Source organism: Furipterus horrens, unplaced genomic scaffold (assembly GCF_987537825.1).
Source record: "Furipterus horrens unplaced genomic scaffold, mFurHor1.1.pri manual_scaffold_5, whole genome shotgun sequence".
NCBI lineage: Eukaryota > Metazoa > Chordata > Mammalia > Chiroptera > Furipteridae > Furipterus > Furipterus horrens.
This window is the reverse complement of record NW_028327175.1, coordinates 88,633,240-88,705,328: the sequence shown is the minus strand read 5'-3', so window position 1 is coordinate 88,705,328 and position 72,089 is coordinate 88,633,240.

Sequence of the window (72,089 nt, the reverse complement as noted above, 5' to 3'; positions counted from 1 at the left end):
AGAGAGGGGGGGTCTGCTGCATGGGCAACAGCAGACCCTCCATATCACCCTGCCCAGGCTCTGTAGCTTCAGTTTCACTGGAGAGGACACTCCAGCGTCATCGCAAGATGTCGACTCAACACGGGAGGAGACAGATACCGGTTATAAGCTCATCTGATTGGCGAAGGAAACGAGCACCAGGGGTCTCCTCTGACGGTGGGAGAGGTCATCGCACCTCACTGGACAGCTACCGTCTCGCCATGGCTCACCTGCCCCACTGGGTGCGTGGGGATCAGAGAGGCGCCTCTCGAAAAGTGGGCCACAAAACACCCGCACCAGTTAATTCCAAGCAAACAACAAGAAAGAAGCCTCCGGCTCTTCGCCTCGCTAGCTGGAACATCAGGACCATGTGCCCCGGACTTACTGCAGACCTTCCGTGGATCAATGGTGCCAGGAAAACCGCTGTCATCGATAGGGAACTGGCACGACTAAACATCGACATTGTGGCTCTACAGGAGACCCGGTTGGCCGACAACGGAACTATCAGAGAAACCAACTACACCTTCTACTGGCAAGGGAAGTCTCCGGACCAACCAAGACAGCACGGTGTTGGGTTCGCTGTGAAGAACACGCTTGTTAACTCCATAGAGCCACCCACAGGAGGCACAGAGAGATTACTTACCCTCCGATTGTCAACAACTTTCGGCCCAGTCAGCATCCTTAGCGCGTATGCCCCAACCCTCTGCGCCACCACTGAAGAGAAAGAACAGTTCTACCATGCACTGGACGAAGCGTTATCCAAGATTCCCAGAAGTAACGCTCTCTATCTCCTTGGAGACTTCAACGCAAGAGTAGGAGCCGACCACATGGCCTGGCCCACCTGTCTTGGAAACTTTGGGAGAGGAAAGATCAATGAGAATGGTCAGCGACTGCTTGAGCTTTTGTGTCACCACGGCCTGTGCGTGACAAACACATTCTTCAAGTGCAAAGAGATCCACCAGGTGTCATGGAGGCACCCCCACTCCCGCCATTGGCACCAGCTTGACCTCGTCATCACCAGAAGAACGGATATTGGCAGTACCCTCCTCACCCGCAGCTACCACAGTGCAGACTGCAACACGGACCATGCCCTCGTGGTAAGCAAGGTGCGCATAATGCCGAAGAGGTTGCACCACTCCAAGATGAAGGGTCGCCCACGCATCAACACCAGTTGTGCCAGCAACCCAGTTAAGACCCAGCAATTCATCAACAAGATGGAAGATGCACTCGGCGAGGGAGTGGCGGCAGATGACATTATCGAATCCAATTGGCCACGTCTCCGCGACGCCATATACAACTCCGCCATTATTGCTTACGGGAAGAAAGAGCGGAAGAACGCTGACTGGTACGAGGCTCACTGGGAAGAAATGGAACCCGTGATCGAGGCTAAGAGGAAGGCTCTACTGGCTTACAAGGTCACGCCCACTCCCAGTACACTTCAAGCTCTACGGGCTGCCAGGAACAAAGTCCAGAAGACCGCCCGCCACTGTGCCAACACCTATTGGCTAAACCTGTGCAGAAGCATTCAGGAAGCCGCCGATATAGGCAACGCACGAGGATTGTATGAGGGTATCAAGAAGGCAACAGGCCCAATCCCCTCCAAGATCGCCCCCCTTAAGTCCAAGACAGGTGAGGTCATCACTGACCAGGAACAGCAAATGTGGCGGTGGACCGAGCACTACCTCGAGCTGTACGCAACGAAGAACACCGTAACAGACACTGCTCTTAAAGCCATCCCAGACCTACCAGTCATGGAGGAGCTAGACACCCCACCTACTGCGGCAGAGCTCGGCAAAGCCATCGACCGCCTTGCTTGCGGGAAAGCACCAGGAAGCGACGGAATCCCTCCAGAAATCCTAAAGAGCGGGAAACCAGTCCTGCTACAGCCACTCCACCATCTACTCTGTCTCTGCTGGAAGGAGGGTTACATCCCCCAGGATATGAGAGACGCCAACATTATCACCATGTACAAGAACAAAGGAGACCGCAGCGACTGCAACAACTACCGGGGCATCTCTCTCCTCAGCGTCGTCGGCAAAGTATTCGCCCGGGTCGCTCTTGCCCGCCTGCAGACCCTTGCTTCCCGCGTCTACCCAGAGTCCCAGTGTGGCTTCAGAGCTGGCCGATCAACAGTGGACATGATCTTCTCCCTACGCCAGCTGCAGGAGAAGTGTCACGAGCAGCATAAACCACTCTACCTCGCCTTTATTGACCTCACGAAGGCGTTTGATCTGGTCAGTCGAAGCGGACTCTTCAGCTTGCTACGGAAGATTGGCTGTCCACCACATCTGCTTGCTGTGGTCATGTCCTTTCACGACAACATGCACAGCACGGTGTCCTACAACGGCGCAACCTCTGAGGCCTTCCCAGTCAGCAGCGGAGTAAAGCAGGGCTGCGTCCTCGCGCCTACGCTGTTCGGAATCTTCTTCTCCATGCTCCTCCAATACGCCTTTAAGGACTGCAGCGAGGGTGTCTTCATTCACACCAGATCCGATGGCAAGCTCTACAACCTGGCCCGTCTACGAGCCAAGACCAAAGTCAAAGAGGTGCTCATCCGTGAGATGCTCTTCGCCGACGACGCAGCTTTGACATCACACTCCGAAGAGGGACTCCAGCAGCTAGTCACTTGCCTTTCCCACGCATGCAAGGAGTTCGGACTAGCCATCAGCCTGACGAAGACGAATGTTATGGCTCAAGGCACGGGGACTCCCCCATGCATCACCATCGACGGATACATCCTGGAGGTTGTCAACGACTTCACTTACCTCGGGTCCACCATCTCGAGCTCTCTGTCAGTCGACTTGGAGGTCAACCGGAGAATCGCCAGGGCAGCCACAGTTATGGCCAGACTGAACCGGCGAGCGTGGAACAATTCCAGCCTCACTGAGAAAACCAGACTGCGCATCTACCAAGCCTGGGTACTCAGCACTCTCCTCTATGGCAGCGAGACGTGGACCACCTACGCAAGGCACGAAAGGAAACTCAACAGCTTCCACATGAGGTGCCTGCGACGCGTCCTGCATGTCGCCTGGCAGGATAAGGTCCCCAACACCGAGGTGCTGAAGCGAGCCAATATGAGCAGTTTGCATGCAGTTCTTAGCGAGAGACGCCTCAGGTGGCTCGGCCATGTCAAAAGAATGGATGCAGGCCGTATCCCCAAAGACCTCCTCTACGGCGAGCTAGCAGAAGGCAAGAGGATGACAGGGCGCCCAAAACTGCGGTTCAAAGACATCTGCAAAAAGGACATGACACAATGCTCCATCAATCTCAACACATGGGAAGTTCAAGCAGACGACCGCCTAGCCTGGAGGCTCGCGGTCAGGCAAGGTACGTCACGCGCGGAGGCTGAGCGCAACGAGGAGGCGGTCCAGAAAAGATCGAGGCGGAAGCAGCGTCAACAGCAGCAACAACAGCCATCTGCCTTCACCTGTAACAAGTGCGGCAGGGATTGTCACTCCCGAGTCGGACTGCACAGCCATTCTCGGCGGTGCAGATAGACTCTCAGGAAGCTACGCCATCGTCTCTCGAGACGGACAGCTGCCGACGACGACCATATTTTTTAAATATATTTATTTTTAAAATGCTGAACTGACAGAAGAGGTTTACTTTCAATTAACTAATTTTAAAAGCATTTACTTAAAATAATATAGATTTCAAGGAAAAAATTACAGAACTCTACCATGCTCTCATCTATGCTTTGTGAAATAAAACTCTCTATGAATATGTTTATTGATTTTCCACAAATGCGTCTTCCAGTAATTAAACATAGGGTTACATCTAAGTAAGGTAACACCTCCTTTGTTGGACATCATCTACTGTTCCAAATAGCAGCATTTTTCCAGATAACTGAGGTTTTTACTTTTAACCTATCAAGATTCTTCAAGTATTTCTTTAAAATTATACCATGTATGTCATTGTTTTCTTCAAAGAGCAATACTAAACAATTTAATCTTTTGAACATAACAATCTCTCCTTTGTAGATATGGGAAAATGATAATACTTATTTCACAATAGTGTTTTCAATATTTTTAAACTATTATACTTACGTCATTGTTACAAACATCACGAATCCTGTCCTTCTAGCTGCAGGTCCCGTGAATCAGCTGAGGCTTATAAAGTTATCTAGCCTGAGTTCATCATGACGCACAGGTGCCTCCTATATGAAAATGGAGAGAGGATGAGGAGGAGGTGCTCTGTGGTTGCAACTAATCTCTCGGTTACATTTTGCTTGTAGTTAAACTTAATTCTCATAGCACCATGTTCCTCCTGGTGCCTCCCTTCTGTCTCTGGGTGTTGTTTGTACTGCTGTTACAATGTGGAAATCAGAGAGCTGAGCCTATTAGCATTCCAGGTAGCAGGACCCGATGAAGACCCAGCACTTGGCTGTGAGTAAGCAGCCTACCTTACTACCTTAGAGGGTGGTATTGTGGTATTAGTGAGGCCTGTGTGAACGGTGAGCCTTCCTTTCCTCTGCCTTCCTACTGCTGAACTGAGGTCCAGTTAGCTGAAATAGCCAGGTAAGCAACCTTTAAATTAAAAATACCTTACTGCACACTTTCAGTTTAGGCAACATCATTTGTCTTCTATCAGCAACTCATATGTAGACTAGGAATCCACATACCGATCTCTTGTATTTCACATCACTTCTAGTCCTAAACAGCCTCATTCAGACTGTTACCTTTGATTGCATATTGCTTCAGGATGGACAGTAAGAAATAAGTGAGACCATTCTAAGTAATATAAAGTAAGACCATTCTAAGTAATATAAAGTTAATGGCATTATACTTTATTAATTTTTTTTTTTGAGGAGAGAGAGGAAGAGAAAAAGAGAGTGAAACATCAATTCTGTTGTTCCACTTATTTATGCATTTATTGGTTGAGTCTTACATATACCCTGACTGGGGTTTGAACCAGCAACCTTGGGGTATCACGATGGTGCTCCAACCAACTGGGCTACCCAGCCAAGGCAGCATTATACTTTAAATAGAAGTAGTTTCCAAACTTGTTTTGACAACAGAATCTCTTCCCCCAGTTCTTTGTTAATCAAAGTGAAACAGAGCTATATCCCACTTACTCAGCATCTTCTTCCCTCAAAACCATCGGGCCCTTTGAGAGGAGGGTCTTCAGAGCCCAGGGCCTTGTTACCTTTCTGTGCTCATACGAAATACTTGCTAATTTTTAAACTTAATTAATCGCTCTTTGATTCTCCAAAATAAATCTAAAACAGCAGGATAACAGTAAAGAAAAATATTTTTAATATATTTTCTTTTTATGCTATTACAGTTGTCCCAATTTTTCCCCCTTTGCTCCCCTCCACCCAGTATCCCCCATTCCCTCTGGCAATCCCCACACCTAGTTCATGTCCATGGGTTGTGCATATAAGTTCTTCGGCTTCTCCATTTCCCTAACTATTCTTAACATCTCCCTGTCTATTCTGTACCTACCAATTTGTACTTCTTAATCTCTGTATCTTTTCTACCATTCTCCCCTTCCCCCTCCCAACTAATAACCCTCCAAATGATCTCCTTATCTATGATTTTGTTCCTGTTCTGCTTCTTTGCTTAGTTTGTTTTTTAGATTCAATGATTGATACTAGTGAATTTATTGCCATTTTATTGTTCATAGTTTTGATCTTCTTTTTCTCATATAAGCCCCTTTAACATTTCATGTAATAATGGCTTGGTGATGATGAACTCCTTTAGTATTTCCTTGTCTGGGAAACACTTTATCTACCCTTCCATTCTAAATGATAGCTTTGCTAGATAGGGTAAACTAGGTTGTAGGTCCTTGCTTTTCATCACTTTGAATACTTCTTGCCAGTACCTTCTTGCCTGTAAAGTTTCTTCTGAAAAATCAGCCGATAGTGTAATGGGATTTCCTTTGTAGGTAAGTCTCTGCTTTTCTTCTGCTGCTTTTAAGATTCTCTGCTTATATTTAACCTTTGGCATTTTAATTATGATGTGTCTTGGTGTGGTCCTCTTTGTGCATGTCTTGTTCGGGACTCCCTGTGCTTCCTGGACTTGTATGTCTATTTTCTTCACCAAATTAAGGAAGTTATTTTTTATTTTTCAAATAGGTTTTTAATTTCTTACTCTTTCTCTTCCCCTTCTGAAGCCCCTATGATTCCCATGTTGGTACGTTTAAAGTTGTCCCAGAGGCTACTTAGCCTATCCTTGTTTTATTTATTTATTTATTTACTTATTTATGATTATTTTTTCTTCTTGCTGTTCTGATTGAAAGTTTTTTCTTCCTATGTTCCAAATCATTTATTTGATTCTCAGCTTCATCCACTTAACTGTTCATCCCTGTAAATTTTTATTTATTTCACTTAGTGTGACCTTCATTTCTGCCTGGGTCTTTTTTATGCTGTTGAAGTACTCAGTGAGTTCATTGAGCATCCTAATAACCACTGTTTTGAAGTCTGCAACTGATAGATCGCTTATCTCCATTTTGTTTAGTTCTTATTCTGGAATTTTGATCTGTTCTTTCATTTGGGCCATGTTCCTTTGTCCCTTCATTTTGGCTGCCTCCCTGTGTTTGTTTCTATGTATTCGGTAGAGCTGCTTTGACATCCTGTCTTAGTAGTGTGGCCTGTTGTAGAAAAGTTGGATGGGGCAGAGCCTCATATAATCACCAGAGCAGGGCATCCTGTGTGAATAAGGTTGATGAAGACTACAACATGGTGTTGATACTCTGTGGCTCTGTGTGGTAGAGGGCTCAGAAAGGGGACAAGGCTGCTGTCTGACCTTTGGAGTGTTGTCCAGGAGGAAGCTGTCCCCTGGGACTCACCCTGATACCAGACACTTTAGTTTCCCCTTGTATGCCACTGCTGCCCTTCCAGCTGCTGCCCCAATGCTGGAGCCCAGTGAGTCTAAGAAAATCCTAATTATGTTGTGGGCCCTTTAAGAGGAGACAATTGAGGCTGAACTAAGTGACTGGGTTGGTGAAGAACGGGGTGGTTTGTGGGCTTCACTTTAAAACTGGTTTCTCTTTTCTATCCTAATGGCTTGGACAGAAAGAGCCCAGAGGCCTGAGAGTGGGGGAAACCTAAAATATTTCCCTCAGTCCAAACTAAGTATAATGGGCAAAAGGGTTTTGGACAGGTGAGATGTACCTGGCATACCTTCCTCCAAAGAAGCCCTTCTTTTCCCTAATGTGGGACATTGAAAAATTAATACCTGTCTTTTGTCATCTAGTAGTTACGGATTGAATGATGTCCTTTAACCCTGTTGCCCCCAGAATACAACAAGGATGCCAGCCTGTTAAACCAAGCATGCTGTTGTCCAGAGACAGCCAACCACCTGGAGTCTGCACGATCCTTCCCCATGTGGGAAGGCCACCCTCCCCTCCACACCCCCACTCTTATTTGGGATTTCTTGACCCAAGGGTAGGTAGGACGACGACCATGTCCAGCTTGAAGCAGCTAGAGGAGCTCGAGACCTTCGTCCATTGTCCTTTATAAGATTGTAAAGGGTCTTAAGTCTGAGAGGGAGGGATTGTTATTTTTTATTATTAAAATATTTAACTAATTAATTAATTATTTTAAAAAAAGAATATATGAAAGGGTGAGGCGGGAGAGCTTGTATGTACGACCCATGGGCATGGACTTGGGGAGGGGATTGTTGGGGAAGGGGGGTGCTGGGCAGAGGGGAGCAAAGGGGAAAAAATTGGAACTATTGTAACAATATAATCAATAAAATATACTTAAAAAAAATAAAAGAGGAAACAATTGAGAATCCTGCAATTTCTTCCACTGCCTCACCCCCCACTGGTTTTTATAGCCAGAAGTTATGGGGACTTATCTTTATGGCACTGGAAACCTGGGTTGTGTGGTCTGGCATGGAGGTGGGATCACTTAATCCAAGGTATCTCCTCCAATTTTTATCTATCACACGTGGGTGTGGGTGTGTCCATTCCACATCTCTGAATCCCCAGGTGTCTCCATGTCTCTGTCCCTCTTACCTGTCAGAATGACAGGGTGATAGTTGTTTTGTAGTTTAGTTGTAATTTTTGCTGTGGTTTTGCAACGAGGTGAGCCATGTTTACCTATGCCTCCATTTGACCAGAAGTCCCAAGAAATACATTTTAGTAGCACTAACAGATGCCCTTGAGTAATGTTTTCCCTTATGAAGGGAAGCCACCCTTTGCTTACATTTCAGAATGTTAATGTAGAGTTTTGTTTGTTTGTTTGTTTCTCGACAGATGTGTGTGTCCCTCAATGGAGAATTTTCTACATGCCTTTCAACACCTTCCGTCCATTCGAGAAGTCAAAGTATTCAAGTCAATTCTTGTTATCCTTGAGGTAAGATCAGCTGGGATCCTATTATGGGGTTGTTTTGGTAAACTGTATTATCCTATTTATAATTTCTCAGCACTGATTGTTTTAAAGCAGTTTTTCGTTTTTATTTTTATACAGTGGGGAGTACTAAGAATATTGGAGTCAGAGTGAGAAAACTTGGAAATTGCTATGGCAGTCAATGAAATAATATTTGTGAAATGTCTTTGAAAATGTGATGTATTATTCTTTGATTTATAAGAAGTTTTCATCAAGAGCCCATTTTGTGCCCAGCACTGTTGTAGGCACTGGGAATAGAATGGTGAACAAAACAAAATGCACACATACCTCAGAGATATTGTGGGTTTGGTTCCAGACCATCACAGTAATGCAGGTCCCATAATCTTTTTGCTGGCGGAGGGGGTCTTGCCTTCAGTTGTAAAAAAATGCAACACCTGTGAAACACAATAAAGCAAAGTGCAATAAAGTAAGGTATACTGGTATCTCTCCTTGTAGAACTTACATTTTAATAGAGATGAATAAATCAGTAGATTTACTATTACTATTATTTTTATTACATCATTATCATTATTAAATAGAGCAACTTTGATTACTTGTGCCATGCTTAACATTTGAATTGTGAACATAAAAAATTTAAAGTTGGAAGGTGAAGACTTTGGTTTGTGTCCTGGCTCCTACCACGTAGTACCTGGTAGGGTATATCCACAAGCAAATCCTTTTATCTTACTAATGACATTTTCTCATTTGTGAATGTGGGACAATGATAACCCTTATCTCACAAGAATGTTTTAAATATCTTTAAAATATGGAGAGTACATTTATAAGTACTGCATAATACTACACATATTTAGTCCTATCATTGTTAATATGGTGTCTTTTTATAGAGAAACACAATGTACTACTGTCCTTGCTGCAGCTAATTTAAGATACCTCTTTGTTCCTAGACATATGTTTAAAAAATTAAGTAAATTAGAAACAGGATTGTCCACTGTTCTAAATAACATAAATTGTGTTTATGTGACAACATTTAAGCTGTATGCATAGCCAGAGTAAATGACAACTATTCACGTATCAGTTCTCCATTGTTCTGATTACAAACTTATACATGGGAATGATTCATGGTTTACTTGCTTTTCAAGTCACAATTTCAAGCAGCATCATTTGTCTTCTATCAGCAGTTCTATGCAGTCCAAGAAGCCATGTGCTAATCTGTTGTATTTCACATACTTTCTAGTCTTGGACAGTTCCATTCAGACTATGACATCTCCAAAGTAAATGATGTAACCAGTCTTTTTTTAAAAAAAGCTAAAAGAGCTCTCATTTACATCTATTTCATCTTCATAATTATCTAGCCCAATGAGAGTCTGGCTCAGTGCTAGGTGCAGAGTAGTTTCTTCTATAAACTCTGTCCACTGAATATTATAACATATGTGTGTTTATGTGTCACACCTCAAAAACCAATCCAATCTAGGAGAACCCATGGAAATATATTTTTATTACTCACCAGTAAAAATAGAGAGAAATAGAAACATTAGGGGACATTTTAGGAGATAGAGTCCTCTGAATTTGGTGATGGGTTACATATCCTGGGGTAGGGACATACAAAAAATAGTTTCTGTCTTATGGTTTGCATAAATGAGATATTTATTGAATTAAGGGATGTTGAAAGAGGAGCAGGTTTGTGGGAATGGAATGAGAGATCATAATTTTAGTGTTATACAGGTTGAATTTGAGATGCTTTTGATATATATTTAGTGGTTACATAAAGGATCTGAAGCTCACTTATAAGCTCATGTATAGGAGATTGTTGAAATTATGGGTATGAATAAGAGCTCTTAGTGAGAGAGTACATAGTAAGATGAGAGAAAAGACACAGGAACAAACTATTCTATTGTGTGGATATACGGCAATTTATTTACTTATCCATCAGTTAGTGCATTGGATTTTTTCCACTTCCTGGCTTTTATAAATGATGATGCTGTAAATACTTATTTTTCTTTGAAGATATGTTCTTATTTCTCTTGGGTATACCTAGGCGTGTAATTGCTAGGTCATATAATAACTCTGTGGTTGACTTACTGCTCAGATTCCTTCAGTGGGTTCTCATTTCTCTCTGAGTAAAGCCAAAAAACTTGCAATGATTATAAGCTCCCACACAATGGGACCCCATATAACCTTGGTTTTATCTCTTCTTATGACCCCTCCCCTTGCTCAATCCCTACTCATCTGTTTGTTGCTCCTTGAAGACACCAGTCACACTTCCTTTGTTTATCTGTTTCCACTTCCTAGAACAGTCTTCCCAGTATAACAATAAAGTTTTTTTCTTACCCCCTCATATCTTTATTCAGATGTCTCATTCTCATTGAAGTAGTCAACACTCCCTGACTCCCTTTCAGTGTGCATTTGTTTTTTGTCCATCATACTTATAAATATTGAATGTACTGTGCAGTTTATGTATTTGTTTTATGTCTGTTTTCCCCCACTAGAAAGCTAGCTCCTTGGAAGCAGGGGATTTTTGGATTTCCCTCAATGCTATATCTGCAGGGCCTAGACCATATTGTATGATTAAAGAAACATTCAATGAATGAATGATTCAATGAGTGTGTATTGACCCTGGAAGCCATATTGGAATAAGTAGAGGAATGACTGGGAATGAGGAGGAGTCACTATGAGTAGATAACATTTCCAGTAACTTTGAGAATGAGAGAGGGGTTGAATATACACAAATCCCTCTGTCTTCTCTCCCATTACATGGATGAGGGTCCATGCTCCAAACTGAGGCTTATACTCCACATATACCCAGGGTCCTGTTGAGAGAAGAAGGTTTTCCTCTACCAACTTAGGTCCAAAGAGTAAGGGGCCTAAAAAGTAACCTATAATAGAGTAACTGGAATAAAAGACAAGACTTATTTTACCCATGTAGATTGGAGTTGCTTAGTGAGGAATGTAATTCACTGAATAGTGAAGCTGGCTGGGTTAGGGCTCCAAATGGGACAGTATGGAAGCTTCTGCTGTGCTCTTTGATGCTAATGGAAATGGCAGTCTATCTCCTTCCTGGCTGGATAATTCCCCACTTTGGTGGAGGGGTAGTGTGGCCACTGAATTCTTCCTGGTGTTAAGGGTCAGTTTTCTTTCGAACAGGAAATTCCTTCAGAGGTGGGGTCAATGGCAACTGTTATTTTTGGTTCTGCTTATTTAGATAATGTTTCTTTTGTGGCTGCTGTCTGTTCAGATGTTTTCAGTTTAAAAAAATCTTCAGCCCACTTTGGTGGGCTGCTAATTTCTTCAGTCCCTTCCCCTTAACACAATGCACACATGCAGGGCACCATTCACTCAAAAGACACGTGATGTTCCCATGGCCAAGCAGAGCTTGGCTGGCACAGGACCCTGCTAAGGACCTCACCCCTGCGCATGTCTCCACTCAATCCTGCATCATCCTGTTACATACAAACATGCTAATTCTCCCCAATTTTAAATAAAATAAACTCACCCTGACCAGTGTGGCTCAGTTGGTTGGGAGTCATGCTACAAAGCAACAAGTCGCTGGTTTGAGTCCCTGTCGGGGTGCATGGCTGGGTTGCTGTTTCAGTCCCTGGATGAGGTGCCTCCAAGAGGCAGCCAGTTGATGTTTCTCTCTTGCATTCATGTTTTTCTCCCTCTGTTTCTCCCTCTCTCTAAATATAAATAAATTATTTTTATAAACTAAAAAAATAAAATATGTAAATAAATAAAATAAACCCTTAGTTTTAATAAGAAAATTTAACTGTGCACTGGGTTTGGGACAATACCTAAGAATTACTATGAATATAGTCACAGGAGACCCTGGGCCTCAGGCAAGAACAGGAGACTTTCTGTTCATCCCAAAAAGTCGTGGCTTCTCCTGCAAGCCAGGATCAAGCCTGCTTAGAGAGTAAGAGAAAAGCGAGGATTTAGACTAATGAAGGACCAGAAGAAAATGAAGCAAAGGCCCAGGGAAACTGCCCTATGACTCCCAGGGAGGCTTCTCTGTGTGTCAGGAAGTAAAACCCAGTGAATCATGATGGTCAGGAACTTTCCCTGTTGTCCTTGGATAAAACATTTAAAACTGGGCTATATATGCATAAATACATAAAAATCTATTTTGTCTCAAGAAAAATTTGACTTAATTTTGAATTCTCTAAGCAGTTAGTTCTGGTTTCAATCTATTGTAGTAAATCATGGAATAGAGATGATGAAAGACTTGAAGAACTAGGTTAAATATTCAGTCCTCAACATTGACTCTATCATCTACTGGAAGCAAATAGCTTTTGGAATAAAAGAGTAAGCATAAATATAATCAACTAATTTGTCAGATTCACCAAATACTGTATTGATGTTTTAAAATCCAGTCCCCAGGCCATCCTCAGATTGAGAACAGAAATGAAAACACCGGCACTTAACATCTTTAATCTGCTTAATATTGACAGACTTAGACACTTATAAACACTGCCATGAAATTGTCAATCCTGCACCACTATTTGTCTTTCTTTGCACAAAGCTAATTTTCTATGAATTTTCTACTTAATTCAAAATTAGCAGATTTGTTTCTATAGATAGATATCACCAAGGCAAAAAGAAAAGGTAATAAAAAAAAAAAACTGTGTTATGATAGTTGCTATTGTATTATTGTTCTTCTCGGTGATAGATTAAATTATAAAAGCCCCAAAGTGTCAGTGCATTACTAATTCCTGGAAAAGGTGACTGTCATAGAAAGGCAAAGTAAAAAAAAGAAAAAAAATGTCAAGTTGGAATTCACAGACAATAAGAGGCTGTTCTAACTCACTAATGCACCTTGGCCAAATTTTCTAAACTTCCAGGTACACTGAAATGCAAATACCTCCTGGGCCAGCCCCAGGTGTAGGCATGCTGGGCATGGTCCCTCCATATGGGAGGCTATGGCCAATGGGTGAGACAGATACTATTGTATGATAAAAAATGTGGCTGCCTTTTGTCCCTGGTTCCTGGGAAAGAGCCTCTAAATCCTTGGCATTTCCCTAGAGAAAGGATTACCTTTGTTATTTACACCAAGGAGGTGACTCCTAGTGACCCCCTACATAATGTCAGGAAGAGGGCTGCCATGCTGGAAAAACCGACAATGTGATTAGAGGGTTGAGACTTTGAACCATGAGTTATAAGCCCACCTTTCTAACCTCTGAGAAAGGGAGTGTAGGGGGGGCTCAAGACTGAGTTGAATCACATGGCCAAAGATTCAATCAATCAGCCCTATGTAATGAAGCCCCAATAAAAACCCCGAACATCTGAAGCACAAGTGAGTTCCCAGGTTAGTGATGCACATCAATGTGTCTGGAGGTTGACGCAGCCTGAGAACAGTGATCATTTCTGTATGGGACCCTCTCAGACCTCACTCGTGTGTCTCTTCATCTGTCTAATCCCAATTTGTATCTGTAAAAATAAATTATCTTATACATATGCTTTGCAAATTCAGTGAGTCATTTAAGTTACAGAACCTAAGGAGGGAGTGAGAACACCCAGATTTGTAGGCAGTTGGTCAGAAGTACCAGTAGCCTGGGATCTCTGGAGCTTGCAGATGGTCTGAAGTGAGGGAAGCCTTGTGGAGGACCGTGCCCTCGACCTGTGCTCTCTGACCTCACCATGGATAGTTAGTGCCAGGACTGCATGGCAGACACAGAAAGACTTGAGTGTCATGGAACAAGTGCTAAGAGGGAGACACACTCTGAGAGTGTGCAGCGGGCACACAGAGAGAAGTACATAGCTCAGCCCCTTCTCTTAAGCACAAAGAAAGCGTTTAGTAATTGTCATTTCAGAGGACTCTGACAATGTTTATTTTGTAAAATTGGAAAGAAAAAAGAAAAAAATAAAATCACCCAACCCAAAATAAACAAATCAAAGTTCATAATTTTGGCAAATTTTATCCTACACATTTTTATGGATTTTTATATACTTGAGGTAATATATGCAGTTGTTTTTATTTTCATTTAATATAAGCATTATCTCTTGACATTAAAGGCCTATCATACATTTTTATTTTAATGGCTGTATACCACTCTACCATATATATATATAATGACATTTAAAAAGAGTAGTCGAGTAGTCCCCCCTTATTTGCAGGGGGTGAGGGAATGCAATCCAAGATTCCAGTAAATACCTGAAATTGTGCATAGGCCCAAACCCTATATATACTGTTTTTTCCTATATAAACAAACCTATTGTAACATTTAATTTATAAATTTGGTCCAGTAATAGATTAATAACAGTAAGTAGTAAAATAGAATAATCATAACAATTTTATACTGGAATAAAAGTGATGCGAATGTGATCTCTTTCTCTCTCTCTCTCTCCCTCTCTCTCTCTCTCTCTCTCTCTCTCTCACTTTTGTACTGTGCTCACCTTTTCACTTAAAGGAAGCACTTCCTGGCTTTCTTTGGCTTATCTACATTGCCAGCATCATTACCCTTGAGCTTTTGGGTCATTATTAAGTAAAATAGGAGTCACTTGAACACAAGCACTGGATACTGAGACAGCTGATCTGATAACCAAGATGCCTTCTCAGTGACTAACAGGAGGGTAGAGTATGCAGCATGGAGATTCTAGACAAGGGATGAGTCAGTCCTGGGTGGGACAGAGTGGGATGATGCGAGAGTACATCATCATACTCAGAGCAGCATGCAATTTAAAATGTATGCATTGTTTATTTCTGGCATTTTCCATTTAATAGTTTTGGACCACAGTTAACCACATGTAACTGATACCATAGAAAGCAAAACTGCAGATGAAGAGGACTGCTTTTCCTGACTTTGGACACCCAGGTTGCTTCTGGTTTTTGAAATGACAGATATATCTTTGTGCACACTTCTCATTATTTTCTTAGGATAAATTTTTTTTGAAGTCTGATATTATTTACTTGTAACTCTTAGAAAATCTTCTCAATGACTGAACTCAGACAAGGTAGAAGCTCTCAGAGAGGACTAACTGCATCTCTTGTCAATCTGCTCTGGTGTTTTCTTTGGCCCCCTTCATTCTTTTACCCAAAAGTTTAGCGTATTCTACAACCTTTTCCTTATTTTTCTTGGAATGCCTTCATCCGAGCAATACCCCAACATTGTGGCAGGACGCACAGAGTAGCATAACACTGAATCATGAACACCCAGCTTCCTTACCTTCCTTGCTCAAGAGCTTTCTCCCAGCATGCTGGTGGAAATCATCCTCTTTACAGAGACTGAAAAGTGCAAATTCTGCAAGCTCTTTAGGTTGCCGATGATGAGGAACAGTAGTATCAGGGAGTTCAGGAATATATCTTCCTCCCCACCCCCCACCGCTTTGAAATCACCCTGTTTTAGACTGCAAACCTCCGTCCCATCTTCAGTACTTGCCTTGCTCATCTTTCCCATTTCTCTTATTCAGTACCAGTTTTCCCTTTTTAATATACTGTAGAAATGGTTCATTGATACTGTTCCTTACTTGAATCTCCTCATCATAGCCCCAGGAGAATGTAACTTCCATGGGAGCAGGGACTTTGTTCTGTTTACTGTTTCATCTCATCTTAGAACAGTGTCAGGCAAATAATAGGCTCACAGTAAATATTTATTGAGTCAGTGAATGAATGAATGAATCAAGAAAAACCATTATAAGCCTGTTATTTATTTAGAGTTCAGAAGGTAATTCGCAGAAGAGCTAAAAAACTAAAAAGGGTAAAAGTTGCTGCTGGAAATGGGCCCGGACGTGAAGAAAGCATTGTGGGAAAGGGCTGCTTTTCTTCATAAACCCTCTTAGCCTATTTGATTGCTTTTACCATGTGCATGAATTATTATCATAAAACTTTAAAAACTTCTAAATAAACCAACATAGTTGGAAAGTCATAGAATGATAAAAATGTAGGAAGGCTAGCCAACAACAATTTACTTTATAGTAAATTGCTCAAAATCTGTTTTGAGAGCAAACTATTAAATCTGCTCATGGTACATGCAGATGGTACAAAACAATAAGCTTCATTTTGGTATTGGGTATAATTTTAAATAGAATATCTTTTATCATGCTTTGAAGCGACTTCAATCTACTTATATGATTAAGCTTTCTATTATTACATTAAGTTCCATATGTTTCACAGTGGGTATAAAATGTACAGGGATGTCATCAGTCAAGGCTTATATAAAATGTAATTTCTTGATTCATACATGTGGGTGGAGACATAATAGAAATAATTTTTCATACACAGATAACTAGCAGATGTGAACGCCTGCTAATTGAGGAGGGAGTTCGGGATGGAAGTAACAAAAATAATTTTGTCGAAGGCTACAAGTGACATACACTCAAACAATTGCTTTTTCAGAGTCCTCAGGCTTGTTTCTATTCAGTGTTTGCTGAGCTTTAGAGAAGGCTGAATCCAGCCATGGCAAACTGCCATCTTTGTCAGAGCAGGAGCTGTTTACATTCAAGGCACATAATAAGTGCAATGTGAAGTAAAAAACAGTGTGAGTTCTATTATGGCTGATTAGTCCATTGTACACTGTTACAACTAACATCTTCCTTGTGCTAAAAATAATGGGAAGTCACGGGACCTCAAGCAGCATGATCCATCAGTACTGTAGCCTTTCACAAGATCAGCAACAAAAGCTGCCTCTGACTCCCCAGAAAAATTAAAGGGACACATATTCACATCAGTGTCCTCCAAAATATGTAGTTTATCTGAGCTGTTAGGCAACCTTAACAGCAGAGAACACACAGCTTCTAAAAAGTAGACCTGTCTTCTCTGTAGCTTCCCTTTCTTGATCCGATGCTCAATATGAACATCATAAAAATCAGCTGTCTGCTGTTAAACTTGCACCATTAGCTGCTTCTTAATTGTAGTAATAATGGAATTAATGCATATATCAATGCTCTGGCCTCTGGTAGCCTAAATAAATAAATGATATAAAGGTCTCTGTTTGAAGCTACAGAAGCAGAAGGGAATGGTATGAATAAACTCTGAGTCCCAGGTCATTTCATCATGAAGTCAATAGCTCTTCTGGTTGAAGGGGAGAAAACAAACTGTTTTCTATTCTATTAAAAGCCTGGAAGAATTTGCGTGGCAGTAATTCTAACTCCAGCGGCAATCTATTAAGAACTCAGCATTACAGATTCTGAGACTCAACTGATAAGTACATTCTGCTCCCCCCACCCTCCACCATTAATCCTCTTAAAGACTGTGCTAAGTAATGAAAGGGTGTGATGGAAGCAGCCCCTCTTTTTCATTACAGCCACATAAACTGCTTGTGTAAATGTTTCATTAACAAACTGCTGGACCAGTATTTAATATCCTTTGCCTCCCTCCCCCTGACCCCCTTGGTATGGTGCTTCTGCATACAGCATGACTAAACGTGTGATTTACACATGTTTAAGAGAAACATTCCCACACTTGAAAGCTGTTCCATGACAAAGGGAGTGGAAGGGCTGAGAGAGAGGTGTTGAGCCTATTGTAGACATTTTAATTTACAATTCTCTCTTTTTATGGGCTTCAAAAGATGAATGACTTCCACCCACTTATCAGTTTGTTTCACATTCCTCAGTGTTCTTTCAAAGTGCTGGTCTCTGTGTGAGTGCCCTTGGCCAGATCACTTGAGGCTGGTCCTTTTGGAGACAGTCAGATGCTCTAACAGTCTAAGAAAATCAAGAGGAATGTGTATTCACTATGCAAAGAACCCTTTTCTGAACAACAGAAAGGACAAAATAGTGGCTTACCTTGACTTTATACTCATATGTCAAAGGATACCAGGTACTTTGTGGAAATTGCACCCTGCGTTTTTTTCTTTGTAGTCATCTAATTACAGTTTGATATTTTGTGTTCTTTAGTTAATCTGGTAAATCCTAACAGGATGCCGGCATTATCTGATTTTTTGAATATGGTATTTTGCTATAAAAATAAACTTCCCTTTCAGACAAGCAAGACATGCCTATAGCACCTACTAGATTAGTCAATATCCTGTGATAGGGTATATTAATGCAACTTGAAGATACAGGATCAATGATTTAAAAGCATAGTTTAAGTTAAATCATGATACTGTAGAACAGGTTTTCACATCCAGAACAGTGCTACTGGGCCCAATCCTTAGAAAATGCATATGCATTGTATTCCAAGAGACCCCAAACTTTGAAAAATTAGTACATAAGAAAACCAAATACAAATGTAGCCCCTTTTTGTGCCTTTGCTCTGAGTGTCATTCATTTCATTTAAGTTTACTGTGAGCATCCAGGCCCAGCTGGGGTCACTGGTTTGGGAAAGAACCACATTTGGGTCAGTGTGTGTAGTTGCGTCTCTAGCCACACCACGGTCTGGTTTCCAAGTGAATAGATTCATTAGGTCAACAGTGCCTTTGGGGATAAATGCTTAAATGTATTCAACCTTAGAAGAGCTGAAAACATCAATACCTTCATAAAGCCCCTTTGATTTGTATTGACTATGGTTGTGCTGCTAATTCATACACATCATTGTTTACTTCACCGAGCTTTTAACATGACTTTCGGTTTATAGAAATGGTGGTTCAGGTTCTACCAAGACATGGTAAGCTCAGAGCTCCCCCAGAGTCTTACTTTCTCTCTGATGTGACAAAATTGAAAGAGGAACTGTCTTTTCACAGCACACATAAATTGTGTTAAACAGTTTATGCGCATATTTTAAATGTTCATAGTAACAGGTAATAATAGCAAAATAGACTGTCCAAATAAGGGCAATCCATTATCTAAGCATGTTTTCAATGTGTTCACAAAAAAATTTTTTTTAATTACATATATATATAATTATAAAATTTTATATATATATAATTGATTTACACTGTGGCCAAGTCCACCAGCTAGATGCATCTCCCACTCAGAAAATCTGTGTTAGGCAAAGGGGAAAACTCATCGGACATGGCCATGTTCTGTCTTTGCTTGGTGCCACACCCTGAGAAGTTTTATTTACAGGAACCATTTAGACACATTGCAAAGCTCCATAAATAACATACTGTGTTCCATACACATAATGCAACCTGCATTTGGTAAGTGTTAGTTTTATTTCTTTGATGCTGAGTCAAATGGAGAATCTAAAAATTCTTTCTAACAGTTCATTTATTTCTCAGCCACCAAAATCAATGGCTTTAAACCAAGCTGAATGAGCTGAAGTGACCAGAACTGGATTTTTGTTTTGTTTATTGTATTGTGGATGTTCTTGGGTTAGTTTTATCCAGAGGTGCAGTAGAACAAAGGTGTGGATATTATCAAGAAAGCTGCCCATTGCTCAAGAAGTTGCATGAAAATAATATTTATGCAGACACAGAATTCAGACTACAAAAAGACAAAATGCTAATGGGAGAGCTGGTGATACATTTTTTCCTGGATAAGTATGCACCTGAACACAACAGATTCGTGGCTCAAGAAAAATTCACAGTTCTGATGGAGATAAACTTAGAAAGCCTTGAGACAGCCCAGACTCGTCAGCTTCTCACAGTTAATTAAAGAATTGAGTGAAGGCATCAAGGCTTGCTCCCTTCTGCCTGAATAATTCACTGCCTGTATCCATTATTAAAACCTGTTACTTCACCACAATGATTCCCAGCTCGAGATGGATTGGTCTCAGAACTAAGAGATAAATTGTAACACGGCCTACAGCTATATTAATAAATTGAAATGAACATTTATTTGCTCATCTAATTAGAACTGCAGTTTTTCCAAATAGTGTAGTAATGCATTACCTTGACAGGCAGCACTACCCACCTTTTGTAAGATAAAATGAGCAGGAGGGTTTTGCCCCAGATTTAGGGCTTCTCTGCATAAAAAGTTCTTTAGTTGCTGCTGTTCTTTTAAACCTTTCATTCCACCACTAAGCTCTGCCGATCCTATCTCTCCAGGATTGATGGGAGCTTAGCTTTTGAGGTAGTTCGTCAGAGGACTGCAAAGAATTGTGCATATAGGACGTGTATTCTTTTTTTGTCCTGTCTCTTTTTAAAGTGTTGCAAGAGAAAAGAAATAAAAAGAATTTAAAGATTTTCCCCATCCTCTCCCCATCTCCATTTCAAAGCTAAGAGACTCAAAGAAAATGTGCTTGTAGTTTGATTCCTGAGTCCATAACTAGCTTGTGTACAGCCTCAGTTTCTTCCTCTGAAAAATAAATATTAATAGTACCCATTTTTGCAGGATCTGTATGAAGTTTAGAGAGAATGTCTGTAAAACAAGGAACCCACAGTGGGTGCCTAATCAATAAGTGCTATTATTATTCAGCAATTCTTGTCCTCTCTTTGCAAATTAGATTTTAAAATAATTGAATCACATTCACATGGAAGGGTCTTCATATAACATAGTAGCTCTCCATTTCTGAAGAGCACAAATAAGTATTGTGGTATTATAGTAACATAAAACTATAATTAGGAATGGTTTCCATTAGCAAAAGTCCTGTCTCACCCAGTTAGATTATAAAATCTCAGACAGGAAGTCAGGTGATTTTCCTTTCCTGGCAAAGGGCCTAGGACATAGTAGATACTCAGTAATTTTTGTTTTTACCATAATAAGTGTGGATATTATGTAAGCTCCTAAAAATGAGCACTTCTCTGTTGAGAGCCATGACACTCTGAGGTATATAAAGGCTGGAGCAGCTGGGCCTTTTCTCGATTTTATACATCAGTCAAATTCAAATTCATGCTGCCTCAGACTGCAACCACATGATCCTGTAGGAAGAACATACTCTTTCTTTCTTAAAATTAGCAGAAATTGTAGTCACCACATCCTCCTCTTTAAGACCAATCTATCTCAAACATTTTTTATTTGATAAAATGGGAAATTTTAAAAATAGATACATTTCTAAGTTGCCAAAAGGAACATCAACTCCCTTACTCTGCTCTTCACCTTGCAGATAATGTAGTACATTACTGATGGTTTGTTTCTTTTCCTGGCAGGTTCTAGCAAAGCTCTACCATTGTAAAGAATAGTATTAGACTTAGTTTGAGAGGGAAAGCACTTACTATTTTCTCTAGTGTATTCCAAAATTGCTGAAGAGAAACTTGACTGAGTTCAGAAACCCTTTCTGAAAGTAAAATTTTGAAAAAAAGGAAATAATTTCTAGGGTATTATATGTATTACTAAGAAATTTTATGGGTCCTATGAAATGGCTTTGCTTCCCCTGCAAGAGTATAAATTTTTAAAATTAGTATAAAGTTTTATATTAGCTAAACAAATATTTTATATTATCCTGCAGTGGGCTCTTAATGAATATAAAGCAAAGGGAAGTAGGATTCACTCTAGACATATCTTCAATAATTCCTTATGCTATGTACTTCATTCAGTGTTTAAAGACAATATACATTGGAGCAAAATTATTTTTATAGATTTTGGTAACATTTTTTCTATTTAAGCTAATGCAAATTTAAGGTAAACAAACAAAAAAGAAAAGTCCAACAAATACAAGTTCTAAAGTAAAAGCTAAGAGTCCTTCATTTCTTTTAAGTATATTTGATTATGCTATTATAGTTGTCCCTATTTCCCCCTTTGCCTCTCTCCACCCAGTATCCCCCTTCCCTCCACTAATCACCCCCCATTAGTTCATGTCCATGAGTCATGGATACAAGTTCTTTGGCTTCTCCATTTTCTGTACTATTCTTGACATCTCCTGTCTATTTTGTAATTACCAATTATGCTTCTTAATCCCTGTACTTTTTCTCTATTCTTCCCCTTCCCCTCAATAACCCTCCAAATGATCTTCATATCTATGATTCTGTTCCTATTCTAGTTGTCTGCTTGGTTTATTTTTGGTTTTGGTTTTGTTTTTTAGATTCAGTTGTTGATAGTGAGTTTGTAGTCATTTTAATGTTCATACTTTTGAACTTTTTCTTACATAAGTCCCTTTAACATTTCATATAATAAGATCTTGATGATGATGAACTCCTTTAGCTTTACCTTGTCTGGGAAGCACTTTATCTGCCCTTCCATTCTGAATGATAGCTTGCTGAATAGAGTAATCTTGGTTGTAGGTCCTTACTTTTCATCACTTTGAATACTTCTTGCCAGTCCCTTCTTGCCTGTAAAGTTTCTTTTGAGAAATCAGCTGACAGTCTTATGGGAACTCTTTTGTAGGTAACTCTACCTTTCTCTTGCTGCTTTTAACACATTGCATACCGGGAAATTTAAATGCCTTTTAGAATTCTTGCCACCCATACGCAATGTGTTAAGATTCTTTATCTTTAACCTTTGGCATTTTAATTATGATGTGTCTAGGTATGGTCCTCTTTGGGTCCAACTTGTTTGGGACTCTCTGTGCTTCCTGGACTTGTATGTCTATTTTCTTCTCCAAATTAGGGACTTTTTTTCATTATTTTTTCAAATCAGTTTTTAATTTCTTGCTCTTTCTCTTCTCCTCTAGCATCCCTATGATTCAGAGGTTGGCACTTTTGGAGATGTCCCAGAATCTTTTATTTCTCCTCATTTTTTTTTTGAATTCTTGTTTCTTTATTCTGTTCTGGTTGAATATTTATTTCTTCCTTATGTTCCAAATAATTGATTTGAACCTCAGCTTCCTTCCCTTCACTGTTGGTTCTCTGTGGATTTTTCTTTATTTCACTTAATGTAGCCTTCATTTCTTCCCTAATGCTTTTGCTGTACTCAATGAGTTGGCTGAACATCCTTATCACCAGTGTTTTGAACTCTGCATCTGATAGGTTGGCTATCTCTGTTTCATTTACTACTTTTTCTGGAATTTTGTTCTGTTCTTTAATCTGGACCATATTTCCTTGTCTCTACAATTTGGCAGCCTCCCTGTGTTTGTTTCTGTGTATTAGGTAGAGCTGTGTTGACTCCCTGTCTTAGCACACCTTTTAATTGTGTGGGGTAGAGCCTTCGGTATTTGCCAGGGTGGAGCAATCCACTTCACCCTTTTGTGGCACTGAATGTTGGGGAGGGGTCAGAGAGGGAACAATGCCACTACATCTGGATGAATATGGCTTCTTTAAATCCTTGGTTGTCAGACTTCCATACAGTTCAATTTCCTGGCAGTTCTGCTTTTTTTGTTTGTTTGTTTTGAGGTTATTTGTGATCCTTTGAGGTTAGGTCCATGAGGATGCCACCCATTATTTAAAGATAAGTTTTACAAAATAGTAAAAAGAACACTTTAAAAGGGAAAAAACTCACCAAAGGTTGAGATGAACAGCTACCAAATGGATGAAGGAGAATGGAAAGTAGAATGAAAAACTGGTGATCTTTACACTATTACAGTACATCGCCATCAAATCCGAAGCAGCTTATGTTAGCAGGCATCTCAGTTCTCACTGTCTCCAATGTAAACAACCCAATCAGGTTGGTGAGTCTCCCCTATGTGATGTGGTCAGCTCATTTCTTTGTCACACACATACAGACAGAAAAGATAAGCTCCTGGAATGGCCCAACCGTTCATGTTTGCTGCTTTATGTTAGTGCGCTCAACCACTAAAACATTTGTTAGCTGAATCCGAAAACAGCAAAAGAAGTCTTTGTTAGCCAAAAAATTCATTAGCAGGGTCACTCGTTAGCCAAGGTATCACTGTATATGTATGTTTCCTGATTTGCTCTGGATTGCATAGATTTTGTTTTTAGCATCGATATACCATATTTTATTTAACTATTCCTTCATTGATTAATTTTTATGTTGCTTGCAAATTTTTGATATTATAAATAATGCTTTAATGAACATGCTTGTAGCAATATATGTGTTCACATAATGTTTGAATCAATTGACTCATACAATGCAGAATTTTTAAATCAGATGTTACCATGTTTTCTCCAAAATGATTTAAAAGATTTTTTCACTATTGAATTGGGAGCTTCTGTAAATGAAGAAATACAATTAAAGTTTAATCAAGTCACAGTAAATTATTCCTTTTCAACAATTATATTCATTTAATGGCAATTGGGCTGTTTGATAAATGTAGCGTTCACTCATTGGTTAGATAATTAGCAATCCACCTTATTCAAACAGAATGAAACTTTCTCAAATGGGTTTCACTTTAGTCCATGCAACAGGATCTTCAGGAGCAGGGTTTCAGATGTTAATTAGAACTAAACTTTGAGACATTTTCCACCTCCAAGATTTCTTCAAAAAAATTTTTTTAGGTTTATTTTCTAATTGAAATTGCCAAAGAACATTCCAACACCATCACCCTTTTCCCTAATGGAAGAGCAAAACACAAATACAATCTATTGGCATCTTTTTAAAATGAAAAGCCATAAGGAACTTATGATTGTTGTATGGAGCTTGTCAAGTCTGGGTTTTCAGAAGGAGAAGAGGAGAGGAAAGCAAATGTATGCTCCTCAGCTTCTAATATGTTACATGGGGTGGAGGAGAAGCTGGATTTTCAACCCTACAGGGGAACTAGTGTCAGTGCTTCCCACATTCCATAGTAATAGAACTAGGAGCTTTTAGCATATGGCAGCCCAAATGAAAGACTTTGTTGTGTGGGGCAACCATATAACTGAACTTTTATAAATCACCTGCAGAAATAACATGTGGAACATATAGGTTATGCCTTTAAAAGGAAGAGGGTGCCCTGTCCTTTCTCTTTTCCTTTCCTGCCAGCTAAATTACTGCTGTGGTTGAAAGTCATCTTGGGTCACTGAGAAAAAGACAGCACCTTGAAGATTCAGAAGGAGAAAAGCAGAAAGCATGGAGCCACATCCTTTATGGCTTGTCCTGCTTACACTCAGACTCTCACAGGAGAGAGGACTAAGTCTATTCTACATTGTATTTTGGCTTTTTGTTCCAGCAGCCCAGCATATAACCTAATGAATAAAGGGCTCCACATTTTGGACTCCTCAAACTTAGATTGCCGGTCTTAGGCAAAACCACCTCTCTTAAGCAGCACTGAATTTCCTTCCACATCTATTTGTAGACTGTGTGTCTCCTGAATTAGTTCATCTCTCCCTTAGGGCTTTGCTGAAAGCAACAAGAAGTGTCCAGTACACACTGGCCTTCTCTATTACTTAGGAGTCAATACAGTGCTTTCCTAGAGTCTGAAAAAAAATGTTTAGCCCCATCTAACATGGATCAACTAGCTTTACTCACCCGTGATACTGATCTCACTATCCCACCTCTGCCATTAAGCAAATTAGACATTTTAGTTTCTGTTGCTTAAAGTATCCTCTCTTCCCCTATGGAATCACATTCAGATGTGCAAATCAAAGCCCTAAAAATAAGTGACATAAACTTAAATGTGGAAAAGGAGGGAGGAGTGCCTCACACAGAGAGAAGTTCAGAGAACCATCATCACTGGCTGTATGATTCTCTTCACTGTTTCTTCATGGTTTACCACAAAATGGCTAGTTGATTCCAGCTATGACAGGAGAACACACAAGAGCCAAGTGTGTGCCTCTCTGCTGCTTCCATCCTATTTTAAGTAGCTTTAAGTAACTTCCTCTTATATACCATTGGCCAGATGTGTGTTATATAGCTGTCTCTAACTGCAAAGAAAGCTGGGACTCTGGCTCTTCCATCTGGGCACAGAGCCACTTCTCACAAATCAGGACTTTTGGCTGCTAAAAACGTCAAAACAGAAGACTGTTTTACTTTACTCAGGTCACGATCCATTCTAAAATTTTTACATTTTGATGGTTTATTTCAATGAAAGATTTTGTATTGTCCCAATCCAAAAAGAATACATCCCCTTTGTATTTCCCTAAATAGATATTAAGCTGTTAAAGGTCACCTAAATGAAATATTTTCATCAAGTCCCTCATTTGGGCATCTTTACTAAGAAATGCTGAAAAGGAATATATTACTCAAGTCGTATAACTTGTGATCATGTTTCAGAAATAACAGTGTAACATATGAAAGAGCCATTGATGTTCAATGCTCTTTTCTGGGAGGCTTCTTTTTGAGCTGAAAGCAGAGGATCTTGTGTGCTTAAAGAAGCTTGCCAAAACTGCTTTCTGAAGACAAGGGGAGGGGGGGTGAAGAAGGGGAAAGGAAAGGAAAACATCAGATTAGATGACACACCTGAATTAGGTGAGATAACCACACTCTTTCCCCCTGAAACCTTAGGAGTTATATTGAAGAATTTAAATAAATTATGCTGTGTTTGCTGTTACCGATGTTCTATGGTCACTATCATTTTTCTCCCTCTGGGAATCCAATTTGTCCCTATTATGCCAAGGTCACGAATTGAGGAATCTTAGTGACCATCAAGGCTCTGCCTTTGAAGCAAAGGGTTAGTGCATTAGTACAAAAGGGAATTAATCCAGTGTGCTGGCTCACCAATGGGTGGTTAGTTCATTCAAAAGGGGTGACCAGGGTTCTTATTCTAGATTTCCATCTGGACAATCAGAAGCCTCCCTTCTCCCAAACATGAACTTCATTATGAATATTTAAGAGAAAGTATTACTTCATTGTCAGCTCTAATTGCTAGTTTTACCTTATTAGAAGTTTTTCTGTGGTTCAGCCTGACATACATTTGTTTGCACACTGTTATTAGTCAAGACTCAGTGAAGTCTTATAATTAACACCTCCACATTATCTCATGCAGTGAAAGCAAAGACAAAACCAGATGACTCACTTTGTTGTAGCTTTGCTCTTGTTTTCTGATATAGAAGCACTTACTGAGAAATGTAATCTCATCAGAATGCCAGATGGAGCCAATAGAAACCATAAAAGGGTTTTCAGGAAGCAGTGCATAGAAGTTCATTAAGTGAACAACAGTACAATCAACATGCTGATTTAAAACTCTACCTAGCTCTTATAAATTGCACAGGTACATCACATCACCTGCAACACACTCAGCAACCATTCCATCCAGGTCACTGATAAAGGATCCACAGTTCCCAAGAAACAGGGGAGATAACATATTCTATGTAAACATAATGAAGTTAATGATTCACATGACAATTAAATAGCTTTCAGGAAGTCTTATCAGTTTAGAGATAGAGCAGACCAAGGTAATGACTGTATTTTAATCATTTCTATCATTTAAAATGCTATATCTAAAAGCTGTCTCCCAGCAGCCTATAATTGATATTTCCATGGAAAATGGGGAGGGATAATGGGGAGAATATCAACAGTTCATATTTCAGTTTTATATTTGGAAAGAGATCTTTTTCTAAATGCCTTCGTTAAATTATTTCTAGCAAAAGAGATTTGAAAAGCCAAGATGTTATCCTATTTTTTTCTTGAATTTATGAACTAAGCCTATTTGTTTTATTTTTATTTTTTATTAAATATTTTATTGTTCTATTACAATTGTCCCAATTTTCCCCTTTTGCTCTTCTCCACCTATCCGTCCACCATATTTTTATTTTTTTAATGCAAAACTAAAACACCAAATCTTAACAGAGAAATATCGTCATCTGAAATTTAAAGTTAACTGCAAATCTGAGCCATAGTTTAAAAGCAAAAATTGCTTATTTCTTGTTTACCAATACTTCCTTCCTATAATAATAAAAACAAAGTGAAAAGCAGTTACAATAGGAAAAAGAAATAATATATATGCGATGGCATATCAGCCTTTCAATTAGCAACTATTCCTAAAGCAATGAAAAATCTGGCTATCAAATTAAAACTGTCGTTATACACAACTTTTCTAGCTGAATGGTCAGATAGCAAATCTTATTCACAAATGAAAACAAGCTAAAAACACTAATGGATCCCTGTCTATACTAAATTTCCAATATTACAACAGTATTCATCAGAAAGAAATGATCAAGAATGCCTGCTCTATTCAAGTGACCCAAAGCAATCTATAGATTCAGTGCAATCCCAATCAAAATTCCAATGACATTTTTCACAGAAATAGAAAAAAGAAATCATAACATTTTTATGAAACCACAAAAGACCCCAATTGCTAAGCAATCTTGAGAAAGGAGAACAAAGCTGAGGCATCGTACTTCCAGATTTAAATTCATATATTACAAAGCTATAATCACAACAACATGGTTCAGGCATAAAAACAGACACATAGATCAATGGAACAGAACCCATGCGTATATAGTTAATTAATTTAGGACAAGAGAGCCAAAAGATACAATGGGGAGAGTCACTTCAAAAAAATGATCTTGGGGTACTTTCAGTCAAGATGGCAACATGGGCAGACATGGTTCACCTCTTCTCACAACCACATCGAAATTACAACTAAAATAGACAACAAATATCACTCAGAACCATCAGAAATTGAGTTGAATGAAAGTCTTGACAACTATGAAATTAAAAAAACCACATCCATCCAGACTGGTAGGAGGGCTGCACACACGGAATGGGCTGGTCCCATACCTAATGTGGTGGATGAAAATTTGGGAGGGGTATCTTAGGAGCAAGGAGTCCTGGCCTAATACCAAGCCCCTGAGCCCAGGGTTCCAGTGCCAGAAATATAAGTCCCCACAACTTCTGACTGCAAAACAAGCAGGGATTGAGTCTGTGGAAGAAAGTGCTGGAGCCTCAAGCAGTACCTCTTAAAGAACCCACACACAGGCTCACCTATGCAGACACACTCCCTCTGAGGTCCAGCCCTGGGGTAACAGCTTGAAAGGCACCAGAGGCATACAGGGAAGAAATGAGGTGTCTGGCATCAAGGTGAGCAGAGGCCATTGTCCCTGTTCTAAATCCTACCACCACAAAGTCACAGAGCCATAGAGCTGGCAAGCTGGTGCCATATCTGAGGCTCCATTAACCTGGCTAACATTGTTTAACTTGCATTGGAGATCCCCAGAGATTGTGCCACACCCAATTTACAGGCCCACCCAAGCTGCTTTTCCAAATGAATGGCTGCTCTTGGCTCATGCTTCACAACTTCCTAAATCCTATCAAATAAGCAACAGATGGCCTCAGAGAGCTCCAGGCCTGCCACTAGCTGCAGGCAGCTTAGATTCACATCTTGGCTTCATCTGGGAATCTCCAAGCCTGGCACAAGTAGAACCCATCAGAGATTGCTTTATAGCTCAGGCAGGGTGGCCCTGGACAAAACACAGGTGGAGGCCTACCTTGGCCTGCACCACCCTGGAAACCCCAGGGCCAGCACACCCAATGGATAGCTAGAGAACACATCAGAGCTCCACCACCCTGCCCCAGCACAGCTGATCCTCCACAGAGGGTGGAGGTTGGTGGTAAGTGGTCACAGCCAATGCTTGTAGCTGACTGTCCTGCATAAATCCCTTCCATTTATCTGTCAATAGGGACCAAGGCTCAACTACAGGAGGAAGGCTTACTCAGCCTACACAAAGGGCACACCTCCAGGACCCAGCCTAGGTGACAGGGGAGGCTCTGCCACTGGACCCTACAGGACACCTATTATATTAGGCCACACTACCAAGACACGGAATCAAAGCAGCTCTACCTAATACATAAAAACAAATACAGGGATTCTGCCAAATTGTGGAGACAAAGAAATATGGCCCAAATGAAAGAACAGATCAAAACTCCAGACAAAGAGCTAAGCGAAATGGAGATAAGCAAGCTACCAGATGCAGAGTTCAAAACACTGGTTATAAGGATACTCAAGGAACTTAGTGAGGACCTCAGCAGCATAAAAAAGATTCAGTCAGAAATGAAGGATACATTACTTGAAATAAAGAAAAAATTACAGGAAAACAATAGTAGAGTAAATGAAGCTAAGAATCAATCAATGATTTAGAACATAAAGAAGCAAAAAACACCTAATCAGAACAAAAATAAGAAAAACGAATTCCCCCACCACCCCCAAAATGAGGAAAGTATAAACAGCCTCTGGAACAACTTCAAGAGGTCCAACACTCATATTATAGGGGTACCAGAGGGAGAAGAGAAAGAGCAATAACTTGGAAATAATCTATTTGAAACAAATAATTAAAGAAAACCTCCCTAATTTGGCGAAGGAAATAGACATGCAAGTCCAGAAAGCACAGAGAGTCCCAAACTAGGTGACCCAAAGAGGATCACACCAAGACACATCATAATTAAAATGCCAAACGTTAAAGATAAAGAGAGAATCTTAAAAGTAGCAAGAGAAAAGAAGTTAGTTACCTACAGGGCAGTTCCCATAGATTGTCAGATGATTTATCAAACTTTGCAGGCCAGAAGAGATTGGCGAGAAATATTCAAAATTATGAAAAGCAGGGACCTACAGCCAAGATTTCTCTAACCGGCAAAGCTATCATTTAGAATCAAAGGGCAGATAAAGAGATTCCCAGTCAAGAAAAAACTAAAGGAGTTATCATCACCAAACAATTATTATATGAAATGTTAAAGAGACTTATTTAAGAAGAAGACGATCAAAGCTATGAACAATAAAATGGCAAAAATACATACCTATCAACAATTGAATCTAAAAAACAAACTAAGCAAACAAGAACAGAGACATAATCATGGTTACAGAGAGCATTTTGATGGTTGCTAGATGATAGAGCAGTATAGAGAATGAGTGAATAGGAGAGGGAATTAAGAAATACAAATAGGCAGTTACAGAACAGCCATGGGGATGTAAAGTACATTATAGGAAATGGAGTAGCCAAAGAACTTACACACCTGACCCATGGACATGAACAATGGTGTGGGGATTGCCTGAGAGAGTAAGAGATGCTGGGTGGAGGGGGGGAAAGGGGGAAATCAGGACAACTGTAATAGCATAATCAATAAAAATAACTACAAAAATAAAGCCAGATGATTAAATTTACAAAAATGATCTTGGGGAAAATCACCACCATATGCAAAGGAATGACACTAGACCACTATCTTACACCATACACAAAAATTAACTTGAATCTAAGACCTGAAACCAGTAGAAACCTAGTAGAAAACATCGGTGGTAATTTTCTTGACATCAGTCTTGGTGATTTTTTTTTTTTTTTTTTTTTGATTTGACACCAAAGGAAAAGCCAACGAAAGTAAAAATAAACAATGGGACTACATTTAACTAAAAAGCTTCTGCACCGCAAAGGAAACCATCAACAAAATGAAAAGGCAACTTATTGAGTGGGAGAAAATATTTGCGAATCATATATCTGATCAGAAATTAATAGTCAAAATATATAAAGAACTCGTATAACTCATTGGCAAAAACGAAAAAACAACAACAACAAAACTTTTTTAAAAAAGGGCCTGAATAGACATTTTTCGAAAGCAGACATTGGTGGCCAATAGGTACACAAAAATATGCTTAGTGTCACTAATCATCAGTGAAATAGAAATTAAAAGCACAATGAGGTAACACCTCACACCTGATAGAACGGTTATTATTAAGAAGACAAGAAATAGCAAGTGTTGGCGAGGATGTGAAGTGGTGAGAATGTGCACTATTGGGAATGTAAATTGGTGCAGACACTCTAGAAAACAGTATGGAGGTCCCCCATAAAACTAAAAATAGAACTACCATATGATCCAGCAATTGCACTGCTGGATATTTGAAGAAAATAAAAACACTTTTAAAAATATATGCACCCCCATGTTCATTGCAACATTATTTATAGCAGCCAAGATATGGAAACATCTTAAGTGTCCATGGATGAATGGATAAAGAAATTGTGATATATAATGGAATATTATTCACCCATAAAAAGGAATGAAATTTTGCCATTTGTGACAGCATGGATGGACTGTGAAGGCATTATGCTAAGTGAAATAAGTCAGAGAGAGAAAGACAAATATATGTAACTGGAGGTATAAACTTCTAGTTATAAAATAAATAAGTTATAGGGATGTAATATCATGGTGACTGCAGTTAATAATACTACATTGCATATTTGAAAGTCACCAAGAGAGTGCATCTTAAAAGCACTCATAAGAAAAAATTTTAGCTATGTATGGGGAGGGATGTCAACTAGGCTTTTGTGGTGATCATTTCATAGTATGTACAACTATAGAATCATGTTGTACACCTAAAACTAATATAATATATCAATTATACCTCCATTATTATTTATTTTAAATGCCCGCTGTTCCCCGTCTCCTCTGGAAACCATGCTGCTGGGTTTCTAACTGACCGTGACATGAGAAAGCGGCCTTTTTATACAGGCAAACCTTAGAGATATTGTGTGATTCATTCCAGACCACTGTAATAAAGCAAATATCACAATAGAGCAAGTCACATGAAATTTTGATTTTCCTAGTGTATATAGAAGTTATCTTTACACTATATGTCTATTAACTATACAATAGCATTATGTCTAAAAAAAGTATATTCCTTAATTTTAAAAATAATTTATTGCTAAGAAATGTTATTCATCATCTGAGCTTTCAGCAAGTTATAATCTTTTTGCTGGTAGAGTGACTTGCCTCACTGTTGATGTCTGCTGACTGATCAAGGTGTTGGTTGCTGAAGGCTGGGGTGGCTCTGGCACTTTCTTAAAATAAGACTATAATTGTTGCTGCACTGATTGACTCTTCACTTCATAAATGGTTTCTCTGGAGCTTGTGTTGCTCTTTGATAGCATTTTATCCACAGTAAAACTTCTTTCAAAATTTAAATTAACCCCCTCAAACCCTGCTACTGCTTTATCAACTAAGTTTATGTAATATATAAATCCTTTGTTGTTATTTCAACAATCTTTCCAGCATCTTCACTGGATATGCCATATCCTGAAACCACTTTCTTTGCTCATGCATAAGAAGCAACTCCTTATCCATTAAAGTTTTATCATGAGATTGCAGCAACTCAGTCAAATCTTCAGATTTCATTTCTAGTTCTGGTTCTCTTGCAATTTCCACCACATCTATGGTTACTTCTTCCAGTGTAGTGTTGAACCCCTCAAAATCATCCATGAGGGTTGACTCACACTAATCTTGATATTCTGACCTCTTCCCATGAATCACACATGTTCTTAATGGCATCTAGAATGGCGAGTCCTTTCCAGAAGGTTTTCAATTCACTTTGCCCAGATCCATCAGAAAAATCACTATCTGTGGAAGCTATAGCCTTAAGGAATGTATTTCTTCAACAATAAAATTTGCAAATTAAACTCCTTGATCCATGGGCTGCATGATGGATGTTGTGTTAGCAGCACAAAAACATTAATCTCAATGTACAACTTCATCACACTTTTGAGTAACCAAGTTCATTATTAATAAGCAGTCATATTTTGAAAGGAATCCTTTTCTGAGTAGTAGGTTTCAACAGTGGGATTAAAATATTCAGTAAACCATGTTGTAAACAGATGTGCTATCATCCACAATAGAGTTAGCATAATACTTAAAGGCCCTAGGATTTTCAGAATAGGTGAGTGTTGGTTTCAACTTAAAGCCAGTCACCATCCACATTAGCCCCTAACAAGAGAGTCAACCTGTCCTTTGAAGCTTTGAAGACAGGCATTGACTTCTCCTCTCTAGCTACACAAGTCCTAGATGGCATCTTCCTGCAATATAAGGCTGTTTCATCTACATTGAAAATCTGTTGTTTATTGTAGCCACCTTCATTAATTATCTTGGCTAGATCTTCTGGATAACTTACTTTAACTTCTACATCAGCACCTGCTGCTTCACCCTCTAGTTTTATGTTATGGACATGACTTCTCTTCTTAAACCTCATGAACCAACCTCTGTGTCAGATCATGGACACCTGGACTTTGGACTTTGGTAATCAACCTGGCCCTGGACTTAGCATTTCCCAAAAGATATGTTGATGGACTGAAACTTTCCCAGAGGAAATGCTAATGCACTTAGCCCGATATGTTAACTAAGCTGGTGTGGGAGGGGGAAAGCAATGAGATGTAAATTACCTACTGAATATGTCAATAAGCAAACTCCCCCTTACCGAAAGATGTATAAAAAGGGTGCCTTCAGAAGTGTCGGTGGCGATTCCTACAGGCCCATGAGGAGGATTGGGAATCACCCTCCCCTATTCCCTTGCTCCTACGGGCCCACAAGGAGTACCAGGAGCTACCCCCACCCCCTTCACCGCTGTTTCCCTTGCTCCTACGGGCTGTTGAGTCAGTCCGGGGAATTGCCTTTCCCCTTAACTCCCTTCCCCCTTCCTTTGTTTCCTCAATAAACCAGTTATCTGTTCCCACAGCAGTCTCTGGGCGATTTCTCAGAGCAGGGCTACCCTGACACTCTGCAGGCATCAAACTTGTCTTCTGCAGCTTCCTCACCTCTTTCAGCCTTCATAGAATTGAAGAGAGTTAGGGCCTTGCTCTGGATTGGGTTTTGATTTAAAGGGAATGCTGTTCCTGGTTTAATCTTTTATTCAGACCAATAAAACTCTCTCCATATCTGGAATAGGGCTGTTTCCTTTTTTTTTTAATGTGCTTACTAGAGTAGTACTTTTAATTCCCTCAAGAACTTTTCCTTTGCATTCACAACTTAGCTAACTGGTGCAAGAGGCCTAGCTTTCAGCCTCGTTCACTTTTTACATGCTTTTCTCACTAAGCTTAATAATTTCTATGTTTTTATTTCAAATGAGACATGTGTGAGTTCTTCCTTTCATTCCAACATTTAGAGGCCATTGTAAGGTAATTAATTGGCATAATTTCAATATTGTTGTTTCTCAAAGAATTGAGAGGCCCAGGGAGAGGGCATGACTGGTTGGTGAATCATTTAGTACACACACAACAATTATGGACTAAGTTTACCATTTTATATGGGCATAGTTTGTAGCATCCAAAACAATTACAATAGTACCATCAAAGATCACAGATCACCATAACAAATAGAATACTAATGAAAAAATTTGAAATATTACTAAATTATCAAAACGTAACGCAAAGACACAAAGCGAGCAAATGCTGTTGGGAAAATGGCACCAATAGAATGGTTCACAGCAAAGTTGTCACAAACCTTCAATTTGTAAAAACACAATATCTGCAAAGCACGATATGACACAGTATAATAAATAAAAGAAGGAATGCCTGTACATGTATTTTATATCATCACCCTTATCGTCCAAGTCACAACTCTGTACAATATTGGTTTATTAGTTCACACATGAACATGGGCTGATATAAATGACTGAGTCATGAGTGTTACCACATCCATGATTTGGGAAAATTTATTAAACACGGCAGCTTCATCATTGAGATCCTAGTGGTGCTATCTCCACTACAATAGATAACTGAGCCTCTTTTGAAACCAGGAGCGGTTTTGGCAGGTAGGGCTTTGGCTATTTATCTGTATTCTACCTCTGCCTACAGATAACCACCATTAAAACCATTTTACTTCGTGCCACTGTGCATGTTTTGGCAGTCGATGCCTCCTTTGCCCTGCTGGTGCAATGTTGGCCCTGAGGTTTAAGTTTCTGCATATCTATTGCTCCAGAAGAGCACTGTCTAAAAATAGAAACATAGACTGTTTTGTCACCATTGAATGAGATGGCTAATAATAGCATGGCTTCATTGTTTGGCATCCACTCAAGGCTACCCCAGCCAAGGAGCAGCACACGCTGCAGTAACCAAGTCATAAAATTTCTCCAGGGAATGGTGCAGCTTTTCAGAACATGTTTTATATTCTGGGATTGCTCAGGAAGGAAATAGTTCAGAAGTTCTTTTGACATAAGTGTGGTTTGTTTCCAATTTGAAGGTTGGGGGTTGGGCCAGAGAGGAGAACCAGGAGGTCAGTTGCAGAAGGGATGCGAAAACGTCCTTCTGGAGTTCCTGACAGGTGGTGAGAGGGCCGGGGCTCCTGAGCCGGAGGCCTGGCGTGAGGTCTGTCCCTGCCAGGCTCTCACCATTGCCTTTCACACTCCTATTATGTTTATTTCTGTTGAACTTAAAGAGTGACCTTTTCAAAACTGTAGTGCATTGTTGACCCACATGCATTTCTGAGACCTAATTTCCCTGAATGCCTTCCTTGTTCCTGGAGAAGGGAACTCTGTTTGAGAAAATAGGAAGAGGCTGAGGATAAAGAGAATTAGAATGGAAATCTTTCAGGCATTGAATTCTGCCTGCTATTAATAATTTAGAAGTGTTTTTAATGACCTGATATGGAAGGAAGATTTTTTGACACCAAAGGCATCTAAATATTAATTTCAGAGGAATTGGTTGTTACAAGCAGTTAACATTCATTTTGTTAGTTGACCTCCCAAGGAAGGTTAATGCACTAAAATCTGGTCATTAAGTATAGTAACAAATGTTTTTTCAGGGAGGTTATTACTATCATAAACTCTAATCCATGGTTCACAGGCAGCAAGCAGCCTCTAGTGCAGTGCTCTGACTAATGAAGAATTAACTATTTTTGAGCAGTTAATAAAGATTTTTTTCCCCTCACCAATCAACATACTCTACATGATCCTTATAATTAGTAAAAGCATTAGCTCTGGGTATGAGTGCCCGCATGTCAGACCGGAATTCTACTCTGAGTAAATGACAAATGGCAAACCTAATCCCATTTCACTTAATTTTTTTTCCAACATGTTCACTGAAATAAGAAATAATGGAATTCCTAAGTATTAGAAAAAGATGGTCCAGTACGAAGTATTTGCTAAATGAGTATCAATGAGGGCTTTAGTCATATTTTATTGTGATAAAATATTTCATACTCTTGCTTCAAGCAAGAAGCTATCTGGCTACAAACAGGGCTTTTTTGCTTGATTGTTTTATTTTGTTTTTCCTTTATTAAAGAGCACACTCATCCACAAGAATGCAGGAGGCAGAAACTTACACAAGAAACACTAATACCTGCCTCCTAACAATTGGGGGGGGGGGTACAACCTAACCTTTCCAAAAAGCCTCTGGGCAGTGTTTTGCTTTTCAACGGAAAGGTCGTCCAGAATTAATTAAAGTCTCTTTCCTGCTGAGGACCAAGCATTTGGCTTCACTTTGATGGCTCAAAGAAAGTTGCTCATACTGATTTCTTAGAGACTCAAATTTAAAGCTGCACAACCAAAGCAATGGGGCAGCAGTTTAAGAAGTAATCATTTGGGCTCAGAAATCTGAACAGTGAAAACATGGAGGCCTTAGGTGCCTCTAAAGATGTAGTCCAGAGTAGACAGCTTAAAAAACAACCTTCTACTTTTCCCTAGGACAACAACCTCTCATTCAAGCAAGATCAGCCTTCACATTTATTTACACCCTTCCCCCTCTTTTTTATTTTTAACTTAAGCTAAATCCTGTCTTTAACTTATTCACAGACCCAGAGGGCAGGCTTCCAGATCCCTTTACCCACCCATCCTGAACTGCGAGGAGGGAGAGAAACCACTCTTAGCCAAAACAAAAGGAAGGTTGTCTTACAGAAAGGAGAACGTATTTTAGAAATGTTTGCATTACATATGAAAGCTTAGGGCTGGTTTATCTATGCACATTATGATTGGTATGAGCACTATTCATTTGTTTGGCACTTTCTTTGCTTGAAGATAACTGTATTCATTTCCTGCTTAACAGTAAAGGCAAATGACTTAGCCTTTCTGAGCCTCAGTTTCTTCACCTGTAACATGATATTACAATACCTACTTTAGGAAATAGTTGTGAAAATGAGTGATAATATATACCTGGTATACAAAAGGGCCTAAGATATACTTGTATAATTTTATGCTACCCTATACCCACTGCTTTTTGTATTGTACATTTTATAAAAGTGACTAGAATCTTAAAACACCATACAAAAACCTTGAAGGTCCGAAGTTGGAATCAAGAGAGTAATGACACATTAGCCTGACTTCTGAGAGCTGGGACATTCCAACCTCTGTGTTCTCACTTGCTGGTACTTTTCTCATATCATCCTTCAGACCAGCCTTTGCTTAAATTCGGTTGTAGAAAGATCTTGGATCTGTATTCCCAGAACTTAGTGCAGTGCCTCAAATACAAAGACTAAAAGACGTTCATGAATTTCACTAACTCTTTTCTCTGGCAATTTTTCTATCTAACCCATGGAGCATAAGTGAATGAATGAATGAATCTCTTGATTCTTTTGTAGTATATCCTCCCCCTCACTTTTTCTCACTTCTAAACTGACTCTCTGGAAGTAGGCCCTAACCTCTCCCTACCATTTCTTCAGGGTTGATCAGCTGTCAGTAAAAACAATAGCCAGAAGGCAGGTGTTTGGAGGGCTGGATCATTTCTAAGCTGTGTGTTTGCAGATCAGGGTTTCCTGCTCTTTGACAAGGATTCTAAAGTGAATATGGTAAACAGGAAGCTGAAGATTGACACCCTCTAAAGATGAATCAACGTGTCTTTAGAAGTTTCCCCATATTCGCATCACCATATCCCTTATCGGTCATAGAAATCAAAGAAAAGGAGGTTCACACTCAGGATTACTAGTGATTGGCCATGTTAACCTTTGACATGCTCTTTAAACTCTTTGAACTTTAGTTTTCTCATCAATAATAATAATTTAACCCTATTCTAATTAATGCATAACCTTGCTAGGCATATCACATAAAGTATGGTATGTAAAAGACTTATGAGAGAAGTCCAATAGAAAAAATATTATTACTAATAGAACTAGATATTAAGAGGATTAGCTAAGCTAGTATAACTTACTTTTCCTTAATGATTAATGTGATCTGAATATATTAATAATGAGAAAAATTGGATTTGCTTAGAAACAAAGTACTATTACAAGCATGAAGGAGCCATAGAAAGTTTGATTCATTGTTGTAACAGGTTAAGAATATTGCTATAGTCAGCCCCATAATGCTCTGTACTCCCTACCCTCACAATAAATATCCAATGCATTTAGAATAAAGAATGCATTTGAGATGTTACCAAACGGTTTTCCTGGTTTCCTCAGTGATGAAAATCAAGGCTTTCAATTTAAGACCCACTCCTTTGCCTCAACATGTGCACCTGGCCATTATTTAACGGTGAGCAAGTGGTCTCAGGGACTCTTAACATATTCCTGCACATGTATAATTTCCATTCGCACCACCAGTTTCTGAAAGTGCAGTGAGTGAATTGAAGTACAAGGTTGGCACTGTACTGAGTACTGGTATTTCCTTGCTTCAAAGGAAGAGGAATGGAAATGCTTGGAAACACAAAGTAGAGAGAGTAACTGAAAATGGGTTCAGTGTCTTCGTCCTCTGAGAACGTGTGTGTGCATATGCGTGTTTGTAGTTCCTCTTTCATAAAATCTGTATGTGCCTGTTTTGAGTCTGAAGCTTTCCTGTGTTGTAGGTAGGTTTCACCGAGGGGTTCCAGCTATAAAGGTTAACCGTGCAGAAATCAAGGCTTTGTGCATATTTGCAAAGGTCACACTCATCAGCAGCTCCGGAAAGACTGCTGGGCAGGGCCATGGTAGCCACCCCATGACTGAACCATGGCTCTGATTTTATTTCCTTAAGAACACTGCCACAGTCCCTGGTTGTGTCACCACAAGATAAAGAAGCTGCTCAGTCACTTGAAATTCAATTTGTACATTACTCAAATCCAGCCCACCTCTTTCCTTCTCGGGGGTTTGGCAGCTGCTCGCTGGCACTCTGCATTTCAAATGCCTGAGCTGCAGGAAGCTGTTTAATAAATGGGATAGATTTTGATTAATGTAACAAGCTGAAAATAGACCATGATGTAATGCATATCTCAGCAGGAATCAGAGATCAAATTGGATGGTTTCAAGGGATCATGCTGGAGCAGAGAGTTTTCTCCAAAGAAATGTATTTATATTTTTATAGTACCTTGAAGGGTCAAACTGTAGAATGTGTACATTTTGGACCTGGAAGCCTGCCCTGTGAGTCTGTGAACAGCAATTATAGCTGACCACACATGAAGCTCGAGAGAAAACGAAATCCTTGATATTGACTCAGGTCTATGAAGGGTCACCTACACTTCACCAGAGGCCCTGGTATTATGCTTTAAAAACAGCAGATGCTAACAGAAATTATAGTAAAATTCCGACAATATTTGTAAGCTCAGTTAAGTAAGTAATGCATTTAGTTTCAACTAATGATCTAAAAGCCTCATGTAGCCCTTTGCATAACCTTCTCTTTTCTCAGTGGATAAGATAATTGGGATTCATGTTGCTTGGTTCTGGAAAGAAAGATCAGGGAGAAGAAAAGCAATACCTTTATATGCCACATTCCCCTTAACATGTGCTGGGGAATAGTGTGTTTATATAAAGAAAATGTGAGGTCATTTTTTGTAAGTGAGCAATAAAGAAAGGTTAAAAACAGAGTCTGAAATGTCCTAAAAGGAAGAAATAATAGAAGTAAATCCATTGCTCTTAAGTACTGTTTACTAAATCCATACATTGTGAGTTGCTTAAAATCATTCTGAGCATTTATTCAAAGTAGTGTGTGTGCATGTTGTGTGTGTTGGTGCGGTGTAGTGGGGTTAGAGGATGGGGGCAATCATTCTCTCTTACTCTAAATAGAATTAGACAGTAGGGAAGAAAAGTATATTTGTATTTTGCCCCACAGGTAAATTTTAGCTTCCCAGTGTGAGAATTTGTGTAATTGATGAATGATCTCACATTCTGGTCACTGTAAAGAAGTTGCCTTGTTTAGAGTTACATTGCCTGTGAGAGACCAAAATTAACACCCTTGGGCCTTTTGAATCATGTTTTCCTAGTGAACTTGCCTGTCTAATCAATTTGCTGTGAAATAGTACTCTTCTGGAAACACTCTCACAAACACACCCAGAACGAATGTTTTACCAGCTATCTGGGCATTCAAGTGGACACATAAAATTAACCATCCCTCACATTAATGGTTTATGTCACCAAGAAGCAGGAGCTGAATGTAGCGAACCACCGAAGAGCAGAGTTCTCTACGTGAGACCCGTCCACTCTTGGCTCAGTTTAGTCTGAACTTCATTTTGATGCTTTGGGTTCGGTTCTTCCTCAGTCTTTGTATATTTTGTCCTTATCTCTGTAACTTAGCAGCCTTTGCACTTCCCTGTATACCCTTCCATCCAACACCCTTCACTTAAAAAGAAAAAAAAGAAGATACAGTATTGGGTTTACTGAGGTATTCATTTATTCAGAATTTAGAATGTCTTTAAATTGTATTAGTATTTTTATTATTGTGTCCTTGATGCTCTGGTTCCAAAGTTGCATTTGTTTGAATGATCTGACCCAACTCTATTTACCCAGTGGGCCATATTCCTCTCAGTGCACAATTTTATAGCACATGAAGTTTTTCAGGAACCCATGTATTGCATAATAGTGGAAATGCTTGTATATGTATGGCACCTGACTTTCATTCAGTGAGGCAGGCACAGCGAATGGTCTCATTTTAGCGTGGCTATCCCTCTACCCACATTAGTATTGTCTACTCTTTCTGAGTAACCAGCAGCAAAGATTACTTTTTTGCCAAGCTAATTATTCAGGGATAATAAATGGAACTTATCTTTCTAGACACCAGAATCATGAGAGCAGTAATCATCTGAGTCCAAGCCACTCAAGAAAAGTCCCCTTAATATGCTTTTAAAGTTGTTCCTTTAAACATCTTTTAAAGGACAGCAAAACTGAGACATTGAAAAGAATTAAATCCATAATGTGAGATAAACTGGACATAGTTGAGTCAATTTTTATCTTAATCCATACTATGTAGTTTTAGTGTTCATTTCAGTATTTCACTTGTGAAATGGTGAAACTCTTAAGTAAACTATTATTTAAGGGGAAAATTACCCTGTTTGTTAGTTGCCCACTAATCCCCATGGCTCTCATTCTGACCCATGCCAGAAGGTCGAATTTGTTGAACTAGGACTGGCATGCTGATTGCAGAGAATGCTTATTTTGTTTCATCAATTTAAAGTTAATTTTTAAGAGAGTGTTTGTTGACTGTATTAACAGACTCAGATTTCAAAAGTACTGCAAAATGTGCTCTCAAATTTGGACAGTCTTAAATTGCCATCAATGTGATTGAAATAGTGACAATAAAACTACAATACACAAGAGGCTCAGGAAAGACATATTTGCTTAAATTTAATGTTTAAAATTCAAATCATCTGATAATTTAGCTAAAATTTTTTGAAATTTTTATCCACAAAAGGTATACAAGTGCTCATCTCACATATGCAAAATATATTTGACTTGTCCATAACTACACATTTGGTGCTAGCGAAATAAAATAGGAGCATTTCAATGGCCTGCCTGACCACTTGGGCCAACATAACAATCCTGAGCCAAAACTAATCATTGTCGCAACACTCATGCATTGTGGACTCAGTCAAAGAAATGTGTATTCAGACTTGATGGCTTTTGTGTTTGCTGGGTCTTTTCTTCTCCTTTCTCGGGGTCCTGCAGAGTTGACCCCAACCCCCTTTGAAGCCTGTGGTAACCCGAAGATCAGATCAGATGCACTGGAGTGGGTTGGCAAGACAGAAGAGAGCTCATTAAGTGCTCATATTTTTATACCTTTTTCAGTGGATTATAATGATTGTTGAAAGAGGTCTAGCTCTCCATTCATAGATTTAAAAGTTAACATTTTAAGATATCAACTTATCATTGCAGTAACTTGGCCAATGTCCTGGGAAGGAATAAAAAGGTTTTCCTATGACATAAACAAATTAACATTGTATAACTGAATTATAAAAATATAAGTATTCCAAAAAGTGTTTAATATAGCACTTCCTCCTTTTTATATCTTCTATTTTTGTTCTTGAATACATGGCTGTATATTTTTATTCACCCTGTACTTGCTTCACATAGCATGTTGCACCATTTCTTTCCATTTTACTCATTTAAACATAAATAAAACTTGAGATGTAGCAGTAGAATATGGAACTTGAGTAAGATAGTTTACATTATGGTAGAAGAGACAGAGAACACGGAAAATAAGTGATAATTTTAGGTTTTGCTCAGGACTGTGAGAAAAGGAAGGCAAAGCAACAGGATAGACACAGTACAGATAAGCATTTACTTTACACAGAGTGGTCAAGCGTGGCCTCTCTGAGTGGGTGCTGTCTGGGCAGAACCTGAAAGGAGCCATCAATGAAGAGGTCCAGGCATCAAGAATAGCAAGTGCAAAGGTCCTGACAAAAGCACAAATTTAACTTGGTAATTATTGATTGTGTACCCTTCCTACCATATGATAAGCAAAGGTATCATGCCACCTGGGAATAGCCATTACATATTTAAAATTATATAAATGATGATAAAAAAGAATATTATCATTAGTAATAGCTAACATCTATTGCTCTTAGTATACTTCAGAAACTAAATGTTTTGTCTGTATTAGTTTATTTAATTATCACAACAGCCTTGCAAAGTAATGCAGAAACTGATGTTCAAGGTGGATAGGTAAATTGCCCAGTAATATACTGGCTGACCTGGAATTCGAAGTGAACTACTCCAGTTAACCACCTGTTATGGACTGAATTGTGTTTCAACTAAAATTCATACCTTGAAACCCTAATCCCCAGTACTTCAGAATGTAACCGACTGTATTGGAAGATGCAATCAAATTAAAATGAGAATTATTAGTGTGGGCCCTAACCCAATATGACTGGTGTTCTTATTAGAGGAAATTTGAACATAGAATCACAAGAGGGAAGATCATGTGCAGACACAGAAATGATATACAAGCCAAGGAGAAAGGCTGCAGAAGAGCCAGCCCTGCTGACACCATGATCTTGACTTCTAGCCTCCCGAACTGCGAGAATATATATCTGTGCTACTTTGTTATGGCAGCCCTAGCAAATTAGCACACCATTATATTAGGCTAACAGAAAAAAAATGAAAAGCATTTGTTTAACAGCAATTTTATGAAAAGGAAAAATAAATGGTTTAGCCCTGGTCACTTAATTCAGTGTATTTAGCTTTGCAGAATGCAAGTTTAAAAGGAAGTGTTGATAATGCTTTATTTCTTCCTGGTCCGTAGTTAGAACATGGTGGAAATGATGCAAGAGGATGATTTAGACTTTGGTAAGTCAGGGGATTTGCCCAGCCGACAAAGATACCATTTGTACTGTTCCTCTGAGTAGTCATTGCATGAAAATATAATGGAGAACAAAAAACAACTCATATTATAAGACCCCCAATGTGTTCAACTTTTCCACTTAAAGAGTTGTGATGACTCTAACTGTATGCTATGTCAGCCACTGATGTATTGCTTCTTGCTCCAAATTCAACCTTTGTGCCTGCTCTTTAGGAATGGACCTGGGCCCATTAAATATCTCCCCTTTGCTGACAGGCATGGTGAGCTTTGTCAGTGGAGGGCACTGGAGAAACACTGTAGGAGGAAAGGGTTTTCTTCCCTGTTCAGAAGTCTTTGCTCCTCAAGCTCCTGGGCATTGGGCATTTTCTCCAGATGTTTTCTCCAGCATCTGGCAAAGCAGCATGAGTGGCCTCACCAGGTCTGGCTCCTGCAGCACACACGCTCCCCGCAGGCAGCTTTTCTAGCCCCTGACTCCTGATGTGCTCACAGATTCTTCAGTGCACAGTCCTGGCAACCTCTCCCAGAACCCAGCTCAGGTGGTTTTGCACTAGTGTACTTCCAGCGATATGCCTCGCCATGAACACCTTTCCTTGGCATCCTAGGGTTTCCAGCATGTCCCACTAGCAACTTTTCTTCTCTTTAGTGAGCCATGGCCATGTGCTTTCCAGCAAAATCTAGATCTCAGCCCTAGATGGCTCATCTTGGATTTTATATTTCAGCCATAGGGGTAGTGACGTTATTATATCATATCATATCATATCATATCATATCATATCATATCATATATCATAACATGCTCTTATATCTGCTCTTCCTACCTTCTTTAGAGTTCTCTTTATTTTCTAGTAGCCAATACTTTATCATTCTAATTTCCTCTTAAATTAATAATTCTTTATATTAAACTTTCCCTGTTCAAATTGCTGTGTGATTTCTCTCTTCTGATTGGACACTGACTGATACTGCACTTAGGTTTTCTTTGATGTTCCAAGTTAGATGATTGTAAGAATTCAATCATATTATAACATTACTTTTTACTTCATGAACAATAAAAAGTTATCTTCCCTCTCTCACCTGTACTCCTGGAGAATATATTAGCACAGGGCTATGGGTTCCTTGACTGGCTTCTTCTCTGTGCTCTAGAAGAACATGGTTGACAGTCCATGATGGACCTCAGTTCACAGTGTTTATGAACCCTGAGATGTGAACCCAGTCCAAGTAGTTCATCCACTTCTCCCCCTACCCACCTACCCCCTCTTCAAACCATCCCCATACCCCATCCCAGCCAGGAGAGCCTTTTTTTATCATTAAAATTTTTAAAGATTGTTATCTCCAGAACTATTTTATTAATACAGTGATTATCTTGACTATATCAGAAAGGATTTTCTGTTTTCACTCCTAATTTGTGTCACCCATGCTTTGTTTGTCATGAGTTCTTGTTTTATATTTGAGGACTATAAAATTATATATAATATATGTAAATATATCGCTCATATGTACACATATAAATACACATATATAGAAATTTGTCAGTTGCTCTCCTTGCTTGATGATTTTTACATTGGTTGTCCTTTTCTAGCAATATTTATTAGATATCTGCATTTTTGACTGCTCTAAAAAGCTAGAGCTGCTAGCTTGATTTCCCTCTTACTGCAGATGTTCAGAGCTGCAAGTTGCTTTAAACACAAATCCATTATCTGACTCTGAATCAGTCTGTTGACAGTTTACTATGATATCAGCATAAGGTTGAACTGGAAGTTCTGTGTCTCATTGCCAGATGCCACCAATTTCTACTGCACTTGTACGATGATTTTGACATGGAAAATCTTAGATCAGAAAGGTGCACTCAAATGATATCAGTCTATCACTTAGTCAAGCTCCTATTTATTGTCAAGTATTGGGTGTGTTTAATACTGAATATATCAGTCCCTTCCATCTTTCAGTATAAATTTATCCCACTGAGTCCAGGAAAAACGATATAAATTTTCATTAAAGAAAACACTATATTATGACAGCACCAAATGAATCATCTGCAATCACTTTTAAAAGGCTTGATTTATTTCCTGTACTTGGGAGGCACTATGATGTAAAAATATTTTCACTAGCAAGTATGAAATATTGCAATACATATTTTTATACATACTGCATGTGGCTCTATATTCTGTGTATACTTATATATATATAAGCATAACTACAGTGAGCCCTCCAGGTAACTTCTTGGTCACACTTACTACTTTAATTTTTTTTTTAAATTTTTAAAGGAAAACAAATTGGTGAAGCAGCCCAGATGAACATCAAATCCATCATAGCTGAAGATAATATTTTCCTGGTGATTCATACTCCCACCTTCCTGCAGTAGTTTTCTCTATCCAGTGACACAGTGACATAGTGAAATGTCACTGAAGTGCAGGCTATTTCATTTAGCCTTGAGCAAACATAGAAGCTGAACTGTGGATATGCAGAGTTCTTTTCCCTTCTACAAGACATGGTTTTTATGAATGCGTAAGGAGAGCGAAAATGAATCCAGAGAGCCTCTGCGTGATAAGAGCTTGGTTTCAAAACATGTGCGATGGAATGACCTGAATAACAAACTCCCAGGCAGACTGTTTCCGAGCTAACTGCATTTGCACTCTGCAAGGAGATCAATGCTTTTCCTCATTGATCTTCCTCAGTTGCAGAGCCAGAATTCTGCACAATGTGAAGCTGTATTCCAAGATTCATCCAATCTTATTTCCTAGTCAGAACTAAAAAGGCATAGTGCTTGACTGCAAACTGGAGGTTATAAAAGTGTAACCGTATCAGATTTGTGCCTCCACTAAGCCTGCGTGTTAAACAGAAGCACAATGATGTATTCCTGGTGTGATGCAAGGGCTGCCTGGAACAGGACGGTTTCTGTTGGTGTGCAGCTTCTGAATAAATGACAGAGATGCCAAAGATAAATCTGAGATGTATTACATATGTTTGTATAACTCCCAAGACATTTTTAAATGCACTAGAGCTTCCTTTCTGGAAGACTAGGAATGCGAAGTAAGCACAGAAAGAAATGATTTGCTTCTTAAATTCACGGATTGAGTGCAGTTTTTCTGATTTTGAAATTACCTTAAAATTTATTATTGGACAAAGTGGGTTGTGGGAAGGCTGTAAAAGTCAAGGGTCTAAAAAAAGAATCATCACTGCTCCATTTCACTGTAAATAGTTTGTTGGTAGCTCTAACGGTTGGTAGATTTATTCTGTAGTTAACGTAAGTTCTTATCTTCTTTAAAGTCATTGATTTCATGCAATCCAGTTAAGCACTGAAAGCCAACTGCAAAATGAAAATACCCACGAAAAGGTGACTCCAGCTCTTCCAAAATTTCAGCATGCTGTTAGTGGGGAGGAAGAGAGTTGATTCCTATATTAAAATTCCCTTTCCTTACCCCACTTTATGGATGGAGAAGGAGTCACATTACAACCAGAACCTCAAATTTGCTTTTGAAGACAATCTTGTAAAATAAGCCATTTCCTATCAAAACTAGATAAATGATGACACAGCCACTTGCCTTTCAGACAGAATTTGCCCAGAAGCTGGGCTTGCCTGGGTGCTCGTTTCATTAATAGAGCACTGTCCCCGCTGTGTGCACTGGGGAGCTGGGTGCTCTCTCACACCCAGCCAAGTCACTGCTTCCTCTCTGGAAACAATGTCTGCAGGCAAAGGAAGGACTGCTCTACAGCAAAGAGGTTAGGGTAGACCCATATCTAGGAAGAACAGTTTCCACTTCCAGATTTAACATGTAAATTGACCTGGCAGAGCGATCCCCCTAGCTAACAAATATAAGCGTGTTTTCAAGTTAGCTGATAAGTGGACATTTTTCTAGTAAAAGATTAACCAGTTCCATCAATTTTTTAGTGACTGAAAGTAAAAAGTAAATGTTCTATTCCCAACACCAAAGATATTCCTCCTCCTTTGAAGCATTCATAAAGACATTTTAAAAATTAAATATTGTTTCCCAATATAAATTTATATAAGACCAACTCAGCCTTACCCACCAAAAACTGACAAACACACATTGGTTTGCATCCATATTTCTGCAATGTCATATGTTAAGCAGGCATTTTACTTGCAGTCACTGGCAATAAAGTGCATTTTTCCATTTCTTTTTAATTTGTTATTTACAAACGACGGTGATATTTTCAATTAACTATGTTGTGGCATCAATTACATCAATATTTAAATGACACCATTCTAAGAATCATGAATTCTGTTTATAAAAGTAAAATTCACATACCATATAGTAATTTTGAGATATTTGAAAATTATATTGGAATTGATTTTCTTGAATGCAGAGAAACACATATCCTGCCTTCCTATAGAGAGAACTTTCATCTTGGAGTGTTCTCTTTAATAAAGTCTTCACAGAAAGTTGTGTTTTTATAACTTGGTGCCTTGATTCAGTGATAGCCGTCTAAATAAACATTGTGAAGTAATTCGATAATGAATAAGTAGGAGGAGACACCATTGTTTAACCTCCAAGCTATGCTAATAAGTGGGGTGATAGACTTGCCTGTGCTGAATAATGGAACTGTTATTCTAGCCCAGTGGGACTGTCTCCAGGGCCTCCCGGGAAGGATTGCCAGGCTGGGGCTATGTGCTGCTCTGAGTGCACTTTGCATGGCCTCCAGCATCTAGTTACAGCACTTTTATCAAAGGAAATCACAGTTGGGAAGAAAACCACATCCTGTACTCTTTCAAATAAGAAACATCCTCATGTGTTGTCTTCATTTTACTTGTTTTACCTAGGTAAAACAGAAGGCTAATCTGGAAAAATAATTGTTAATACAAAGAATACAACATTGAGAGGGCTTTATTCCTTTGAAATACATTTTTTATTTTATTAATTGATTGATTTGAGAGAGAGAGAGGAATGGAGAGGAAGAGAGAGAGAGAAAGAAAGAAACATTGGTTTGTTGTTCTACTGATATATGCATTCATTGGTTGCTTCTTGTATGTGCCCTGACTAGAGATCAAACCCACAACCTTGGCAACTGAGCTACCAGGCCAGGGTTGAAATATATATTTTAAAGAGGCAATTTTAATACCGTCAGGGGAAAAAAAGATATATTTTCTTTATAAAGCCTGAACATGCTAATATATTATATACAGCATAATGTTATGGGTGTTTGAACAGTGGAAATAGAAAGCATTCATAGTTATTCAACCCTGAATACTTAGGAAATTTCATTTCTTCTTACAGTAATGATATTCAGTCAATAAAAGATCAAATGCTTTTGGTTATTAGACTGAAAAATATCCAATCCTCCAAACTTGTAGCACTTCATGTTCCCTGAGTATTTGCTCTCAGCTAACGTTCATTAAATGAGCTGATCCACCACTTGGTCTATAAATTGAAATAAAAGCAGAGAGGTTTGTTTTTTGTTGTTTTTTTTTTTTTGCACTAGTTGACACCAAACTGAAATCCTCTTCAGTCTGGGTTCTTTACACGTTTTTCTTTTGCACAGAGTGAGTATTCCACAGAATAAATACATATCATTAATCTGGCAATGTTTCAATAACAATCTAATTAGGATTTCTCTGGGTAGGTGGGGTGGAACGAGGATTATTAATTGATAATGCAATGAGGTTGAGAGGAGGTGACAGAAAAGGTAAAGGAAGCTAAATAGACTAGGTATTTCATCATGCATGGCCTGCGTTCAGTTAACAGTTTTTTTAGAATTGTATGTATGTTATTTCATTTCACGTAAAAATATAGTGTTAGGCATTATTATAAATACAATATACAGGTACTCTATGAAATGGTTATTCACATTTATCCCCTCATTAAAGCTGATGAACTGGGTCATGAATTTACAGAGCTAATAAGCAACAGAGTTAGGACTTAGCCCAAGGAATATAAGCCTAGAGTTTATCCTCTTAACTACCTCTTGCCTCTTTCTTAAGGGATGCTAAACAAGGAACGTTTTCCTTAAAGGATGCAAAATGAGGAATCCTAAGGAATTCGAAGTGAATTGACCAGTATATAGTAGTCAAGACATTCACTCCAGCCATTTTTACAACTTTTTTTTTCATATAACACAGCCTATTAGACAAAATATTCTGGTGTATATGAATGTTGATTCATTCACTTTTAACCCAATATTCATCAGAGAGGCGATACTGATATATTACTGATTTTCAGTTTCAATGATTATTTTTCCTTTTCTTTATATGCTAAGTCAGAGAAAAGTTTTCTACCAATTTTAGAGCCTTAACCAAGCCAAGATGGTATTTCAATAACAGCTCTGCAATATTCTCTAAACAGAGAGCTTGGCCCTAAGATTAATTTTTAGTAGTACATTCTAGTATTGCCATCTTTATAATCTAAATATATGTAGGATTCTGGGGAGCAAGATCCATTGTAAAATTCTCAAATCTGAGTGAGTGAAAATGGAAGACATCAATTCCTTCACTACAAAGTAAAAGCATTCATTCAGCAAATGTTTATTAAGCATCCACTAAGAAGTGAGATTATGAAAATGTGCTGTACATCTTATCAGAATCCCCGCTGACTTCTTGTAGAAACTGACAAGCTGATCATAAAATTCATATGGAAATTCAAAGGACAGAGAATAGCCAAAACAATCTTGAAAGAAAAGAACAAAGTTGGAGGACTCATACTTGTTAATGTCAAAACCTCACTACAAATCTGCAGTTATCAAAAGAATGTGGTACTGGCATAGGAAAAGGCATATAGATCAGTGGAAAGGAACTGAGGTCCAGAAATAAACCCTCACGATTACGGTCAATTGATTTTCAACATGATGCCAAGATAATTCAACTGGGCAAGAATAGTCTTTTCAAAAAGTAATGATGGGACAACTGGATATACACATGTAAAAAATAAAATTTGATCCCTATATCACATTCATACTATATATAAAAAGTAACTCAAAATAGATTAAGGACATTGTATAATAAAAAATAGATAATGTGGACATGTCAAAATTAAAAACTTTTGTGCTTTAAACACCACAAAGAAAATGTAACAACAATCCACAGAATGGGAGAAGGTATTTGCAAGTCATAGCTCTCATAAAGGACTTACACATAGAATATATAAAGAATTCTTACAACTCAATAATAAAGAACCCAATTAAAATGAGCAAAGGGAATGAATAGAGATTGTTCCAAAGGAGATATACAAATGGTCAGTAAGTACATAAAAAGATACTTGACATTTAACACCCATTAGGATGGCATAATTTTTAAAAATATATTTTGTTGAAAATGAAGAAATCAGAACTCTCATACACAGCTGTTGACAATGTAAAATGGTAAATAGTCTAGCAATTTCTCAAATGCTTAAGTATACAGTTGCCATCTGATCCAGCAATTCCATTCCTAGATATATTCCTATGAGAATTGAAAACACTGTTCACAAAAAAAACTGTACACACATGTTCATAACAGCACTATCCATAATAGCCAAAAAATGAAATAACCCAAATGCCCATCAATTTATAAATAAAGTGTGGTTTACCTATACAATGGAATATTATTCAGAAAAAAAGAAAGAAAGCAAAGAAAATAAATGAAGTACTAATATATGCTATAATATAGATAAACCCTGAAAACATTAAGTAAAAGAAGGTTGTCAGAAAGGGCCACATATTATATAATTCTATTTATATGAAAGGTCCAGAATAACCAAATCTATAGAAACAAAAAAGTAGATTAGTCAATTACCCAGTGGGAGAGTAAGGATTGGTGGCTATCAAAAGCAGGATTGCTTTTGGGGGCAATGACAATGTTCAAAAATTGATTATGGTGATGGTTACCCTGTGAATATTTTGAAAGCCATTGAATAGTGCACTTCAAATGGGTTAAATATGTAATGCATTAACTATATCTCAATAAAGCTTTTTTTTTTTAAATAGTGAGCTATTCAAATAAGGTCTCTGTCCTAATGGTGCTTACCTTCTAGAAGGAAGAACTTTTCAGGTAGTGATAAGAACTATTTAAAAAATATATGAGATTAGAGAATAACAGAGGGAGGTCATGGTGAGATATTATTTTATGAAGTGTGACCAGTGAATTCCTTTATAATGAGCTGAACTGAGGAGTTCTATATGATGTGTTGACTGTTGTAAGGCCCTTTGTATTTTATTTTGAATGAGTTGGGAAACCATTAGAGGGGTCAGAACAAAGAACTGACAGGATATCATTTCTGTTTAAAAGGATCATGCCATCTGCTGTGTTAAAAATAGGTTATAGGTGGACAAGAGAGGAAACAATGAGCTCAGTTAAGCTATTTCAGTAATCTAGGCAAAATTGAACTGTGATTTGGATCAAAATGGTAGTAGTAGAAATGATAAAAAGAGTTGAGGTGTATTTTGGTAGAGGAAGAGAAAAAGAGAGAGAGAGAGAGAGAGAGAGAGAGAGAGAGAGAGAGAGAGAGAGAGAGAGATGAATGAGAGAATGCAACATATATTTTGAATATTGAGTTGACCTGATTTTGAATGTGAGCAGAAAGAAGAGTCATGGATGATTCCAAAGTTTGTGTGACATGAACTATCCAAAATATGAAGTCATTTACTAAATGCTTCTTTTGGTTGGGGTAGATGAGCAACTGTAAAGGAAAAAATTGGATTGAAATGATAATTGACAGCCAAAACATTATGTCATAATCAAAATGACTAATCAAATGAAACAAATACCAGTATCCAATACTGAAAGAAAATTCTATTCCAAAAGAAAACTCAGCCATTACAAGACTTTTAGAAAACAAGTCATATTAATATTAGAGCATTTAACTTTTTTAATATTTGTAATTCATGTTTTACATATTACAAAAGTAATGCATTTTTTTAATTCAAGCAATATGAGAACTATAAAATAAAATATTTCTTCCTCTCCCGCCACCTTCAACAAGTTAGTTTTTTGTTATTTACCTTTCTGTGTGTGTCAGGTCCCCTTGGGAAAGTATCGAGACTTGGATCCCTCACAGGCCAGGCAAAGGAAATGAAGCCTGTAAGACCTGACTGGAAAACCAGGAAAGCTAGGTGCATACGTCCTCGATGCTATAGCCAGTGGGCCTCAGTGGGAATCGAGACATGGGAAAATGCTTTATGTCCTTTGAAGCTTGCTCTGTTCTTTTACCTCACTCGATCACTTTATCATACCAGTAACAGAGGTTTTCATTTTAACTCAAAATGAGCTTACCCTCCCTATTTCACGGCCATCTGAAGTCTTTGTGTCCAGCACACCCTGACGTAAGGGAGATCTCAATGTTCCTTTGATTGTTATCCTTGAACAATATCTGTTTTCCATAATCAGCACTATTCAACATTGATCGATGAGCTTTCGGTGCATGCTATATGCCCTTAAGCTCACTGCACTGAATAAAAGACCTTGGAGGAAGGCAATCAAGGCATTTGTCTCTCAGACATTTGCCAGCCTTCTCTCCCTTAGCACAAGCTGCCTGGGAAGTCTTTGTTTCATCTGCAACACCAGGGGATCTCTGTGGGCCTGGGGTCCCCAACATGTGGGCGTATAGTCAAGTGTTCAATGAGATAGTAAAAGATACTTAATCATGCAAATAAAACTGCTTTGAAAATGTTGTGGTATTTTACAAATGTACTAAAAACATGAGTATTTACAAAATTTCATTGTCACACAATTCATCGGAAAATAACTATTTAATAGAATAAGGCCATGTAAAAAAATATGAAACATATGGGAATATATTCCAATTCCCAAGTTCCCACTGTAAATTTAAATGCAAATTTTCAAGGTAGTTAATTTATTTTTTAAGGTTTAGATAACTTTTAATGAGAAATTTAGTTCTTTTGGTTATTTTCAGGTTAGTTAGTAGTATCTTTTTCCAACAGACTTGATTTTTCAGCACACTGTTAGGTTCATAGCAAAGCTGAATGAAAAATACAGAGAGTAACAATATACACCTTGCCTCCTCCAAAACACAGCCTTCCCATTATTGATATCCTCCACCAGAGGGGTCCATTTGTTACAACTGATGTAATCTACAGTGTGACACATCATATCACCCTGCCCAGGCTCTGTAGCTTCAGCTTCACTGGAGAGGACACTCCAGCGTCATCACAAGATGTCGATTCAACACGGGAGGAGACAGATACCGTGTCACTCCCGAGTTGGACTGCACAGCCATTCTCGGCGGTGCAGATAGACTCTTAAGAAGCTACACCATCGTCTCTCGAGACGACGGCTGCCGACGACGACGACACATCATTAGTACCCAGAGTTCACAGCTTACATTACATTTTCTTCTTGGTTTTGTACGTTCTATGGGTTTTCGACAAATGTATTGACATACATCCACCATTATACTATGCAAAATAGATTCACTGCCTTAAGACTCTTCTGTGCTCTGTCTATACCTCTATTATTCTCCCCTAATCCCTGATATCTACTGATCCTTTTACTGTCTATAGTTTTGCCTTTATGAGAATGTCCTTTAGTTAGAATCATACAGTGTGTTATCTTTTCAGGTTGGCTTCTTTTAGTTAGTGATATGCACTGAAGTTTTCTCCAAGTCTTTTCATGGCTTGATAGCAGTAATATTCATCTTCTAGATGTACCACACTTTATCCATTCACTTACTGAAGGATGTCTTGGTTACCTCTAAGCTTTGGCAATTTTGAATAAAGCTGCTTTAAACATCTGTATTCAGGTTTGTGTGTAGACACAAATCTTCTATTTATTTGGGTAAACATCAAGGATGTTTATCTCGAGCCTCTTCGCATCCCTCAATGGGTTCCAAAATTACATGTACTAAGACAGATAAATAGGAGAAAAGCATACAAACTCATTTAACATAAAGTTTTAGGTGGTATGGGGGACTTTATATGTAAATAAAGACCCAAAAGAAAAGGTTGCACCTGAGTTTTATGCTAGTTTTGATGAAGAATGGAAAGTCATGGAAAAACATGATAAGGCAAAGAGTATGAGCTAAGGATAATAAATGGGAAACTCAGCTAACCCTGTCCCTCCATCTTCAGAAATAAGGATGATCCTTTCCTCCTGGTATAGGGCAGACACCTCTCACATGAGGGTTTTATGACCCACTTCAGGGGAAGATCAGAAAGTACTTCCTGCACATGCCATTTCTCAGATTCCTTCAGCTTGAAATATTTAATATGCTAAGTTGTCATATTTTGAGGTAGTGTGACCTAAACTCCATCAATGCCATTACTGGATTGTGTGGTAAGAGTGTGTTTAGTTTTGTAAAACATTGCCAAGCAATGTTATGGACTGAATGTATCCTCTCCAAATTCTATCTCCATTCCATTCCCCAATGTGATGTATTCAGAAGGGCTTTGGGAGGCAATTAGGATTAGATGAGGTCATGTGGGTGGACCTCTTATGAATGGGATTAGTGAGTGCCCTTATAAGAACCATTAAGAGAGAGCTTGCTTCCCCTCTCTGCTCTCTGTTATGTGAAGATACAATAAGTTGTTGACAGTCTGCAGCCCAGAAAAGGGTTCTCACTAGAATCTAACCATGCTGGCACCTGACCCTGGACTTCTAGCCTCCAAAACTGTGAGAAATAAATTTCTTTTGTTTATAATTCACTCTGTCTACCAGCTCCAACTGATTAAGACGCTGTCTTTCAAAGTAGCTGTACCATTTTGCATTCCCACTCACAGTGTATGAGAGTTCCTGTTGCTCCACTCCCTCATCAGCATACAGTGTTGTCAGTGTCTGAACTTGACCCACTCTAATGGTGTGTAGTAGCATCCCATTGTTGTTTTAATTTACAATTTTCTAATGGCATCTTATGTTAGACATCTTTTCATATGCATATTTGCCATCTATATATCTTCTTTGGTGAGGTGTCCTTTCAGATCTTTTGTCCATTTTTTAATTGGGTGTTCATTTTCTTATTTCTGAGTTTTAAAGTTCTTATATTTTGGGGGGTAACAGTCCTTTATTGGCTATGTCTTCTACAAATATGTTCTCTCAGGTTCTGGCTTATCTTATTCTTTTAAGCCTTTTGGTTTTTATAAGTTTAAGGTACTTGGTTCATTGAAGTGGCATACCAATTAGAAAATTTTTAAATTTCTACCATAAAATCCCATTTTCTCCCTTACATAGTAATTAAAATTGCTAGTCCATACTCCATCCAGTCTCTCAAACTTAATTCCTTAAGTTGCTTACAGTCATCTTATCCTCATATCTATAAAAATCTGGGTAACTGAATTTGCCACATAAGAACAACTCTGTCCTATGGTGCTGTTTGAGCCTTGGATGTCTGATGTAAACACTGAGGAAATCTCTTCACTGTATCCACTTATATTCTTTTTTAAATTTCCTTTTCCTGAACCAGTTTCTCATTTGCCTCAATAGTTCTCCTATTCCCTGCAGAGCCATAAAATAAAAATGTACCTTAATTTTAGAACCAAAGGGTACAAAGAATTGGATGTGATTGTTTTCACACAGGATGCCGTGCTAGAGCCAACAGCAAAGAAAATTTATGTCCTCAATTGTATAATCAGTTTTAGGCATTAAAGCCTTACTTATTAACAAATGATTTAAGGAAGTTGGTGAAAAAGGGGACTTCATGAGGACATTTATTTAGATTTTCAAATAGTTTTAAAAAACTGAAGTCAGTCTAAAGTTCAGTATCAAAGCTCTGTGTTTTCCAAGCATGTCTGCAGAAATGATCAGACATATGAAACGACAAGAACTTCTGCTCATTTAGGGTGTTCATGGAAGTCAAAGAACAGTGCAAACTACTATTGCCCAGGAAACTGTTGCCTTTGAAAGCCTCATCTCCCAAAGACCTGTCTCTCTGAAACGGCAAGAAAGCCAGCCTGGTCATCATGGTGGAACTCAGAGGTGTCACATGCTCAGCACAGGGTAGAAGACACTGTTTAAGTAAAAATGAGCTAAGCCAGCCTGCCAAATAAATTCATTTTTCAAATTTCTAAGAGTAATTTTCTCATTTGACAGATATTTATACATTCCCTACTCTGGCAGATCAGCTCACACAGCAAGAAAAACACATTCAGATGAACTGACACATAAAAGACACCAAAAGCTAAATGATATGAGAAAAACAAAAGTAATTTTATGAATTCTTAGGAGAGAACACACTCTCTATTCTGTAGATGCGACCAGACAGGCATTAAGGAGGAGATGCAGCATGAGCTGGGTTTAAGGAAGGCGAGGACATAGCAAGTGGAGAGAACAGGAGAGGGTAGTTTGGATGGAAGGTCACCTTACAAAAATCCTGTAGACTTAAAGTCTATGTCCTTTGACCCTGTTTGGGAAAAGAAGACCAGGTCATTTTGGCTAAAACTTAAAATAAATATATGATGAGAAAAGAGATATTGGAAAGAACGTCAGGATTATTCTGTTATCCTTTGTTGCATATCTAATTACCCAAAACTTAAAAGCTTTAGGCAAAAAAAAGTTATTATTTTACAGTTTCTATGGATCAGGAATCCAACTTAGCTTAGTGATTCAATCTCTGGGACTCTCATGAGGCTGCATTACAAGTATCTGAGTCTGGGCTGCAGTCACCTGAGACTTGTCTGGGGCTGGAAGTTCTATTTCTAAACTCACATGACTGTCAGCCAGACACCTCAGTCCACCTCCTTGTGGGCCTCTCCATGAAGCTGGCTTCCCCCAGAGCAAGTAATGAGAGAGAGACAGAGAAAGACCATAACAGAAGCTGTTACGTCTTCTGTAACCTGATCTTGGAATGACTACCATCACTTCTACCATACTGTATCTGTCACACAGACCAACCCTCCTACTATGTGAGCGGGACTGCACAGGGGTGTGGATATCAGGAGGTGGGGAATCACTGGTGGTCCATTTTAGAGTCTGACTAGCACAACTACCATTATAGCTGTGCAGATGGGGCCCTGCACATCTCTAAGAGGCTGCATCCATATTGTAGACATTATGGGAGAATTTTTGAGCAGCAAAGTGCATAAATAGGCAAATGAAACTTTATGCCTCCCAAGATATACTCAGCGACATCTAAAGTCAGGCATTAGATGATTGGTAGCATGAGTAAATGGCAGGTTTAATAGCTGCAGGTCCAGATGAGATCAAAGAAAGCTCAGCTGGGATGGAGGCAGTGAGCTGAGAAAGAAGGGCCAGATGATCAAGTCAGTATCGCACAAAGGCTGAGTCAGCAGAACTTGGTGTCCCTCTCCAAAAGAGTTGAAGAGCAGACTGATGATGTCCAATGTGCTTGCTGTATGAATATGAATGTGTGAAAGATAATATTTAATATTTAGGTGGTTGGAAAATGGAGAAACAATATCTTATAAAGACCTATACAAAAACAATACCGTTTCAAGGACTAGCAACTATGAAGTCATTTGCTTTTTTAATTTTTAATTTGTTAAGAGGTCATCTAGTTTCATGAAAGAAAAAAAGAGGAAAGAATAGAATATGATGTGCTCTTTTCAATCCCTTCTCTCCTCACCAGCACATTTCTCCTTACCTGCCCAGAAAGCCTATGAGCCAGCAACCCCTGGGCCAGAACTGGCACCCACTCTAGCCCTTGGATGTGAGTCAGATCAATATCAGGTTGTGGAGACACTGCAGGTTGTTTGGAATTGTTAAGTAGGTCAAATCATCCTGTGAAACATAGGTGCCAACTTCTTTATTAGTAAAAAGACCATTTATTCAATTATTCATGTATTTGACATCTGTTTCTGGAGTTCAAGACTGTTTGGTGGAGATTTTGAATCCTACCAACATGACTCAGAGGTTTTGTCCTCTGGGGACCCACAGTCTAAAAGAGAGAGCACAAAAGGCTAACACAGGGCAGCAATGTTACATGCAATACGACACAAATTTCACAATAACACAGTTTAAACTGCCCATCCACTTTTTTCTTTTCTCACTGGCAGCAAAGTTCAGGAGTGGTAAAAAAAAAAAAAAAAAAAAAAAAAAGCACTAAGGCACTGCTGTCAGCTGGAACCAGTATTTCCGGGCTTGCATCCAATTGCCAAGCTGGTGGTCCATGACAGTATATATAGTTTAGGTGTTCTGAAAGCATGCTCCAGAAACTTGAAATATCACACCCCACCCCCTTTTTGACTCATGTTAAAAACTAGTTAAAATCACAGCAGTTTTCTGGATGAAGAAAGAGAGCATTATGACTATTTAACCCAGATCAGCAAATGTCAGCCTCTAACCGAGAGGTAGGCTAAAATACCAAAGTGAGCCAGAGGCAAGCAGAAAGATGGAGCATCATGAGGGGCTTTGGAGGTCAGGGGCAGGTCAATACTTCTCTACATGCTGCCTGAGTAGAGCTTTGGCGATCAGGCTGGTGAGTATGGGCAGCTTCTCTGTGAGCAAGCTGAGCTGCAAACAAGCAGTAGAAGGGAAGAAGCACAAGTAGGGGAGAGGATTATGAGTAATAGAATGATCATCTCCAGAGACTCACGAGAAAGGAGTAGGGCTGAGTTCCTTCCATCCTAGAGGAGTACACGATTGGCAAATTCTGAAGGTGGCTTAACTTAAGATGGACAAGCTGAGGATCCCAGTGGCAGTAGGACTTAAATAGTCCTATGGGGTATATAGAAGGGTCAGTAGCAGGATTTCATGGGTGACCAGAAGAGGTGCAAAGGCACCCGCAGTACTACCTGTTCTTACTTGGTGTAGATTAAGGGAAGAAATCATCACTACCACCAGGTGATGATTCTTTCATCCGGAATATGTACCCATCACAAACATTCCCAAAGCATCTCGAGTTTACCTGTGTCATAGCACATGATTGTAACTGGCTGCTTACTCGTACTTGCCCAGCCTAGATTGTAATCTCCTTGAAGTATTCATTGTGTCTGTTTTCACTAACCAGTATGATGCTTAGCAGATAGGTATCCTTAAATGTTTACTAAGTGAGACATTGATTGGATAATTTGTGGTTGAGTTTTGTTGGACTATAGGATGAAATGTGTCAATAGTAGGACATTATATTGGGAAGACAAAGTGAACCTGTACAGAATATTTAAAATTTACTCTGTGTCTCCTTCACCCTCCTTTCCTTTGAGGAATTCCTGGTTTCCTTTATGAAGTTCACAACTTTTGAGTCATGAAGCTGGCAGATCCCACGTACCATTAAAGACAGCCAATCTACCAACTGCTCTTTCCCTACTTCCCTTACAGCTAGGGCGTGAACATATGACCTAAGTTCCACCAATCAGACGCACCCATTACAAGGGAACTTGTAATGTAAGAAGCAGAGACAGAAAACAAATCCACAGTGGTTTTGTGACATTTGCAGAATTTCATGCTTGAGACAGCAGTGGGGTGATGGCTGCAGCAGAAGACAGTATCCACGGCAACGGTGTCAGTGGTGGGAACTGCCTCTCCTAGCATTTGGTGGCAGCAGCAGTGGTGGCCTCATCCAACCAGTTCCTTTGCATGATTTTGAGAATTAGTTCTGGCAGCATAAGCTCCTGAACCTGGGTCTCCAGCCCTCCCAGCAATTCTGTGAGCTGCCCAATATCCTTTTTTAGAAATTCTTCTTTTACTTAAATCAACCAGAGTCAGTTTCTGTAACTTGCAGTGCAGAACCCTGACTGTTATAGGGCAAAATCCTGGGGGACCAGGTTAGAAGTTTCCAATATTAGCTGCAGGCAGCAGGGAACCATTTCCAATTTTTAAGGGGACTGTGACAATGACAGAAGTGCACTAAGAAGATCAAACTGTCAGCGGCATGTAGCATGAACTGGAGGAAGATGAGTCCGGAAGAAGAGAAACCAGGTAGGCAGCTCTTGCACCTAGAGTGGTGAGAAGTAGCACAGTAATGAGGAGCTGAGCCAGGAGATTTGTAACTACTCAGGTGGTAGGCAAACCGAAATAGGTCCCTTTCTGATTTCCCTTCTGGTTTTGCACAGGGACTGTAGTCTAGCAGGGAAAAAAATGTGCTCTGATGGAAACCCGTTGTTTAAATATCTTTCCAGGTTATCTGATTCTTCACTGTCCTTGAGCTACTTTACAACTCTGCAATTTGTGGTCAATAGCAATGCAAAATAATTCCTGTCTACAGATATAATCGGCCTAGTGCAGCTTCAACTGACTTTCTTCACACTATGGAAGAGGCCAGTTTTGCCTCCATTTGCTTGTTCGTTTCAATATTTCTGATCTATAAATGTAATCTTTAAAAAAAAATTCTTCCTGGAAGGGGTTGAAACAATTAACTAGTTTCCTTATTAATGAAGTAAATAAAAACTTTAACTTACGTTCATACTTCTATCTGTATGACATTCAGATTTAATATTTTTATTAAAAAATTCTAGCAGCCTTCATTTCTTTCTTTGTAAATGGCTCCTTGAACTAAAGCTCCAAATGCATGTAAATGACGGTTATTTCTATTTCCTAAGTTGGTGTTTAGTGCTAGAGGTAAATTTCTAGTAAATAATAGAATTTGCCTTAAAAAGGCCATTCTCCAAGTACAAAGGTTATTGTTTTTGAAAGTTAAGTTTAAATAAAATGACAAAGGCCGAGTGTAATCTCTGCCTTCCAGAGGGCCCTAACAGTTCCCATTCTAGTGCATTTCTCTTTTCCAGTTATTTTTTGGCCTACTCTTGAAAATAGCACCTTTCCTTGTTACAGAAAGCAACAGCATGTGCATGTCGGGTGGCAGAAAAAGAATCCCAATTGCTTCCGTTTTATCAGCAGTTACAAAAAAAAAAAAAAAAAAAAAAAAGAATACTTACTTTTTAAGAAGTAAAAACAGGGCCATGGCTGGTGTGGCTCAGTGGATTGAGCACCTGCCTGTAAACCAGAGGGTCACTGGTTTGATTGCTGGTCAGGGCACATGCCTGGGTTGTGGGCCAGGTCCCCAGCTGCAGGTGCACAAGAGGCAACCACACATTGATACTTCTCTCTCTCTCTCTCTCTCTCTCTCTCTCTCTCTCTCTCTCTCCCCCTCCCTTCCACTCTCTCTAAAAATAAATAAGATAAAAAGAAATAAAAACAGGCAAATATTTATTTTTCACAAAGATGGCTCATTCATATGTAAAGTGTTTGTCACCCAGTGTCCTATGTGCATGGACACCTAGTAGAAATATATCAGGGGTTCACCACTGCATATCTAACAAGAGTTCTAACTGGATCACAATCTGTATCAATGGATGGATGTTTACAGTGCCAGTCTTAGGGCTGCATGCCAAATCCCTTTCAGTGGGCTCCAAGGAAATGACCCAGTTCTATGGTTACAGAATTTTGTTATATGAAATTTTGCTTAAAATAAGTGGGCCATCAGCTGAAAGTAAGAAGTCTTTGAATCTGTTTCATTGGAATGGATTTGTGCTATGATCACCAAATGTAGTCTAGCAGTGCAAAGATACCCTTCCATGGGTTCATAAATACTGATCTTTTTTTTTTTTTTTTTTGTAACATAGATATATCCCAGAAGCTAACATTCAGAAATGTGCTTGCACAATATGTCACAATATGTTGTTTAACAAAAATATAGAAAAAAGTCATATCTGCCACAAATGAATGTCATTAATGCATCGGCTGCAAGTTGTTCACAGGCTTCTGACTTGGCAGTTGGCTGAAGAGAACCACTTAAGCAATTCCTCCCTATTAGATTTCACTTGTTGCTCTTGGCTGCTGCACAAAGCTGCTTTCGAAAGCAGGTGACAAAATGAATCCTATAAAGGCTCAAGTATACGACCTTGTTTGAGGTCATTTGTAACTTCACAGATTGCTGGTAAAAAAAAAAAAAAAAAGAAAGAAGGAAAGAAAGAAAATGTAAGAGCATTAATAGCCTGGTGTAGTTTTCTTAACCCACCTGAATAGGGTGGTTCTCAGAAAGACCTTTGCCATCCATAAAGCAGGGGCTTCGGAGCCAGACTGCCTGGGTGCAAATTATGGTTGCACCATTTCCTAGCTGTTTGATGCTGAGCAAATCACTTAAACCTCTGTAAATCCTGGAATCCTTCTGGGGAGTGAATATGTAAAGGGTTTAGAATGAAGTTTGGCCTATAGAAATGCTATATAAGTATTTTCTGATATTATTTTTAATTTATTTTTGTTGAAAAAAATTTTTCATGACCGTTTAGTCCCCTTATACCTCCCTACCCCCCACAGTCCCCACACTGTTGTCTGTGTCCATGAGTCCCTATTTAGTGGTTGAAAAGCATACCTAAAACTACAATGGTTCTAGCTGTTTTCCAATAAGTAGAAGAGAGGAAGCATTTCTTAATATTGCCAACAGCTAGAGAAGACAAAAATGACTGACTACTCACTTCTCTATCCTAATATTTCCTCTGAAGAACAAGAACGATTTGTCTGCAGGATCCTGCCATGAGATGTGAAAAGTATGGTACCTGGTCTGAAGCCCACGCTTCAAAGAAAATTTCCTGACTCTTCCTCAGCTCAGTGGGAATGATCAAAATTTCTTTTGATCATTTTCCTGCAAATTTCAGTGAATGTCATCACGAAGTGTAGGCTTAATAAATGTGGATACCCTCTCCTTTTATCTCTCTTGCAAAATAGTTAAGAAGTCTGACAGTTCCTTATGTCTTCAGGCTTGTCTTCAGGGATCAGTTCTAAAAGACTTCCTGCTCCAAGAACAGGCTACATTCTGTTAGTGTTCCACTGATAACCCCAGCAGCTTGCTCTGTAAGGGTATGGAGGGTGCCTTCTCCCAAGATGCCATTACCCCAAAGAGGGGGACCTGGGTTGCCTTAGGAAGCATTCTCCCAGAGCATGAATGAATCAGCGCTTCATGTAACTTGCAACACAACCCTTGTTTAACATTCAAGTCGTTACTTGAATAAGAGAAACAGAGAGAAAGAAAGAGACAGACAGACACTAAGACTTAAGTAAGCTATGGCGAGAACAGCCTAAAGGTCAAAATTATAATATTAAATAAATCTTACAAGATTTTATAAACCCTAATTTATTGTCTTTGTGCAACTGGCATTTTAACTCTTGGTTTAATACCAGACACTTCAAAGTCTTCTTGTAGAAGAATGGTTGATAACCCTCTTACACAGTATAATTGGAATTCTGCATGTTAGAACATTTGGTTTCTGAAAGATTTTTGTAAATGTTAATAGCTGTCTTTTAAAATGGTGTAAGTGTGAAATGCTATGAAAAGCAAAGGTTTAAATGTCACTCTGTCTATAATTTTCACATTGTAAAAACTAAATAAGTTTTTTAAAATGGAAAACCTAAAAGTCTGCTACAAGTTTGAAGATATCAAGTCATTCATTCTTCCTCTCTGAAATGGATATGACATTTAACCAAATGAGGCAAATTTAGAAGAAAAGGTAATGTTTTTTCTAAAATTTACTATTGAATTGAAAAGCAATTAGATTTACAGAGTTCCCCGCTTTTTCCCATATTGCATGAGATTACGATTAAAGATCTGTCTCTAAAGCCTGCACCTGATGAACCACCCAGGTACACATGATCATTACCATCTGTGCATTCACACTTGACTACAGGCCTCCCACTGAGGCGGGACTGAGGCTCCCAGGGCGGTGCTGAAGCCAGCTCATTTCTCCCCAGGGTGATTGAATGATTTGGCCTTTATGAAAATCAAAAATACTCCCCCCACCCTTTTTCTTTCTTTTCTCTCTAGTTAGCTTTCTCTTTCTTTTAAATATTTACTGCACAAGAGAAAAAGTGTTCCTTTTCCTTCATTAACTCCATGGGGAATCTGAATTATGCATCACCTCTAGTACTTAACAGCCTGATTGTGCAGGCTAAGACTGTGCATCTTATAAAGAAAAAATAAATTAATTATATATATGTATATGTATGTGTGTATATATTATATATAATATTTTATATATGTGTGTGTGTGTGTGTGTGTGTGTGTGTATTAATACCTGAGTCATCCAGACAGAGCAGGGTGTGAACCTATTTTTACCTAAATCCTCTTTAATGCACTAGTGAAGTTCTCAAAAGTGGTTTTGGTTCTGTGGGTGCCACTAAGAATTTGTTATTCTTCATAAAGTACCAAAGGTTGCAGAGGAATCAATTTTTTAGAATGTGAATGAGAGGGCATTGAAGAATTTTTTGTAATACATCATGCTCATTACTCCTTTTCCATATGCTTTGCTTATTGGAAGTGAAAGGGGGTCAGTTACAGCTCAGACATCAGGGAGTACACGCAGTTTATACTTGCATTTCTCTCTGCTCCTGTCAGCACACTCCCTATATCCCAGTAGAGAAGAGCTGGTTGAGTACTGCTGCTTTAATATACACTGAGGCTATGCTAGAATCATTTGTAACTTTTATTGATTGTCCCTCAGCCTTTAACTCTCAGTGACTAGAATCCAGTTTTAGGCTAAGTCTACATTAGAGGCAGAGGCAGGAGGTACAGCATTGGCCAAATCCATTGGGATAAATTAAGGATGGATGTAGTCTGATCCTCTTCCATCTTAACTTTGACCTTCATAATGTACCTTAATAATTGATAACACTCCGACTGTAGACTATAAACTGGGTGCTCTGTTTCCTCCTTCTCCGGAGAGGAGGGAAAATAAGCATCCTTCCATAAGCAAGTGAGATTTTTTTGGCGTTGTTTATATCCTAGGAGAAGCCTTAATAGATAATTATCTCTGTTATTTAGTTGTGACAGAAGAGCAGTGATTCTCAAACTTTAGCCAACATTTAAATCATCTGCCGGGCTTGTTACAACACGGATTGCTGGGTCCCATCCCAGAGTGTCTAATTCAGCAGGTCTAGGATAGGGCTGAGGATTTACATTTCTAACAAGCTCCCATATGATGTTGCTGGTGCTGTCTCAGATTCCACACTTTGGAAATAGCATGCTTTTCATAATTGGGTTATAGCTGAAATGTAATTGGGTTATAGCTAACAACCCTAAATAGCAAACTTACTAAGTCACCTAGGTGCATATTTTATATCCTTTTTTTCCTGGTTTACTAGGAAGATAAATTACACAAAACTAGGCATTCACTTAATGATTTACAAAGATCGTTTCTACTGAAATAGGTCATGAAATGGTAAAATTACTTAAAGTTTTCCAGCTAAATTTTTTAGGCCCTTGATTATCCATTTAGTCCTTTTTCTTTTTTCTGAAAAACAAAAGCAATAATTTTAACTTCCATGTGTTAATTTATTCTTACACCACTACTGGCTCTGTACTGAATGGTTCCCACCGGTTTACCTCATTCAACCCTCACAGCAATCAGTGAGGAGGCTTTATCATTCCCATCTGACAAATCTGAGGGCATGGCTGAGGGAGATAAAAGAGGACCTTTGGAAATACAGCTTTAGATGCGCTACAAGTTAACCTTGGACTAAACCAGACTACAGAGAGCTCTGTCACTAGCTGACTGATCTTTTTTTGTCTGCTGTGCTCGGGCATTAGGCAATCAGCCACACTGAGGGACCTCATAAGAAACAACCCTGTAACTCATTTGCTGCCTTCCTGTAAGGATGTTGTCAAGGACATTGTTTGCTTCATTACAAATGTCTTCCTTGTGACAACAGGCTGGAGAAACTTCTCTTAGCTCTCAGTGCCAGGAGGAGTTGTATTTCTCCTGAAAAACAGGCAACATGTTTTCTAAACTATTTGAGATATCTGAACAGTGTATTTAATATACAGACAATATAAATCATGTATTATACCTAGACATGGTCTCCTTCAACAAATGTGTAAAAATTGGCTTTATTTCTTCATCTCCCAACATCTTCGTAACGATGTTTACTTTTCTGAATGCTCTCAACAATGACAATTTGAGGAAACCGATAATAAACGTTGTGTCAGCTTAGTTGAGCATGCTTCCTGCAGGAAGATGCCACTGTTCTCAGTGACATGGAAAACAATAGAAGGAAGTAGGAGTAATTCTGAGAGGAGAAACAAATGGGTTAAGACCTTTATACAGCTAAGTAGAATTTGTACACATCTAATGTGTGTGAAAAAACTTCGGAAACTATCATTAAGCTCTTTGCATTTGTGTTCTCCCCGTACTCCACTCATTCCTATTCCTCTTTAATATCTCCTTTGCATACCTGTCACCATCCTTCACAAAAATGGGGGAGGGGAGCAGGTAGTTCCTTGATTATCTTGTCAACAAATAATAAGCTTTGATTTTGGGATAAAGTGGTAGAAGAGGAAGGGCACTGAGTGCACAGAGCTGCACACCACAGAGTGAGAAAAATCAAATCCAAATAGTTGTAGTCAACATGGTTTCTAAACTATTTAAGAAATCTGATCTAGCTTCCTCTTAAAACATGTGAGAACAGGTTCTAGAAGCTTTTTGTACTTAGAGCAAAACCAACAAAGAAAATAAGGCTCACCCACAATTTACTAATTAATTATAAAGGGTAAAATAATAGCAGCTTAACAGTGAACTCTGGCAGGCACTACCTTACCCAATTTAACATCCCCAATGGTGGGATGAACAGCATCATGTGAAAAGCATGTAATACCATTTACCTTGTATTCCTGAAAATAATAATAATACATATATGTATATACACATATATCATGAATCTAATTATAATGAAACATCAGATAAACCCAAACTGAGGGCTGTTCAACAATATAAATGACCTTTACTCTTCAAAACAATATCATGAAAGGCAAAGGTTAGGGACATATTCCAGATTAAAGGAGAATAAAAGTCATAAAAATAACATGCAGGATCCTGAATAAGATTCTGAACCAGGGGAGAAATTGCTATAAAGGACATCATTGGGATCATTGGCAAAATTTGAATAATGATCTATAGATTAGATAATGATACTCTAACAATATTTAACTTTCTCATGATCATTGTGCCATTGTTATGTGAGTGACTCTCCTTCTTATTAGGAAATATACACTGAACTATTTCATGGCAAAGAGACACTGTGTCTACAACTTATTCCCAAATGGTTCAGAAAAATCAATCATATGATCATTATATATGTAATATAGATATGTGTGGCTTTAACCCATGTTCACTATGCAGCACAGTAAATATATATATGTGTGTGTGTGTGTGTGTATATATATAGAAAGAGATAATTATCTATCATAGACATATATACATATATTTGTGTATATATATATATAGAAGGCAGAGAATATTAAAGCATATGAAGCAACATATTAAAAAGTAGTGAATTTGGGTAAAGGGTATATTTTGTACTATTGTATTATTATTGCAATTTTTCTATTTGAAATTATCACACAATTTTAAGTTGTTGTTTTTTAATAAAAAGAGAACAGCCACAGAATGTTCTTTTCCTAAGCAATAGTGGATGAAGTGTATTTGTGATGTGGCAAAGCACATAGCTGCAAAATAAGGTCATTCACAGAACAAGCACAGTCATCTCTAAAGCATGATGCCTAGTGAAAACCACTTCCTTTCATGCACAGACTTGGCTAAATCCTTTGTAAAACATTTTTGAAGCACTAGAATTTATTATTCACACCACAGAGTTCTCATGTGGTAGCAATGTTATGCACACCATCTTTAAAACATGCCTAGACCTCAAAAAGCCCTTCCCCCATCCTCTAAAAACATCAGAACATACCAGAGCATAGCAGTTACCAGCTGGAGTCATACACTCTGTTTTCTCTGACAAGGGTAGTGCTATTATAATCCAATAGGCCCATGTGAATGTGTGGTGAACATTAGCTCTGATTTTTATTGTGGAGCTGGGTAGAAAAGAACATTTGTTCCTTTCCATTCCTGAGTGTTTTCATGGTGACATTTCTGTGGCTTTGAGGTGGGGTGGTGTGTGTGTGTGTGTGTGTGTGTGTGTGTGTGTGTGTGTGTGTGTGTGTGTGTGTGTGTGTGTGTTTACTGCTTTCTTTTCCCTCAAAGAGATCATTCAGTGACCTTGAAATCTGCACTGGCATTTTGCTGGCAGGAAGGGAAACTCACTTTTCTCATTTGCAAAATGAATAACAATTTGATCATCCTTAAACTTCTAAAAGGTTAATTATGCTCTCTCTCCATGAGTACTGAATAAAACCTGTTTTATCTCTGCCCAAATGAAACCCACAGGGCTCTCCCTCCCTCTAACTCTGCCAGGAGACCAAGTCCTTCCGTCTGTCAATTAACTACTATCAACTCCTAGATCTGTGTGAGCTGCAGTAGATTTTCTCATCCCAAAACTATGACAGTCCTCATTTGCTAGAGCTGTGTGGGGACTTAAAAAATTTCTCAGTGGGAAAGTGTTATCTGGCTGTGGGCATGATGGAAAAAAAAAAAATGGAGCAAGAGGAGTGAGCTAAAGAGAAAAAAAGAAAAAGAGAAAAAGGTGTTGGATTACTGTGACTTCATTTCACTTCAAAGATATACACAAAAGCAAAACAAAAAGCAAATGCATGCACCAAGATAGTAAAAATAACCACCATTAAAATTAAAAGCAAATGTAAAGTGTTCAGGCTCTACTGCCCCCCAAAGCATTAGATCCTTGCTGGTTTGCCAGTTCTCAAAGAGGTACACATCCCTACACTTGACTATAACAGTGTCTATGGCCCTGGCTGGTAAAGCTCAGTGGATTGAGTGATGGCCTGCAAACCAAAGGGTCACTGGTTCAATTCCCAGTCAGGGCACATGCCTGGGTTGTAGGCCAGTTCCTAGTTGGGGCCACATGAGAGGCAACCACACATTGATGTTTCTCTCACCTTTTTTTCTCCCTCCCTTCCCTCTTTCTAAAAATAAATAAATAAAATCTTTTTTTTTTTTAAATGTCTATGGGTCAACACTTATGAGTGGGTAGTTGGCAAACCTTGTTCAGAAAGGTTCAACATCTACCATTACCCCACTAAAAATTCCTAACCTACTACTATTTCTTGGCCATGAACAGTCTCTCTTAGTTATAAGCCAGAAACTGTATCTTAAAAAGCAAGTCTAAAAGATTTACATTTTATTTTTAGTACAAGAAAACCTTGTTTTTCAAAGTAACGTAATGGTGGAAAATCGGGGGAGGTGGGACAGGAAACCCCTGCCTTCTTCCTGATACTCACGGCTCCTTATTTTAATAACTTAAAACTTGTAACTGAACAATTTTATGTAAGCCAACCAAACATTATGATATGTAAAAACAAAAACAGAAAAAAAAAAGATGAAACAAGCACCATACTTTTTTCTGAAAGAAACGTGGCACTATATACAACAGTTCAGATGTTTTAACCATAATATATTTATCAGTTGCCATGCAGGGCCCAATCCTTTAACCAGACTGAAGTGGGTTACTGTGTGTGTGTAAAAAAGGCCTCTGTGTAGCTTTATCCCGTGTTCACACTGCAGCAGAGTAAATACTTGTGGGGACAAGGTACTGTGTCTTTTATTAATATAGCAACTCCTCTGTGGAAAGATCTAGTTCAGACTACAACTTGCTGATGATTTCATGAAAACTGAAATTATTTTCAACAAAAAGCGCTCAAGGAAAGTGTACAGTTTTTGTTGTCCTTCTTCCTAGATTTTTTTTTTTGTAGTAAAATATACATGACATAAATTTACCATTTTAACCATTTCCAAGTATACAGTTCAGTGGCATTAAGTGCATTTATAATGTTATGTAACCCTCACCACTATCAATCTCCAGAATTTTTCATCATCATAAACAGAAACTACATCCATTAAACAACTCCCCTTTCCCTTCTTCCCACTATGCTGTGATCTGAATGTTTGTATCCCTTCAAAATCCATATGTTGAAATCCCCATGCCCAGTGTGATGGTGTTACAGAGCGGACTCCCCCAAATTCCCCAGAGACTGCAATTGGGGGATGGGGACAGCTTTCAAGATGCCTTTGCATGTCCATGGCTGGTAGCTAGTGTCTTAGTTATGCAAATAGATTTAGTTCTTCCAAGGCCCCAAGGAGATGGGAGGGTTTTTGATCATAGAATGGTGAGGAAAGAGTATTCAGGGCCTGCACAAGTTTCTGTGAGTGGTCAGAACTGGTTACCTGCTCACTGCATCACAGGTCATGGTCAGGGATTTAAAAATAAGGCAGCAGCCATTTGCAGAGAGAGAGTACCATGCATTTTTAGAAGGAAAGAGAGGTCCATGAGGCTTGGAAAGGGAAAGGAGAGATCCATGCAAAATCAAGTGCAACATGACATGTGTTTTGCTGGACTGTTATATAGAGGCTGATGACATTGTACCCCAGATCCTGAAGGAGAGAGCTGACAGATAAGGGATGGGGCATGTTTTTGGCTTCTAGCCTTTTGGGGAGCAAGGGAGGTGCTGGGTTCTGTGGGAGAACAGGGCTCTGAGCTGAAGGGCTCACTGCCCTCCCGAGATTAGAACATTGTAAATAAAGACCTGTTTTCCTCAATATTAGTTGTTGGGTTTTACACCAAGGCATCACGTGAAAGAAACCCCTTTTGCTCGGTAACAATGGTATTAGGAGGTGGGGCCTTTGGGAGGCAGTTGATTGATGTTTCTCTCACATCAATGTCTAGCTCCTCTCTCTCTATCTCTCCCTCCTCCCTCCCTTCCTCTTGCTACCGAGCAAACCAGGGCTTGTTCATGTGGCGCCTTGGAATATGACCCAACAATTAGTGTTGAGAAAAACAGGTCTTCATTTACAATATTCCAACTTCGGGGGGCTGGGAGCACTTCAGCTCAGAGCCCTGTTCTCCCATGGGACCCAGCACTTCCCTTGCTCCCCAAAAGGCTATAAACCAAAACCAAACCCAATATTTCCTCACCCCTTATCTGTAAGCTCTCTCCTTTAGGGTCTGGAGTATGTTGTCTTCAACCACCATATCACGGTGAAGTTCTTTCCATATGTCCCAAGTTCCAAGAGTCCAGAGAGAGTCCAGGTCTGCAAGGCAGACTCCCTGGTGGCTTCACAGTCAATGAGAGTGGACACGATCAAAGCGGCAGCACACCTGCTTTCCTACTAGCCCAGGATGCATGGCCAAACCCTGACTACCAACTGCACAGCTACTTCTTCTTATATGGCTGCTACAACATGCTCCTTCTCTCAAGGCTGCCCACCCTTCCTTTTAAATCCTGAAAGTCACATACACCTGTGGCCCGGGGATGGTAGCACAGCTATTATCTAGCTAGCAGCTTGCCATAGATATGCATAGTACCTTAAAAGCTGTATTATCTCCTTCCCCCATCTTCCAAACCATGGGCTGTGGGGACTTTGGGGATCCCTCCCCTGCTCTATTTTCTCTTTAAAATC